Source organism: Sceloporus occidentalis, unplaced genomic scaffold, assembly GCF_023333645.1.
Source record: "Sceloporus occidentalis isolate IW3139 unplaced genomic scaffold, rSceOcc1.0.p SCAF_426, whole genome shotgun sequence".
Taxonomy (NCBI): domain Eukaryota; kingdom Metazoa; phylum Chordata; class Lepidosauria; order Squamata; family Phrynosomatidae; genus Sceloporus; species Sceloporus occidentalis.
Window position 1 is genome coordinate 95,910 of NW_028317406.1, and position 71,818 is coordinate 167,727.

Sequence of the window (71,818 nt, forward strand, 5' to 3'; positions counted from 1 at the left end):
GCCGGGAGGGAATGTACCGGTTTGCGGCGATTACACTGGGCGCGGATTCCGTTACCATTCAATCCCCAATAACTGTCTAAATTGCTGGCAAACGGCGGCTGTGAAGACCGTCGACCTCTTATCTCCGGGGAGAATTCCCGACAACTTATTAACCCAGTTGGCACCAGTTCCATTGAAAGACATTTTTGAGATCTGGGATCCGCGCCCCCCCGGCTGCACACAGACTGCCGGATAAAAGTGGCGTGATTGTCTGCGGTTGGCGTTGGGTTTCGACGCCCGGATCCGGTTGCTTTCGGTGGGGTTTTTCCTTTTAATAAAGCTGGTAACAGGGCTGTCTCAGCGAGCGTTTTCTGACAGCCCTCCACAGCTGCGAGCAATTTCTTCATTATTTTCCAGGTTCGCTGAACTGGAACTCGCCGATGATTACGATCATTTGTTTAAAACGCGCCGGTAGATCTGTGGGCGCAGCTAATGGCCCGTGGCTATCCGCGCAGCACCGTCCGCAGCGTGTTTCACTTCATCTGCCTCCGATCACTTCCATAAAAGGGCAAATCCCACCAATCATTCTTCAAGGAGAAATCTCTTTATATTTGTTATTTATAATTACGGAATAATCCAATTCCTGACCCTGCCACAGGCTGCCACCCATCTCCCCTTCCCGGGGTAGAAGTCCTTTACTTTTACAATTAGAATGCCGAAAACAGATTCGCCACAGTGGGTTCTAAGCCATCGACTTAGCGAATAAAGCTGCGCCCGCCGGGTGCTTATTCACATTCCAGCTCCCTAATTTCACCGGCTCAGTACCGGCTGCGGAGTTCTGCAAGGAGCGCCCTCACCTCGCCGGACGCTTTAGTAACAGGAAAAAGAGTTCTAATACGACGTCATTGGTGAAACGGGAGATGCTCCGTCTTATCACTGGGATAGGAGACACGGAAATCACCGGCACCCTCCACCCGGATTGGCGGGTCTGGGAACACCGCAGAGGCTGATGAGTGCCGATGCCCAGATCCTGCCGCTGAGGGTCTCCTCCTCACTTATCGCCTCTTCCTTTCCCGTCTATAAGATTTCACTCGCTGCCCCCAAATCTCAGGAACCGACTTCCACCGAACCTTCAGCTTTCACCCTCCTGGTTTATTTGTTCTGTTGCCTACTTTAAATTATGATTTATTGTTTTATATAGCACCACCGTATTCCACAGCGCTGTACAATGGGATGTATTGTTTTATCTCCTCGCTGCTCTGCTGAGTGTTTTAGAATTGTTCATAATAAATCAGAGCTGCAGGCTTTTTCTGCCCCTTTGTTACTTTGCCTGCTGAGCTTTATGTCCTGAGGAATAATTGCCCCCGAGCCCAGGGGGGCTTAAACCGCGACCCGCGGGGCGAAACTGGGATAAAGCCGCAAATGGCTCTGACCCAGTATAAGGTGACTAAAACAGCCTGGGTTTCTTATTATTATTATGGACTAACCCCTGGGTGACAGGAGTGATGAGAGTTGGTTATTATTATGGACTAACCCCTGGTTGATCGGAGTGATGAGAGTGGATTATTATTATGGACTAAGACCTGGGTGACAGGAGTGATGAGAGTCGATTATTATTATGGACTAAGACCTGGGTGACAGGAGTGATGAGAGTCACTTATTATTATGGACTAAACCTTGGCTGATCGGAGTGATGAATGTGGATCATGAGGACGTTTCCGGTGTCATCAGGATAGAACAGTCAGCTTTAGCCTAGGGTTGCACGACTCTAAGGGCCACAAACCCAGCAGGGGAATCCAAACCCTGGGGCCCAGAGCTATGGAAATCACAAGATGCAGCGTGGGCAGTATTAATGGGCTGTGGTAGCTGAGAGTAGGCATCCTACCTACTGCTGAATAAAGTGAATCACGGAGTGGTTCAGAACAGGAGAACAAGAGCCGGCACTGCCTGTAACTCCATAGTGGGGGTGGGGGGGGCAACTGTGGGGTGGGGTGGGGTGGGGTGGGGTGGGGTGGGGTGGGGTGGGGGCGGTGGTTTCGCCCCAGGGTTCAGAACACCTCTGCTGGGAACTTGAAGCTGCTCCAGGTAACCCTGCCTGCCTGCCTGATCTCGGCCCTTCTCCCTTCTCCCTTCTCCCTTCTCCCTTCTCCCTTCTCCCTTCTCCCTTCTCCCTTCTCCCTTCTCCCTTCTCCCTTCTCCGGCACCTGCGCTGCGAATCACCCTCTTTCCCGCCGTGACTTCCACAACTATTGGGTCAGTCATGTACCCGCCTATTACATACCACTAGCCAATGAGCAGACATGATACCGCCCACACATTCACGTAGGCCAATGGAAACCTACGTGTGCGACTTGCACCCTATCCCACGACTAGGCATGCGCCTTCTTCGACGATCAACCTGCAGCCAATGAGCTTCCGCATACCCAGCCTGTTCCTCTAGCCAATGAACGCGCGCTCTCCTCTTCTTCCCACGTTACTACCAATGAGCGTCCTCGCCCCGCTTCCGTACCTCCAGCCAATAGGTTTACGCCGTCTTCTTCTGTCACTTTTCAGCCAATGAACATCCGCTTTCTCGCCCCACTCCAGTCACCTCCAGCCAATGATCGCGCTCTCTGCTTTTTTGCCGCCTCACAGCCAATCGGCGCCCGCCTTGCCCCGGTAGTGTCAGTGTTGCGGCCTGTGTGGCGGGGATGCGGGGGATATGCTGCTGGTCGTGTTGTTCTCCGCGCTGGCGGGCTGCCTGCTCACCGTGCTAGCGCAATACTGGCTGCTGTCCCGTCGGTCCCCGCCGCCCCCGGTTCCCCGGGCCGTGCCACCCTCCCCTCCCAGCGCTGGCCCCGCCGAGTCCTGTCACTTCCTGAATGCTATCTTCCTGTTCGTGTTCCGGGAGCTGCGGGACACGACCCTGCTCCGCCGATGGCTCCGCCGCAAGATCCAGGTGGAGTTCGAGGAGCTTTTGTGCAGCCGCACGGCCGGCCGCCTGCTTGAGGGCCTGAGTCTCCGGGACATGAGCCTGGGCGAACGGCTGCCGGTGCTGCGGAGCGTGCGGCCTGAACCCGGGTCGGCGGCGGCCGGAGGGGCCCCGGACGAGCTGGCCTTTGAGCTGGAGGTCGAGTACCCGGGCGGCCTGCAGCTGGCAGTAGACGTGGAGCTGGTGTTTGGGAAGTCCGCCCGGCTGTCGGTGCGCCTGGGCCGTGTACAGGGCCGCGTCCGCATGCTCTTCAGTCGCCTTCCTTTCAATCACTGGGCCGTGTGCTTCGCCGAGGAGCCGCTGCTGGAGCTGGACGTGCAGAGCGAGTTTGAGGGACGGCCCATGCCCCAGCTCACCTCCATTATCGCCAACCAGCTAAAGAGGGTGATCCGGAGGAAGCACACCCTGCCCAACTACAAGATCAGGTGATCCACTCGATCCCCCAGGTACCCTGCCCAACGGTGACATTGGGTGATCTACAAGATCCCCCTCAGTACCCTGCAAACCCGAGGATAACGCGAAGAACGTCTGGTTTCTGATCTATGAAGGGAAGGTCGCCCCGGGGCCGCCGGTGTTCTGCCGGGTCACTCGCTGACGTCTTTCTGTTCTTTAGGTACAAGCCGTTTTTTCCGAGTGACGCCCAGCTGTCCGGCGCTGATCTCGACGAGCCGAGCCTGACTCTACAAGACATGGGTCTGGCTGACGGCCGGCTGAAGGTCTCGCTTATAGACTGCAGCAGGTAAGCGTTCCTGACGGCGAAAGAGATTCACTGCAACCAAAAGCGGCCTCGCGCCACACCTGCATTGATGCGTATCCATGTACAGACTACTTGGGCCTGCTTGCTTTGAGCGTTTCATGTGGTCCCTGCGATGCCTGCGCTGGAGCTCCATTCATTCATTCGCGCTTTCACTGCAGATCTTGGGTATGTGAATCATTCATGTTTTAAGGTTAAGCGGAGTCTGTGGCCCCTGGGATCCTACAGCTTTATAGATTGGATCCTGGCTCTCTGGGGGGCCTCGTGTGGCCCTGGAGCTGCGAGAGAAGATTTACACTCAACCTCTTTTGATTGGATGCGGAATTCCAGCCGCAGATTCAGTCGCTTTGGCCTCTGATGATATTTTAACGACTTATTGCCTCTTACGTCTAAACTGGTTGCAGAAGGGGCTGCGCATGCGCAGAGCCGAGCTCAACAGTCCCCGATGGGATTAATCTTTTTTAACTTTTTAAAGTCGCAGCCGGTGGAGCTCTAGTCACCTTTTTGGGGTAGCCGGGTGTCGGACTATCCTCATCCCCCGGGTTTGGTGAATAGAGCACGGTCTGGCTGCGCCGCTGGTGACCTCTGACTTAACCCGAGTCCTTTCGGTTTGTTGTCTGTGCTCCCCAACCGGGATCTATTACCTGCGTCGAGCAGCAGGTCACCGGCCCCCATTGTCCCCGAACCGGGTCCGGTTTCCAGAGCTGTTAAATTATGAATATGCTCACTCAAATATTAACATTCTCACCGCCAACGTTTTGATGAACAAGAAAAGGACTCGGCTCGCGTTATCGCTGAAATGATCTGTATGAGCTGCCTGGGTCTTGGGAATGAATGGGGCAGGCGAGTGGTAGTCTATACAGTGAACGGAAGCACAGTCAGGGTAATTATGCGGGGCGGATTGTTTATCTGCGGCCGGATCTCGTGTTCTGTGCCGCTCTTTGTAACTGGTCGTTCTTTTAAAGCTTCATTTGTAACTGGTGCAAGACTCAGGGTTTTCCCAGAGAGACTGGGGGAGGGGTGCAGACATGTCGCCGCTGTTACGCCGTATTTATTATTTACGTCCGGTTGCTGAAAAGCGGAAATGTTTAATGAGCTTCTTATTCTCGTGATTAATATGCCGTTTCTTCTGTTGCCCCGACTGCCCTCCTGGGGTGGCGTACATTTGGGGGGGGGGGGTAATCCCGTCCTGTCCTGTCCCTCATGTGCAGACCCTCTAAACCCAACAGTCAGTCAAGTAATAATTTCTCTGTGAGAGCACGTCTTCGCACACGTATGTATTCTGTATGTTCTATATGTGTTTAAAGCACGTAATACTCTGTGTGTTTGGGAGGATTTGGTTCTTTCATGCTTTATACTTTGCATTTTTTATTATTATTACTATTAGTTTTATTAGTAGTATTACTTGTATTATTGTTATTTATTAGTACTAGTTTTATTAGTTTTATATATAGCGCCGTCAGGCCACTTGGTGGAAGTTTGTCAGATCCTATGTACTCGGAACGTTAAGCGGTGTTTAATGCAGCCGTATCTGCTTGGCGAGGATTCCCGCGGCGCGCATGCAGCTGGCATTCATTGGCTGCGTTTCTTGTCTTGCAGGCTTCTGATCTTCGGCTCGTACGAGCAGGAGACGCACATTCACTGCACCTTGGAGATCAGCGGCAGCCCCTGGAAGGAGAAATCGAGAACATCCATCAAAACGGTAAAAACCAGACCCCCGTTTCCGCAGAGAATCCGCCGCTTTTCTTATTTAGGATAGCATTGCGGAACCCACGGGCTGTTCATGAGACGGTGCGGATTCTCGCCACGCGGGGCTCTGCTGACGGTCTCGCGCTTTAACGCGAAGCTCACCCGCCGGCCTCTGAACAATCTGCCGGGGGCTCAGCTCTGCAGGCAGCAGAATCCGATCATCTCCTGTCCTGATTGTTTGCACCGTTGGTGTTAGAGGTTTTACTGAAAACAGGGGTCACGGTGGCGGAGTGGCAGGGGGGTCACGGTGGCGGAGTGGCAGGGGGGTCACGGTGGCGGAGTGGCAGGGGGGTCACGGTGGCGGAGTGGCAGGGGGGTCACGGTGGCGGAGTGGCAGGGGGGTCACGGTGGCGGAGTGGCAGGGGGGTCACGGTGGCGGAGTGGCAGGGGGGTCACGGTGGCAGGGTCACACAGTCTTGGGGCAGTTTGCTGCCTCGTAACGTATGCTGATTGGCTTAACACCGAGGAATCCGCCTGTTGGGGAGGGTGAGTGGAGCGCGCGCCTCGCCTGCTGCATGGGAGATGTTATAACTCAGAACAAACAGCAGGTGGCAGCGCAAGCCAAGGAATCAGGCCGGGCTTTTGCTTCGCGGTCCCTGCGCTTTGTGGCCGGCAGATTTCCGGACGGCGCTGCTGCTTTGTCGGTGACACGGCAGTCATGTTGTTTTGCATGTTGTGACATTAAACAATTGCGATCACTGCCTCTAATACCCCGCACGGGCAGCGTGCGGCACCTTTATGGTTACGGATCCACCTGCTGAGCTTTTGGCTCCAAAGGGGAGGAATCTGATCGCTTTTCCATAAAATACCCGACATTTCAGGCCATTTAGTGGACAGACGTGATGATTGGTACCCAGATATCACATGACCCAACGCAGTGAGTTGCAGCTCCTCTGATGCGGTGTTAAGGAAAAAGCTCCGCTAGCTGCGGCACCCGGCGCTGCGACTTTACATCTGTTTTATTCCTTGTAATTAGAGAAATGGTGGGCTCGCTGATGATAAAGGGTTAATCTGCCCCGGTTTAAGTGTGGAGATATAAGAAGGGATTTCAGAGAGGTGGCAAATGATTTGGCTTTGCGATAGGCTAATAAGCGGCGGCACCACGTGTATAATCCCGAGTTCATGACAACACAACGTGCGGAAGTTTTACTTTCCAGAGAAGTTTTGTAGATAAATGGAACAGCCTCCCAGCAGAAGTGGTAGAGGGTAATACAGTGAGGGGATTAAACATGCATGGGATAGACATACGGCTCCTGAATCTAAGACGAGACCGACGGCTGAATAAGGTTTGACTCTTTACAGCAGGAGAAACGGCTGACTAGACGGGGGCCGCCGGGGGCCGATCTGCCGGCAGGTTTCATTAATGTCGTCGCGGAGACGGGAATTTAATTGTTTGCGTCGCTCAGATCCGTTGCTTGCTCTTTAATGAAATCTTCACACGGCGAGGAATATTAAACCTCGGTTCCCCTCCCCCGCACTTTGACTATAATTGATATAAAGCGATTATCGTTAATTTCTTTGACCCAATTAAATCGCTTATTTTGCTTCCTTTATCCCCAAATGAATTTGTATTTTCAGTTTCTGATGCTTTGTGGAAAATGTAACGTGACCGGTGTTTACACGTGGAGGTCATACGTGCCAAGCTGCTCACAGCTCAATCCGTGTAAAAGGCACAGATTTCTCAGCCGCTGATGTAGCGCCTGGTGTGGCCTTTTTCTGTAGAGAAGAGACTGCTCCGCTTTAATGTAAAGTGAGGTCTCCTTGATCTCCGGTTCGGCCGTTATATCATGGGACGGGAAATCACGATGGATGGTCGGAGTCCTTCAGCCGCCGGTCTCTGGTCCCGATGTGGATCCGCCGCGCTGTGCTGCTGGGATATTTTACCGGCACGGCTGAGGGTTTCGGGGGTATGCTGGTGAAAGTAAATTCCCCAATTGAAAAAGGCCTTTTCTTGTGCTGCAGTCCTGGCGTGGTCTGGGGCAGGAAGGCAGTATTACCCGGAATCGCATCGCCCCCACCCTGTAATGTCAGGCAGCAAGGTTAGAGGGGAACCACCGCGCCTCAGAACGGGAACTAACAGGGAAAGGTCACCCCTATGATGCATTATGTGGGGCCAGTGTCGGCCCTTCACCTGCCAGTGTCGGCCCTTCATAATGAATAGTGAAGTGCTGGCCGAAGCTCTCCTTTTAGTGAATAGACCCTGGCGTCGGTCTCTGTGAGGTGGGCTCTCTGTCCTGGTTTTGGCTTTTCAGGATGTAAAATCAAACAGAAATCACAAGTTTCGGTGAGGAGTGAGCTCAGCTCGCGGAGGGCCTGCAGCGCACTGCCTGGGGGTGCTGGGAGTCTGACCTGTCGCTCTTGATCTCCCTGACGCGGGGATTCCTGATTGATCGTCCATAGAAGTAATTCTGTCCCACGGCGGCGCCAGCAAACTGGTTTCATGCCTGCGCATGCAGAGCGTCGCATTATACGCCCCGTCTCCTGACATGTACGGGGGGCAGCCGCGTCTCTCCGGATCAGCGGCTCCTGCACGGTTACCATCCTGCGCTGCCGATCCATCGGCTCCACTCCGGGAGGAGGCTTCTGACCCGAGAGCGTCAAATAAACCCAATAATTCAAAATATTCAAGGTTCGTTCGTCCCAAACAGTCATTCCGCAGAGTATATATAATATATACAGAATGGGGGGATATTAGCGTGTCGTGGCGGGGGGTATATGGCTGTATTATATAGCGCTGGCGGGAGGGGGGTTATATGGCTGTATTATACAGCGCTGGTGGTGGGGGGGTTATATGGCTGTATTATACAGTGCTGGCGGGGGGGGTATATGGCTGTAGTAAACAGTGCTGGCGGGGGGGGTATATGGCTGTATTATACAGTGCTGGCGGGGGGGGTATATGGCTGTAGTAAACAGTGCTGGCGGGGGGGGTATATGGCTGTATTATACAGTGATGGCGGGGGGGTATATAGCTGTAGTAAACAGCGCTGGCGGGGGGGTATATGGCTGTATTATACAGTGATGGTGGGGGGGTATATGGCTGTAGTAAACAGCGCTGGCGGGGGGGTATATGGCTGTGTTATACAGTGCTGGCGGGGGGTATATGGCTGTATTATACAGCGCTGGCTGGGGGAGTATATGGCTGTATTATACAGTGCTGGCGGGGGGGGTATATGGCTGTATTATACAGTGATGGCGGGGGGTATATGGCTGTGTTATACGGCGCTGGCGGGGGGGTATATGGCTGTGTTATACAGTGCTGGCGGGGGGTATATGGCTGTATTATACAGCGCTGGCTGGGGGGTATATGGCTGTGTTATACGGCGCTGGCTGGGGGGAGTATATGGCTGTATTATACAGTGCTGGCTGGGGGAGTATATGGCTGTATTATACAGTGCTGGCGGGGGGGGTATATGGCTGTATTATACAGTGATGGCGGGGGGTATATGGCTGTGTTATACGGCGCTGGCTGGGGGGGTATATGGCTGTATTATACAGTGCTGGCGGGTGGGGGGGGTATATGGCTGTATTATACAGTGATGGCGGGGGGTCATATGGCTGTATTATACAGTGATGGCGGGGGGTATATGGCTGTGTTATACGGCGCTGGCGGGGGGGTATATGGCTGTGTTATACAGTGCTGGCGGGGGGTATATGGCTGTATTATACAGCGCTGGCTGGGGGGTATATGGCTGTGTTATACGGCGCTGGCTGGGGGGAGTATATGGCTGTATTATACAGTGCTGGCGGGGGGGGGGTATATGGCTGTATTATACAGTGATGGCGGGGGGTTATATGGCTGTATTATACAGTGATGGCGGGGGGTATATGGCTGTGTTATACGGCGCTGGCTGGGGGGGTATATGGCTGTATTATACAGTGCTGGCGGGTGGGGGGGGTATATGGCTGTATTATACAGTGATGGCGGGGGGTCATATGGCTGTATTATACAGTGATGGCGGGGGGTATATGGCTGTGTTATACGGCGCTGGCTGGGGGGCTATATGGCTGTGTTATACGGCGCTGGCTGGGGGGGTATATGGCTGTATTATACAGTGCTGGCGGGGGGGGTATATGGCTGTAGTAAACAGCGCTGGCGGGGGGGGTATATGGCTGTATTATACAGTGATGGTGGGGGGGTATATGGCTGTAGTAAACAGTGCTGGCGGGGGGGTATATGGCTGTATTATACAGTGATGGCGGGGGGTATATGGCTGTGTTATACGGTGCTGGCTGGGGGGTATATGGCTGTGGGTTTCTTTAAATAACGTTTTCCTCGCACATTCTGTTTTTGGCGTGGCAGCAGGGTAAGGGTTAATGCGCGAAGCAGAGCCTGTTTGGGAGCTAAATGCGAGTTTGGGTTTGAAATTACCCGCAAACCCTTCATTACTGCGCTAATCGTTCTGCTTCCAGCTGGCGGCCGGCATCGGCTGCGAGTCAGGTGGCTGTGAGCCATGACAACATTGGAAATCAATCCCTTAATACGGTTACCCCGCAGCCGGCCCGGCAGGTTATTAGTTTGCCAATAAAGCAACAATTTAGAAAAAAAAAGACTGAGGTGGAATAATTCTTCGTCTTCTAACAAAAACCAAACGTTTCCACCGGTTTCTATAACCTGATTGGGCGGCCCCTGCTGTGCAAATCTGTATTTACTATTATCGGTTACTCTTTTATATTATTTCAATCTGGCATATGACATCACATCTCCACTATTGGCATAGCCCCAGGGTATTTTATACACATTTGCCCCCTGCCCAGTGCAGCTGAGCCGACTGTTTTTGCCAGAGACAGGCAGCTTGTTTGGTTTTTAGCTAATAGGAAGTTCCTATTGGTTCCCAGACAGCAGACCCCGCCTAACAGGAACAAGACTGACCTGAGTCTGTTGGTTGGGCTGGTGAAACGTGATCTAGCGAATCAGAAACAGATATATCGGCAGCTCTCCTGTGTAAGCCATGAATTCTGGGTCACAGGTTAAATGGCCCCCGTATCCATGGCTACAAACAGTGCATTGTGGCCCTACCACTTTAACTATTCATAACGCAGGGGGTATTGTTCCTGGGTGTTTCCTCCCCTCGATTGGGCGGAAGGCTGTGGCTCCGAGAGGTTCGGATGTTGCCGTCTCCGACGGGTTTTATCCTGGAGTAAAAGCGAGACGTCGGCTGCCACCAAAGTGCTCATTTCCGCTCGTCTCCATAGCTACACGGAGCCTTCCTGCCCCAATCCCACGGGCGTTCCTGCGTAATTTTGCATTTGTTCGGAGGACTTCAGTGTCGTGTAACATGTAGGACGCAGTTGTGCCGGGCTTTGGGCTCTCGTGGGATGTAAGGCGTGTATGTGGCGCCTATTACGTTATTCCCATAATTGGTAATGTTAGTATAATTATTAGTAATATATTAGTATGATTAATTAGTAACATTGGTGTTATAATTAGTAATATTGGTAATATTGTATTATAATTAGTAATATTAGTATTTTTAGTAACATTGGTATAATTGTTAGTATTATTAGTAATATTAGTATTATAATTAGTAATATTAGTATTATTTTTAGTAATATTGGTATAATTATTAGTATTAGTATTATAAGAATTTTTGTGGGTAGTATTCTTTCTTGGGACAAGTAGAACCTAAAGGTAATTAAATGGTTAACACATCCGAAGCCCCTCTTCCTTACCCATAAAAACCGGCACCTCTCCACAGATGGCAGTTTTTTTTCTTGTCCCTTTCAGGGACGGCCAGTAGTTCCTCGGTTCCGGACGGGCTTCGCTGGGGAGGCGCACGGGTTGCTGCCTGGGGGTTCCTCTCCCTCCGATTGCTCCCCGGGTGGTGAGCAGAGAGAGGCTTTTCCTTCCGTAGCGGTTCACGTTACGGAAGAGGTCTGTTGTGCATCCTTTTGTGGATAGGATGCAGGAGCATGCGCGTTGTGGTGGAACGCACGCCCGGGTGTCGTTGCGTTCCACCGAAGAGCCGATCTCGCTACTGAGCATGCGCGAATCGGATCTTCCGGAGGGCGGCATTTTTGAATGCTTTAAAAGGCGCTTTTTCCTGTCTGACTGCAGGAGCATTTGCCAGTACAGGATAACCGTGTCACCAGCCCCCCCACACGGTTCAGAGGAGTTTAGGTTAAGATTTTGTTTTATCTTTGCTCTATACTTTCTCTGCCCTCAAAAAAAGAAAATTTTAAAAAAAAATATATATATTATTATATTAACCTCTGTTTTCTTTGTCAGATGTCTAGTCCGGTTCCTATAGAAATTCCGGAGAAAGATAAAAAGCCACCAGCTCCCAGAAAAGCTACTTCTAAATCCAAGCATGTGGCTTGTTCAGAGTGTGCTACCCCACTCCCAGATGGTTGTCGTAAGAAAATGTGTAATTCATGCTCGGCAGAACAACTTGCTACTGAAAAGCAAAGAGATTTGCATTCCTTCCTGGGTTGGTTCCAGGAGAATTTGGCCCAGACCTTTGAGGCTTTTCAAGTTTCTGCTGCTCATTCCCATGGGAAAGGAAAGGAAAGTTTGCATAAACGCAAGAGGTCCAGATCATCATCTAGGTCAGACCTTTCCTCCGGTGAAATCTCTCACTCATCTCTTTCTACTACAAGTGATAGTTCAGAAGATGAGGTTTTTTTCCCGCCTCAGGAGCTTCGTAAGTTTTCTAAGGAGGTAACATGTCTGTTGCTGGAGGAGGATTCGGAAAAGGTTAAAGGTTTTCCTGTTTTACCGAAATTAACAGAACTTATGGAGAGGGAATGGAAGCACCCAGGTAAAAGAGCCTTTATTTCGAAACAGTTCAGACAGCTGTTCAAACTTCAAGGGGAAGACACATGGGACGACCCCCCTTAAGTGGATTTCCAAATTGCACAGCTTTCCAAAAAGACAACCATTCCAACTGGAGGAGTGTAAGGCCTTAAAGACCCCATGGATAGAAGGGCAGAGACTTCTTGCAGGCGCATATTTCAGGCTGCAGGTTCGCAGTGTAAGGCAGCGGTGGCAAGAGCCCAGAATATTTGGATTCACACTTTGGGAGAATGTCTCTCCGATGACTCAGATTCTGAGATTTCCAGACTCCTTAACAGGTTAAAACTCTCCAATAGTTTTTTGTTGGATTCATCTCACAAATCTCTTAAATTGTCAGCCAAGACTATGGGATTATCCTCGGTGGCACGGAGAGCCCTGTGGTTAAGATCCTGGACAGCGGATTCGGCATCCAAGGCCTCTTTATGTTATTTACCTTTTGAAAGAGAAACTATTTGGAGCTCCGCTAGAAGACCTGACCAGACAGATGTCGGATACCAAAAGAGCGCTCCCTCAGGATAGAAGGATCAAGTGGAATCATAAATACCCTTATAGAAATGCCAGACCTTTCCAGTCTTCCCGCTCACAAAATTTTCGTAGCCTCTACGGAGACAGAAAATTCCAAGAGCGTCCTAAGAAGCAAGAAAAGAGGAAGTTCTGACAAAGTAGGAGGAAGAAGGAACCTGGGAGCAGACTACTCAAAATATTTGGATTCAGAAGATCATATCGGAGGGATACAGAATCAAGTTTTTTCAACCTCCTTTGAGCCAGTTCCTCATTTCCTCATATCCTTCGGAAAACAAAAATGTAGCCCTATATTCAGCATGCCTCACACTGCTACAGAAGGGAGTCATAGAGAAGGTCCCAGTTCATCACAGATTCCAGGGTGTCTACTCTCGTCTCTTTAGTCCGGTTTTGGATCTGAAGAGGGTCAACAGTTGTATCCGCTATCAACGTTTCCGCATGGAAAACCTCACGTCTGTCACACAGATTCTGCAGAGAGGAGATTTTATGGTTACACTGGATTTAAAAGACGCCTATCTTCATGTTCCTATAGCCGAAGCATCCAGAAAGTTCCTCAGGTTCTCTGTTCGGGTAAACAAGAGGATTCATCACTTTCAGTTCAAAGCCCTCCCAATTCGGTCTGTCATCGGCTCCAAGGGTTTTTACCAAGATCCTGTGCCCATTGACGTCAAGCCTAAGACTACGGGGTGTCGCTATCGTACCGTATTTGGACGACTGGCTCATCAAGGCCGAATCTACACAAAAACTGCTGGCAGACTTGGACACCACGATTCGTTTTCTAGAAAGACATGGCTGGATCATCAACAAGGAGAAATCCAATCTCCTTCCCTCCACCAGGATCCAATTCCTGGGGTTGATAGTGGACTCAGTTTCCCGGTGCATCTTTCTCCTGCAATCAAAGATCAGGAAGATAAGACGGGAAATTTATTTTCTTCAAACCTGCTCTTTCAGAAGAGCTATGAGCGTCCTGGGTATTCTCACAGCGTCCATCCCTGCGGTCCGTTGGGGAAAGTCTCAACTGCGTCCCTTACAATGGCAGATCCTTTCGAATTGGTCAAGAAGGGAAGAAGACCTAGACTCAAACTTCACAATATCACGCCAAGTCCTATCTCATCTGAATTGGTGGAAGAAGTCAACCCATCTTTCCAGGGGTCTCTCGTTCCAACCCCGACGTTGGATGACTCTAACCACGGATGCCTCAAGAATCGGCTGGGGGGGCGCATTTAGGTTGCCTATTCACACAGGGAATTTGGTCTCCAGACGATTCTCATCAGTCTTCAAATTACAGAGAATTAAAGGCGGTCCTTCTAGCCCTCATGGCTTTCAGGCCCCAGATAGAGGGTCATTCTGTAAGAATTCAGTCAGACAACGCGACGACAGTTGCTTACATAAACAAGCAAGGAGGAACACGAAATCTTCAGATTCTATGCTCTGTGTTAATGAGGTGGTCCCAACAACATCTGCAGGATATCTCAGCAACCCACATCAGAGGCTGCTACAATTTTAATGCGGACGACCTCAGCCGGGCAAGGTGGTCTCAGGCAGAGTGATCCCTGACCACGCAGACCTTCTCCATCTTGGTGGCAAGATTTGGCCTCCCAGAGATAGACTTGATGGCTACCAGAAGAAACAGGAAAGTGCCGGTTTTTGCGTCCCTCAACAGGCTGGACTCTCCTCATGTTCTGGACGGCCTTTCAATTCAATGGAATTTCCGTTTGGCCTACATATTTCCTCCTGTAGCCTTGATTCCTCGAATTCTCCAAAAGATTTGTTCGGACAGAGCCAGGGTCTTGGCCATCATACCTTACTGGCCAAGTGGAAGTTGGTTTGCCCTTCTCAAGCAGCTTACCTTGGCATCCTGGGAATTTCGGAGCCTTTGTTGGACAACAGGGAGCTTCATCCAGACCTCCTTCGGATGTTTCAGTTGACGGCCTGGCTGTTGCAAGGATGATTCTGTGGAACCAAGGTGTTGACGGAGACCTTTCTGACCTTCTGTTGAATTCTGTAAGACGCTCTACATCCAGGATATATTTTCGAATTTGGAAAAAATTACTTCTGTGGTGCTCTGCTAGAGGCTTGAATATCTTCCCTCAGAATATCAGCTCTATTCTTCAGTTTTTGCAAGACGGGTTGGATTCAGGTCTCAGTGTTTGTACCCTAAAGGGTCAGATCTCGGCGCTTAATCATTTTTTTTCTTTCAGACCTGGCCTCTCACCTTCTGGTGAGGCCGCTACCATTCGACGTCCCCCGTCAAGATCTCCTTTTCCTACCTGGGACCTTATTCTCGTCCTGCAAGCTCTTTGTTCGGCTCCTTTCGAACCATTGGAGGAAGTTTCCTTGAAGATCCTTTCCCTCAAGACGATTTTTTTGGTAGCAATTACTTCAGCCAAGAGAGTGGGGGAACTTCTTCGGGAGATTTCACTGTTTTCCATCAGGACAAGGTTGTGCTGCATTTAAAACCCTCGTTTCTTCCAAAGGTCATCTCCAGGTCAAGTATCAATCAGCCCTTGGTGCTTCCCTCATTTTTTCCATCTCCTTCCTCCCCGGAAGAATGTAAATGGCACTCCTTGGATGTTAAAAGGGCTTTGGACATATATCTCAAGCGTACTTCATCCTTCCGTACCACCGACCACCTGTTTGTCAATTTTTTGGGTCATTCTGCTGGTAAGGCGGCTTCAAAGGCTACCATTTCTCGATGGTTTGTTGATACCATTCGTATGGCCTACCAGGCCAAGGACAAGTTGCTTCAATGTCCTGTCAGGGCTCACTCCACTAGAGCCATGTCTGTTTCATGGGCTGAAAAGGCTTCAGCTTCTCCTGAAGAAATCTGCAAGGCGGCTTCCTGGTCCTCGTTCAATACCTTTTATACAACATTACCGACTAGACGTCTTCTCCTCTGCGGAAGGTGCTCCAAGTTGTTGTCTCCTAGGCACTTCCCCCCCTTCTGCGGGGTCTTGTTACATCCCACTTGTACTGCCCCTGTATGACAGGAAAAACGGAAATTTTTTACTTACCGTAAATTCCTTTTTCCTTAACACAGTGGCAGTATAGATTTCCCTCCCTTCGTTGAGAATAAACTATTTTTTGCATCCATTTCTGTGTGTTCTTGTTACTAACTGCCATCTGTGGAGAGGTGCCGGTTTTTATGGGTGAGGAGGAGGGGCTTCGGATGTGTTAACCATTTAATTACCTTTAGGTTCTATTTGTTCCGAGAGAGAGTACTACCCACTTGTACTGCCACTGTATTAAGGAAAAAGGAATTTACGGTAAGTTAAACAATTTCCGTTTTTTTTATCACTTTTCTTCACTGTTTCCAGCCGACAACTTAATTCTTGAGCGATTTGGTCTGTTTGAGGCTGTTTTACGGGGCCCGCCGCTGTCTGTCCCGTGTGCGGGAGACTTTCGAGGTCTCTGGGGTTTCTGCAATGAGTGCTGTGGATTCCGTAATGAAACTTTTTGCACCTAAAGCGTCCTGTAAATCTCGGGGGGCAGTTTAATTCCCACGCCCGGCCGGGCGAGACGCCCCTGAATGGTAGTTTTGAGAATATGTTCACAGATTGAACTAATTGAACGTCGGGAAGCTGCGGCTCGGGGAGGCAGCGACTCTCCGGCCCTGGGGCCGATCTGCTTCACGGTGCGGCTGATGGATACGACGTGGCTTCACTTCCCTGCTCGCTGCCGGCGACCCGCGCCCTATAACCAGAAGCACATCGATTTGACAGATGGTATTCAGCGAGAGCGAGATCCCCCCCCCCCCCCCGGCACGGGGTCTGCGGTCAGCGCTAGTCCGAGACCCTTCCAGTCCGCTGCCCGGGGGGTGTGAGAGGGGATGGGGAATCCAGAGAGAGTACGGCCCCCGTGGACAGCGGAGTTTAAACTTCCCTAAGAACATTCTGTATCCGTAGAGAGGTTACTTCTGCCGCCTCGTCCATCGGGATGCCTCCTGGTCTCTGGCGCAGTTTGTGCCTTTTTTGGGGGGTTCATTGTCTTGGTGGATGCGTGGAATGCCCTCCCAGCAGAGGTGGTAGAGGTTAATTCATTAAGGGACTTTCAATATACATATGGCAGATCTCCTCATCGTAAGACGAAACCCAGACTGGGGTGAGGTTTGGGGTCTGGGCGGCCGCCGCGCGATGAACGAATGTCTGTCCTCTGCATCTGAATCGTTATCGACCGACGCGTTTTCCTCCACCGGCCGTCGGATGAACCACCAAAAAAAAAATCAATGCTCGTTTTTCCTCAATAAAAGAGCGTTTAAGTAAAATGCCGGCGTTTTAGGCTAAATGGCCGTGTTTGGCAGAAGCGCACGTTCAATGCGTGGCCCCCTCCCCCGCGCCAGACGATATCGAGCCATTTAAGTGTCAGCCGCCTGACGCCCACCCCCCCGTGCGCGTTAATTACTTTTTATTTAAAATGTCTCTGTAATTTCTTATAATTGGCAAACGTTTTCTTTTCGCCGCGGTCGGCCGCCAGGGGACTTAATGCGATTTAATCGCCTCCTTTCGTAGATTGTGGCTCCGGGCCCCGCGCGACATTTCTTGGAACGTACAGATTAGGCTGGAGATGGGGGGGCGCTTGGCTTTTCTGAGCCGTTTCCGCTGATATCTGTGTATGAGAGCGGCCCCCGGCGTGTAACCCCAACGGATCCATGCAGACACCGGTCCCACGCGGGGTTAAATCCCTCCCGGGGCCGAGGTGTGTGTTTTGGGGATAGTGAAGACCTTCTCTTTGTAACCCTTTGAGAGCCAGCGTTATAACCTGCAGAGCGCCAAGCGCCCCCCCCCCCCCCAGCTTTCTGCGCGGACCGGATCGCGTTGCCATGGTTATCGTCGCGGTTCTGTATATCCTGCCTTGTAGTAGTTTCGATTTTTCTGTTTTTTTTTTGGGGTGGAAAGGCTGCTTTTTAAATTATTTTTCCCTAACATTTTTCCGGACCCTGTGAGTGGGTTTGAAGCGCCAGTCTCTGCCGGCACGCCCCCCCCCCACCCGGGTCTAAAGGGTTAATGTTAGCTGGTAAATAAATTAGCGATTGTGTGTGATGTGAGTGAAGAGGCTCCTGTGTACATCAGAGGGGTAATTGTGTCCTCGTCTCCCTCCGTACACCCAGCGTGTGTCCCGGCTGCCTCTGCCCTATTGATTTGTCTTTAACCTTTGTGTGGCGTGTGCTGCGTGTGGCGTGTGCTGCATGTGTCGCCTTTTAGTGTTTTTACAGAGGAATTCATGACTGCAATTGCCACATCAGAAACTCGCATCTTCTTATCCTGCCCCGGGCAGCCGTATAACCGTATAACAACCCGCGGCTGCCGGGAGAAGGGCTGTCAGGAAACGCCTTGCAGATGCTGATGGGGGGGGGGGGGTTGATTGATTGAGGGGGGGTGCTGATTGGGGGTGTTAATTGGGGGGCGCCGGATGATCAGATTCTGGGAAAACTCTTTCTAAACACTGAGAACCCGTGCCGTGTTCAGCTGTGCCAAAGGTTGTGTTACCGGCGGCTGCACCGGGGGGGGGGATTCTGCACCCTGGGGGGTGTCTGATTTTCATAAACTTATGAGATTTATTAAAGTGATTATAATGTATAATGTTTTTATTAACCCTTTGAGTGTACGGGGGGTCCTGGAGGGTCCGTTCTGAGCGTCTCTGTTCTCTGTTGAAGGTGGAGTTGGTGAAAGGAACGTCCCAGAGCATCGGCCTCATCATGGTGCAAGCGAGAGATGGAGACACCGGCCATGTCTGCGTCGAGACCGTGACCCCCAACTCTCCCGCGGCGGCAGCCGACCTGAAGAAGGGAGACCGTCTGATAGCCATCGGAGGTACGCGGAGCGCTCTGGGCCTGCGCGCGCTGCTGATATACGCTGCCGCGCACGGTGCCGATATATGCTGAGAGGGTGACAGCAGAGGTCCAACAGTTTATATCCCAAACGATACGTCGTGACGTCTCCCGGCAGATCATATAACCCCAGAGGAAAAGGGAGCTCCTGAGACGAGACATCGGACTGATTAATGTAATAGAGGGGCCCAATGGGGCGGGTTTTGGGCCGCAAGGGGGCGGGTCTTCCGGCAGGTTCTAGGTTCCTATGATTTGCGTTCTCCTAACACTGTTCCTGTTTCGTTTTTAGGTGTGAAAGTTACTTCGTCTGTTCAAGCCTCCAAGCTCATCAAGCAAGCAGGGGACCGAGTTCTTGTGTTCTATGAGAGGCCCGCTGGTCAGAACCAGTGCGCTGGAGGCTTACAGGAGGGTTTTGGACCCGCAGAAGACTCCGGGTTTTCATCTGCATCTTGTCAGCAGAACTTCGAAGACGACGCGGCCAGTCTGATTGTGGATCCGGAAATCCGAGAGCTGGATTCTGAGTTTGAGGACCTTGCTTGTGAGATGAAGCCCCCCGGAGAACTGAAAGAGGAGACGTTCCTTCCTGCGAATCCGAGTCCCAAACGTGCCGCGGCTATTCTTCTTGCAAAGCCCGTGGGGTCCGTATCGCCGAGTCTGAGCCGTAAACTGAACGTGTCCGGTTACCAAACCGCTCCAAAACCGCTGCCAAAGGCCGGTAAAACGGGCCCTCCTGAGAGTCGAGACGCTGACCAGCAAAGCAGACCCTCGGCAACGTCCGGCAACAGGCCGCCCGTGCCCCCGAGACCCCAAGTGAAGCTTACCTTAACTACCTGTGAGACTTCGAGTGCCGTGGAAGCCGCCGAGCCGGCCGTGGATAAACCAGAAAGGCCCCCTCCGCCTGCCCTGAATGGCGAGAAACAGTCGGGAAAACATTTTGAACCCACGCAGGACGTCGGCCCCCAGAAACCCAGTTCCCTAAAGCAGGATACTGGGAAGGACAAGCTGCCGGAAAGCTCCACCGGGACCAAGGACGGTGTGGATGATCAGAACGCCTGGGAGTCTCCGGAGGTGCTCTATAGGAACCGGCAGGGTCGCTGGACCCGGTCGTCCCGCGTCTTTGATGTAGAAAGTCACCACAAGTATCTGAATGTAGCGCTCTGGTGCAGAGACTCGTTCAAAACCGGGAGCCTTTGCTGCGTCGGGCACGTCAGTATCCGGCTGGAGGACATTGCGCTGGAATGCCTCGCCACCTCGTCTCTGGAGCACGTCACCCGCTTCCGCCTGAACGCCCCAGAACCGAAAGCCGCCGTGACGAGGACCGCGCTGAGAACTCTTAGCATGCATAAGGGATTTAATGAGAAGTTCTGCTACGGCGACGTCACTTTGAACTTCAGATACTTAATGGACGGAGAGTCTGAGAACGCGAGCGTCCTGCTGGAGAAAGAGCGGGACCTCAGTTTCACGGAGGATACGGCGGCTCTCCAGAAAGACGAGGCGCTCGCGGCTCCTGTGGTCTTTGCGGAAGCCAAACACAACTTCCAAGATACGCAGTTCCAGAACTCGACCCTGTGCGATCACTGCAAGAGGAAAGTGTGGACCAAGGCGGCCTCGCAGTGCATGATCTGCGGCTACGTCTGCCACAAGAAGTGTCAGGACAAGTGTCTGGCCGAAAACCCCTACTGCGTGGCTCTAGAAAAGCGAGCCGATCTAGAATCGAAATCCTTGGGTAACAGAACGACCGGCATCACCCGGCATATCATCAACACCAGTTCCCGTCTCCTGAATTTACGCCAGACCCCCAAAGCGCGTCCGCAGGAGCAGGGCAGCGATCTGGTGGAGCCTTCCCCCAAGCACACCCCGAATACCTCGGACAACGAGAGCAGCGACACCGAGACCGGGGGGGCCAGCAGTCCCTCCAAGAGAGTGTCGGGGGGCTCGGCAAAGCTCGTTCGGAAAGAGGGGGGGCTGGATGACAGCGTCTTTATAGCGGTTAAGGAAATCGGGCGAGATCTTTACAGGGGCCTGCCGACCGACGAGAGGATCCAGAAGCTGGAGTTCATGTTGGATAAGCTCCAGAATGAGATCGATCAAGAGCTGGAGCATAACAACTCCCTGGTAAGAGAGGAAAAGGATGTGTCGGACCCCCGGAGGAAAGCGCTGCTCACCGCCGCTCTTCTGAAATCCGGCGAGCGGCTGCAAGCGCTCACTCTGCTAATGATTCACTACCGAGCCGGCATCGAGGACATAGAGTCTTTAGAAAATTCCTCGCTGGCCCAGCCGCGGAAAACCCCGAAATACGACGAGGAGTCCGTAACCGCGTCCGAAGCCGATACCGGCACCGACGGCGACCCGGTCCACGAAGGACCGGAACCCTTCGGCCTCACGATGGAGGAAAAGCTTCCAGACTCGCCGGAGGCAGATTAGTCTCCGCAGGCAAAGTACTGTGAATGCGAGCGGGACCAGGTAACACCAAGGGTTAATGAGCCCCAACTGGAGCCAGTAAGCCGCTTGCCAAGCATACTGTGAAACGAGGGATGACGCAACTCTCACAATTCCCAGCCGCCACTGAGGGTCACGTGGAACTCCGGCCTGGCCGACCCGGCTGCGATTTGGTGGAGCCGGCAGGCGGTTTTCTGCCGGAGTCTGCTCCGTATCCGGCTGCGTGTATCCCGCGTGCGTCCGGCGGCCGGTCATCGCTTTCTCATATACGCTCTTACAGTCTATTTAACCCCCCGTCTGTCAGAGCTCTCTGTGCTGCCGATCCGTCAGCGTAAGGGGGTACACAATGTTAAAGAGATGTGTTAAATATGCGGACTTCTGGTTAATGATATTGTTTAGAAAGAGATCGGCTTCCCTGCTTCTGCGGCTAAACAGCTGTTTAAAAGCCACGGTCACCTAAGTAGTGTTTGCGCTGTTGTGTGATAAACCCAGTCCATCCATTTAGGCAGCAGCATTGCTAGGAAATGTATAGATCAAGTTTAAGAACCGGTTCGGTGCCGGTCTCACCCGCCGCTGACGTTAATGTGAAAGCGTGCGCTGCGGTGACATCATGAATATGACTTAATAAGCTTCATTTTCCAGTCATGCCGCCAGCCAACACGTCGGAATAAAGGAGGAGGCAGCAGGCGCTGGACACAGGGCTCTCTACTCAGCCCCTTTACCCGTTTGCTCCAGAACAGACAGCTTAGAACATGCGCTGGGCAGGGGCCGCTATTCTAGAAGTGGTTCTGCTATAGATGAATCGCTCAAAGGATCGGCTAGAACCTTATTTTTTTTATTATTATTATTATTTCTGGTAATGCCACCTTTTTATGTTTGAGACATCGCAGCCGGAGCCTGTACTCTGAATGCATGGAGTGATTGTGACAGCGCACCACACTGAGAGTGATAGGAGTTGTAGTACGCAGAAGCTGAGTTGCGTTTTTTGTTCCCAGAACCTCAGCGGCCTGATCCCTGAAGTCCAGGCTGTTCCAGAACCGATTCACGGCCAGTGAATGCAGAATATCAGGAAGCGGACTCCTGCGTTAGCGAATGATTTGTTTTTCCTCTTTCTGACTCGTTCCGGTGGTTGCTGTGGTGATAGCACCGCTTGTCACACTTTACACCACCCTACTTCGCTATACAGTCCGCCACTGGCCCCCGATCTCCTAACGCCAAACTGCATGAGTCTGCACGGTTCTAGACTTTATCTGAAAGGGCCAGAACTCTCTAATGTGTAGATGAGGCTGAGCGTGATGTGAGTGATAGGAGCTAAACCTAGAAAAACATATAAATTGTGGATGTTGTTTGTTCTCCAGTTAAGTACGAGCTCAGAAGGACGTCTACGCGCTGCTCGCCCGCACTCGGTACAGTGCCATCCGGCCCTCGCAGCAGGTTCCGGAGTAAAGTATCCCATGAATTCCAGCTCTAGACTGGGTCTTCCAGCACCTAGAACTCAGAGCGGTGCGTGGCTGCGTGCCTCGCTGGTCCTGGAGTGCAGCGTCTGGCCGCAGGCGGCCCCCGCGTTGGCGACCCCCTCTGTGAATATTGTAAATGTCTGAGCTTCGGTTGGCCGGGAACATTAATCTGCTGCTAATTTTTTGTAAAGGACGAATTAATGGAGTGCAATATTTTTCTACTAAAGGAAAAGGCTGAGCATGATGGGATTTCGTGTGACGGAGGGAAGTCCGCGGGGGTCTCCGGCCGCCTCCGATCCGCTCGTACCGAGAGTTTTAATGTCTGCAGCGTGATTGTAAATGGCTTCTGTAATAAAAAGATAATTGCAGGACCGCGTGTTACGTTTATGGAGCGCCCGCAGAGGCCGTGGCGATGCTGCGAAGGGGAAGTGAAAACTGACAATATACCGTGTGGCAATACAGACTGGTTCCGGGAGCTTACAATCTAGTTAGGAGGCTGAGGTTGAGCAAGACTGAAGGCGAGAGGCTGCTTGGCCACGGCTGTTATTTGCACACAAAAGTTTTGCGTAAGTTTCCATTTGTAGCCGAAATACGTTCCCGAGGGCCACATGCGGACCCCCAGCTGCACCCGCGCTGCTCGTGGATTTTGGTGTCCCCATTCTCTATTACTTCAGTGTATTCCCCCGTCTCATGCCGCGGCACGAAGTGGGGGTAAAAAATAAGAGCCTTTCGTGGTCCTCTGTGTCGGCTGAGGGTGCTGAGATGTGTGTTAGGAGGAGGTGGTGTCATCCAAGGTGACAACTCTGCTGCCCCAGTTATAGGGTTAACCGCGCTGGTGGTTGAGCTGGGGAAAAAAAATAAAGGTTTTTCTTCTCCCAAAAAAAGTTGTTTAAAACCAAATCATTTTCCTGGGAGCCGGCTCGGTATTTTTGTGTTAAATACAATGAAGTGAGTAATTTATGTAGCAGCTCCCCCTGTTGACAGTGCGGTTCCCGCGTTCTCTGGGTCTCGGCCCTCCCGGGGCCGACGAGTAAATTCAGACCTATTAAGTGCGGCTTAAAGAACAGTTTTGGGAATCGGCGGAGATGGAGGAGCCGAAGGGTTATTAATGGCTACGGAGTCCATATTACTTAATTTATAGAAATCATGTAAGCGATGAGCTTTCCAGCAGCGCACATTATTAACCCATTCATAGAGCGCGTTCTGGGTCGGCCGCGTTTTAAACAATTTGACCCCGAGGGACAGTATTCGGGAAGATTTTCCATAAAGCGCGTCGTCTTTTGTTTGAGTGGCTTCTGTGGCGTGAGAAGTGAGTGTGAGAGAGCGTGATGAAAGCGTGTAAAGGGAAGTTTAGATTTTAGGATAAGGGTGTGTGTGGAGGGGCAGGCATGAATGTGTGACTGTGTGTGTGTGTGTGTGTGTGTGTGTAGGGGCAGGCGCGAATACGTGTGTGTGTAAGGACAGTGTATATGTGCGTTTCTATTGCTTTTTCTGTTAAAGGGATGAGAGTGATTGACGCCAACACGTCTTCAACCCAAAGGAACCGTAATTAGTAAATTGATGGCATCCGCCGGGGGCCGTGCCCCGAGTCTATCCCTGGTGGGACTGCAGCTTTAAAGCAGGTCTGTCTGTTTCCCGGATACTTTGTGTTTCAGACTCCATAGTAAACGAATGATATTTATGTATTATATGCTGATATCATGGGAACAGCCACTTTAACGTCACGCTCTCAGGATCCGCGTGATTATTCCTCCCCGTTAAGGTATCGTTCACCAGTTAAGCTGCTGATTGCTTCAGGCAAGGACTTTGTGGTAAATGAAACATGTTTAGGTCTGTGTCTCACACTTTAACTAAAATAGTAAAATGTGCTTCTCAGAAACCTCCTGACCAATCGGCAGAGACGCGGGCCGGGCTGCGTTCGCTTTGCTTTGTTCGCTGTGGTTGCCGTGGTGATGAGATGCGCCGCGTTTCATTTTCCGAGGGCCGCTGGATAATAAAGGTGCTTTCAGGAAATGAAATGTAAATGAATTTGATTTAATCTGCCCCGTAATAAAAGGCTGAGGGTCCTAAGAATGGCATCTAACTACCCCGACAATGACGGTAGCCCCGGTAACAGCCAGGCCCTTATTAACCCTTATTTAACATGAAAGAGAAAGGGATGCGGGTTTTATGCGTTTATACACATTTACGTTACACACAGTAGTTAAAAATATATTGTATAAGAAATCAAATACATAAAATAAAGTTTTTGAACAATATTTATAGAAACGGCTATATAAAGACTCCTTTTGTCTTAAGGCTGTCGGCAGTCTGCGGTGCTGTCTGGATACTCGGTGCACGTCTCGCGCCGCTAGCAGCGTTTAATGTTTGTCGCGCATGGAGATGAATTCCCCGCCTGCTCCTTTAACGCAAGGGAGATTAAATATATTGTGGGTGGGACAAGGATAGGTGTGGGTGGGGCTAATGTTTAACCACACCCACTTGTCCAGAAGGCTCTAGAAGTTTCCCAAGACCCGCTTTTGTTACTGGTCCGGGTCACATGGTCGTTTTTCCCCAATTTACAGCAATTCACACTGAGTTGTGTCACAAATTTAGACCTGATCTCAAGTTACATCACATGATGTCATAGATTCTGACCCTTTAAAGGAACGTCGCCCCCCCCCCTTACGCCCCGCTTTAGGTCATCTGACCCCATGTAAAAGCCGGACCCATCTTACATCGCCCGTTCCTGGAGCTTAGCCTGATGTAAGTGTGAGGACAGCCTGCGTGTGTTAACCCCTTGATTATCACAGATATATTATTCCAAGTATATGAAACCCGCTTGTTTTAAATGTATTTTCGCAGCGTATCAGCCGCTTTCTCTGCAACTCCCATAAGCCAGGCTCTGCTCGGTTTCCTGTCGGCTGAGGCTTCTGGGAGTTGAAGTCGGCCGACAGCCGAAGGTCCGTTCTCAAAGTTTCTGCGGCCAAACATGAAAAGCTGCTGGAGATCAAAGTACCTTTGGCTTAAAACTAAAAATCGATAGAACTAAAAAGATTCGTTTGAACGGGAAGCGGAGCCGCCGGCGCGGATCATTCATCGCTCTCCTCCTCGTCCTCGGCCGCGTAATAAGCCTGCGACGTGTTCTGCGTGTACATCTTCGTTCTTACTGGGCAGCTGTGATCCATAAGAATCGCCTGCCGGGGAGAAAAGAAACCCGATTATTCCCCCCCGGCTTCATTCCACATTCAATAAACCTTAATATGACCCCCATATGATAAAGACTCAAACCTTAATCAGTCATTGGCCTCGTCTTAGATTCAGGAGCCGTATGTCTATCCCATGCATGTTTAATACCCTCACTGTATTACCCTCTACCACTTCTGCTGGGAGGCTGTTCCACTTATCTACCACCCTCTCAGTAAAGTAAAATGTCCTTCCGTTCCATCTCAGTCTCCGATCCTCTAGTGTTAGATTCGGGTCTCTTGTAACTTTTCTCCTCCTTTGGAATAAATTTCCCTCACGTCCTTTATTATTTAAATGTCTCTATCCCATCCCGTCTCTCTCTCTCTCTCTCTCTCACTCTCACTCTCACTCTCACTCTCACTCTCTCTCACTCTCTCTCCCCAAGCTGGACGTATTAAGATCTCTCTGTCTTTCCTCGTCGTTTGTATCCCGCAAACCGTTTACTTCTCGGTGAAGCCGCCTCCGCCCCGCATCCGCTTACCATTTTCTCCTCCTTGGCAGGTGGGCTTCGGAGAAACAAGCAGAGGGGGGCAAAGAGAATGTCCACGATGCCAATAATAGTCATCAGCCAGGGGAACCCAATGGACTTGGCGATGGCGCCCCCCGCAGATGGACCTGTCCAATTCCAAAAACACATGCATTAACCCTCCCTACTAAACAAATGTACTAAACATGCTAAACATACTTAACGTACTAAACATACTAAACATACTTAATGTACTAAACATACTAAACAAACATACTTAACGTACTAAACATACGGACAGCACACGCCGCCGGCTCGGCTGGCCCTCGGGAAAAGTCCGGGTTAGGAATGAAAGCCGAGCTCTGGGACACGTGTTTAGTTCACACGTTGCTGGAGGAAGCCGGGTAATTACAGCGGCGGTTCCCTTTGTGAGGATTTACGATGAGAACATGCGCAGCTGCCGCCGGTTTACCCGGATCTCGGCAAATAGAGATAATTATGAGAGAATCGTGTTGGAGACGCAGCTGGGGAGGAGAAAGTGACCTCTGATGCCTCCTTTAATGGGGTTTATCCAGGGGCTGCGAGTCTTGGCCGGCCCGGCTTGGTGGGAGTAGTAGCCCTCGGCAGCTTAGCGTCCGGTCGCTTCTTACCCAACGCAAATCCCATGCAGAAAGCGACGTCTGCGATGGCGTAAACGCTGCCGTAGACCGAAACGTGGCGCAGATCCACCAGATATCCCATAATCGGCATCATGGAGGAGTCTACCATCCCTGCCAGGGAACAAAGCTCTGTAAATACTGTGAATTGTGATCTGGCCCCCTGCAGGGGTAACCAGTATTTCATCCGCCCCCCAATTACACGCACATGCAAATGCTCTCCATGCACTAACACACACTCATGCTAACACCTCTTCCACTCTCCCAGGGACCGCTAGTCTCACCCCGACACGCTAACACCAAATACTAACATACACACCATACAGTAACACGCACACTACATCATACACTAACACATATATGTACACATATATGTATATAGGCCCCCGGACACAGCGAGACCACAGGCCCAGCTCAGGCCCTCATGCGGGAGAAGCCCACGGGGTCGGGGAGGTGGGTTACACTCTCCCGCTATTGGTTAGCTAAGTGAATAAAGCCCTTTCATATAATGACGCCCGCAGCGCAAGCGTTTCATGGAGGAGCTCTGACGGCTTCCGACGTGGTTTGGGGCTTTTCTCCTCGTTCTCTGATATAAATACGTTTATTTCGGACAGGTATTAGATATTTTATAATTATTATGTTATCATTAATATTCATTAACGTGATAAGCGTTTCTTCACGAGGCGACGAGCCGATCTCCGCCAGGCGGCAAAACTCACCGATTGCGAATCCGACGCCAAAATTCGGTGCAATGAGGCCATAGATGTTTTTGGCAAAAGGGACCTGCGGGGTATAAAAAAAAGAAGTGACAGCGCCGGCCTCAGAACAAAGAGACAGTTTACTATCGCTAGAGACCGCCAAAGGGCAGCCGGTTCCCCCGCATGGGTGGTCCGCAAACCCCAAACCTCTCAGGACTTAATACCCCCACAGATCTCTGTTATACCCCTTAAACTGAGGAAAAACTGTGCAATCGCCAAGGAAACCAATGGTCCCAGCAGATATTCGGCGTCTTGCTGTTTAGGCATTTGCCCCGTTACGTCTATTACTTTATGTATTAAATATATATTTATTATTATATATACATTATATATTTATTATATATACACGTTATATATTTATTATTATATATACATTATATATTTATTATATATACACGTTATATATTTATTATTACATATACATTATATGTTAATTATATATTTATTATTATATATACATTATATATTTATTATTATATATACGTTATATATTTATTATTATATATACATTATATATTTATTATATATTTATTATTATTATTACATTATACATTATATATTATTATATATACCCGCCGGCGGTACTTACACATAGAATGCTTATTCCCACCAGTAACATCCCAATGAACGCACAGAGCCACCTGGGGGGCAAACAAACAAAGTAAAGCATCAAATCTGCCCCACATCCAAGCCGTTTACCCCAATTCTACCCCCTGCAAGACCCTAAAAACAGCCCCAGTGTTCAGCGATGCCGTGTAAAGCGCTGGGCACACAACCGTGGTGCGACACCCTACACCTTCAGTGACTGCACCACTTAACCCCTTTCCTGCCAAATGTTATTTGATAAAAAAGATTAAAAACTAAAAGATCCAGAGACTTTTATTCATTTTTTTTGGGTTTTAAACCGCTGCAGGTAAGTAAAGAGCTGATTTTTCTCTAGATTTTGACCCATTTTTTACCAAATTAAACTAAAAATGTCAGAAAATGCCGCTTTCCTGCACCTCATTGTTTTTGTTCCACATAGACTTTTCTTAATTTACATTTTTTGCTTTTACTTAAACTGAATTCTGCTTTTTTCACCATAAAAGGCATGAAACGTGTCCCTCAATGTTACTTTTTACTCTCTGAATCTGCTGGCCGTTAATAAATCGGCCGATTCCGCTATCGACGGATCTCTGGGGAGTAATAAAAAACGATCCCTACCTTCCCATCTTGTGAGCGAGGACCCCGAAGATGTTGGTCCCGATGAAGTAAGAGATACTGGCCGGGATGAAGGCGACACCTGGGGGGGAGAAGGAGCATTCGCCTTATCAGCCGCACGCAGAGCGAGAGCGCAATTAATGACATCGCGCAGGTTTAATATCCGCCGACTCCGTTATCTCGGCTCCAATCCACAATAACCGGAGTGAGACGTAAGCAGAAAGGTGTCGGGGGATTGAAACGAGAAACAATTCCTTACCCAGAGCTCCACGAAAAGGGAAATAGCCTCCGGCTGGGGCAAAAAGCAAATCGAGCCCCAGTGCTGAGGTTATAAACATTTACCCAGATACCCCAAGTTCTGTCCCTTTAATTACAGCCATCCTCGCACCCCTAAACACTCTTACCCCACAACCCCTATTATACCCAGCCCTACACCCCTAATATACCCCCACACCCCTAACTACACTCACCCCGCAACCCCTACATACATCCAGTCCTGCACCCCTAATATACTCAGCCCTGTACCCCTAACTACACTCACCCCGCAACCCCTACATACACCCTGCACCCCTAATATACCCCCACACCCCTAACTACACTCACCCCGCAACCCCTACATACACCCAGTCCTGCACCCCTAATATACCCAGCCCTGCACCCCTAACTACACTCACCCTGCACCCCTAATATTCCCACCCCACACCCCTATATACGTTTACCCCACAACCCTACATACACCCCGCCACCCTACAAAGCTGTAGAATTAACACATACGTCACCCGCTGTGTGTTATCTATGTGTATAGAAGGGGTTAATTAACGTATAGGTCACCGGCTGTGTGTTATCTGTGTGTGTAGAAGGGGTTAATTATCATACGTCACCCGCTGCATGTTATCGGTATATATAGAAGGGGTTAATTAATGTATACGTCACCCGCTGCATGTTATCTGTATATATAGAAGGGGTTAATTAACGTATACATCACCCGCTGCGTGTTATCTGTATATATAGAAGGGGTTAATTATCATACGTCACCCGCTGTGTGTTATCTGTATATATAGAAGGGGTTAATTATCATACGTCACCCGCTGCGTGTTATCTATATATATATAGAAGGGGTAAACTGACGTATACGTCACCCGCTGCGTGTTATCTGTATATATAGAAGGGGTTAATTATCATACGTCACCCGCTGCGTGTTATCTATATATATATATAGAAGGGGTTAAATGACATATACGTCACCCGCTGCGTGTTATCTGTATATATATATATATATATATATATATATATATATAAGGGGTTAATTAACGTATATATATATATAAGGGGTTAATTAACGTATATATATATATATATATATATATATATATAGAAAGGGTTAATTGACGTTACCCAGCTGCCATTTCCGCGAGCACATGGTTTCCATCATCCAGATGGGCAGCGCAGGTTCCAGCATCGCGATAGCCATATTGGCGAAGCAGATGGAGCCTGAAACGGACAGTGACAGAAAAGTTAGCCCAGAGGTGGCTGCGAGGCCTCAACTCTACAGGCCACGGCGGACAGGAGGACATCCCCGAAGGCTGAAGCAGAAGCCCTCGGAGGACTGGCCCCCGGGGCCAAGCAATAAGGCAGCATCTCCCCTTTAAAACGCAACAAAATTGGAAGAGTCTGACGATGGAAGGAAGTCGGCCCCCGAAGGGCCGGCGCATTTCAGTGTCATTTGAAAAGGGAATGAGGAGGCATCGGGGCTTTTAATGCATTTGTTGGGCGCTTGTTTTACCTGCAGCGATGATGATATACGGGTCCTTGAGGAGGGTGAAGAGCGGGGTCCCCATCTGACTCTGCGGAGGAAAGACAGAGGCCGTTAACCTGCGTCCCGCGCTGACATTTTGGTCTCGTGTTTATGGGTTGGCTTCAGGCGAGTACTGACCTCGGGCTGGACTCTGGAAGGCTGCAGGACAAACAGCTGCAGGGCTAGGAAGGGTTAAAAGATTCATCATCAGACAATTGCAACAGAGAAACCGTCGGCGCAAAATCCTGCAACTGACACTTATAGATTGCAAGCTCTTTGGGAGAGAGTCGTGTCCAGCACAGTCCCCGAGGGTTGGGATTCTGTCACTGGAAAGTAAATGACCAACCGCCTCGTTTCTATCGTTTCTGCGGCTCCGATGTAAAACGAGTCCGTTAGACGCGTTACTGACCTCCATCAAACAGGACGAGCACCGCGAGCACCAGGAACGGCGCCGTCTTCCCCACAAACTCGTAGAGGATGCTTCCGAACGGCGGCCCCACTGAGGACGACAAAGAGCGGAGGTTACAGAATCCCCGGCCCGCAGACTTCATTCCCTACAGATACCGGGGGCCGGCGGCTGTTTTACCGGGGTGTTCGGGGCGTGAATGAGCTCCGAGTACTGACCTAAAACGCCCATGGCCAGTCCGCCCAGCGCAATCCCCATGGCGTTCCCGCGCTCCTCGTCGTCGGTGTAAACGCTGGCCAGCATGCCCATACCTGCGAGACACAACACACGCCGGCTTTAAACTGGGATTTACTGGGCAAACAGTCGGCTCTCAGACCCCACGAGGCTTAAAATAAATCCACCGTGACCTTTATATCGGAGCAAACAGAAGCCGCGCGAGCAGTAATGAAAAATATCAACCCTGGAGACCAGCACAGCAGCACACACAAAGGGTTAAAGTGTAGCGTCCGCACCGGCCCCTGGCGCCTAATGAATGCATTGACATGCAGCATGCGGCGGGCGATTATATGGGAAGAGACAAGACGTCCGGCAGCTGCTTCCGAGCAAAAGGGTTTCATTAAAGCGGGAGTTTGTCAGTGAGATTAAACGTTTCCGACGGCATCCGTCCGCCTGTTAAAAATACCCCGGAGAAGATGCGGTAACGATGACTAAAATAACGCTCTGATCATAAAAATAAAAGATATTAGTAATAATGAATTTACTGCAACTTAAATGTGATACTAATAAAAAAAACCACACTTTATGGACAAAAATATAATAACACATTTTTGGTGTGAAAAATAGCTGTAAAGTAAGAAATCTACCAAAAATAGGCGTCCATATATTATCGGTATCATTTAACAAATTGCAAAGTGCATGAAAAATCTGTGACTGCCCTTTGCGTTTAAAACAGTAACAGTTCTTCTGGGTCACTCGCACGCCGTCAGGGCAGAGAGTTTATAATCATATCAAACAGGTTCAAACGATCATCAATTTGTAGCCAGAAACACCAGCCATTCACCAGGACAATACCGAGCACAGCAACAACCCCCAGGGTAGCTTCACCGCGTCAGTGCGGCCTCGTCCAGGCAGACAGGGGACTCCACGTGTTCTGATGAAAGACGCATCATGGTTATTTCCCTTCGCAATCAGAAGATGTCCAGCGGTGCCATCAGCCCAGCACTGGCAGAAAACAGTGGGGCCCTGATGCATCTACTGTCCGGAGGAGTCTGCTCAGAAGTGGTCTTCATGGAAGGCTTGCGTCCAAAAAGCCAAACGTCCGACGTGGAAACAAGACCAAGCGACTCGACTATTCACGAGAACACAGGAACCTGGGAGCATAAAAATGGCAGCAGGAGCTCTGGACTGAGTCAAAATGTGAAATATATGGCTGCAGCAGAAGAAGTATGTTCGTCGAAGGGCTGGAGAGCCGGGCAAGAATGGAATCTTCAGTGTAAAGAAGACCAAGGAGTCCTGGAAGTGATGGTTTGCCCCCCCCCCCCCCCCCCACAGAGTCCTGATTTCAACATCATCAAGTCCACCAGGGGTTACATCGAGAGAGAGAGAGAGAAGCGATTGAAGAGCTGAAGTCCACAGAACTTTGGCTATTTCTCCCTGATGTCTGGAACGACCTGCCTGCCGAAAAACCTGCGCGAGACACCGAGAAGAACCGAAGGCAAACGGCGGTCGCCAAATACTGATTTCATTTGTTTTTTTCCCGTTCTCTGGCTTTGCATTTTTGTTAAATAATAAAATAAACTAGTAAGGTCTATTTTTGAAAGAATTTTTCATTTACAGCATTTTTCACACCTGCCTAGAACTTTTGCACAGTGTTTTTTTTTAGTCCCCTGGAGACCCGGAGCCCCTCCATGTATGACCCTGCGCGGATTCATTATAATAATGACGTGCGTGTGATCTCCTTTCAAAAGGCACTTAACGGGTTAAAAAGTAGAAAAAAATGTTGTTTTTTACCAATAACCTAAATTACCCAAATTTGCTACATTTATTTGATTAATCCCAGGCACTGGCGGCATTAATCCCACTCGGCGCCATCTTTATTAATACCGAGCGTGTGCTCTGTGTCCCTCCATTCTCCATACCGGGAGAGTGGGGAGAGCCGCACTTTGCTCCATCTCCTCGGGAAAAGCCCTGGGTGTTACCTGCTACAGAAGAACATGACGACCCAACTCCCTGCATGGCGCGAGCGATGAAGAGTAGCGAGTATGTCCCCGAGAACGCAAACACTGCGGAGAGAAGGAAAATCCGGCGTTACTGGACAGCGACTAAAACTTTGTTTATTTGTGAGAATTACGATTGTTCCTCGTTTAACAAGCGTCCCCGACATTGCCCATACACCCCCCTGAGTCCTTCTTCATTAAAATAAATAGAATTCTGTCACGTTTTGTATGGGCTGGGAAGAGACCACGATTATCGGCTACCATTATCACTAAATCAAAACTCGCCGGAGGGATTGGGATGCCTAATATTAAAGGTTATTACATATCTACTTTGATAACTCTCCTAAAAGAGTGGTGGTGCGATACTCCTAATTCACATTGGGTCCACATTGAAAATTCCTCGGTATATCCCTACAAAATGAGTGATCTTTTGCTGCTTCCAGCCTGGAACCTTCACAGGCCTCCTCTCACAAGCCCATTAGTAAAAGCCTCATATAATGTTTGGCTGCAATGTCATTGCCTTAGCTTCCTCTACGGTGCCCAAGCCTAGGGAACGACCGTTGTCAATAATTCGGGCCTCCAGTCCAGGGCTTGAATTAACTAACTGGTCTTTAGGGGGTATATCTCATGTCAAGCATTCATATGATGCTAATGGATTAATGACATTTGAAACGCACATATAATTTATCCAATAAGGATTTTTACAAATATCTACGTATTGAACATTTTTTACAATCTTTGACCCCCTCCTCTTTGCATGTAGATAACTTCACTCTCAAATACGTCTCATCTGATATGAAGGGATGAAAACCTATATATACTCTTAACACTAAATCTGATAAATGTAATAAAATGCGTCCCATAAAACAATGGGAAAATGATATAGGAATAAATGTAGCCCTTCAAGATTGGCGGTTAGCTTTTAAATGTTCACATAAAAAAATTCTAGCTAGAGGTTCAGGCAGAAAAAATTCTCTATCAGATGGAAACCATGGTATTCTTCATCCTATTGTATCGATATTTGAGGTTCTTTAGTATATTTAAGGATTCCAGACCAACTCTCTTCAATTTAACAAATGCTATCTGTAACTACAGTCATCCTCACTGGTGCGGCATGACGACCATTAAAACGATTCACTAGAAAACACTTGAGCAGATATACACTCATGATTTTTTAAAGTACTGTTCTGTTCCTCTTCCTTTACAGGGAAGTTTTCTAGTTTACGTTTTTTATTACCTTGTAACGTTAAAATGTAACTGAGATAAATGCTTTTTCAAGATGGTTTGAATTTTCACTGTAATGACGGCTGCGACTGTCTCCCATGTATTACTATTTGTGTTATTTGTACTTCTTATTTCTTTGAAAATGAATAAAAAACTATTGAAAGTAAAAAGCGTCCCCGAAACAGATGGAAACGTCCCAAATACTCTGATATGATCTGTAAGGAAGGGATACAGTCGTGTTCCGAGCCTCCGATCCCCGCACTCTCTGATAAGACGGACGTTTCATTCGGTGGTGGGACCTGCGCTGATCACCGGGATCTGGAAATACTTACTGACTGTGGACAGAAACATGATGCAGAACCCGGCGAACATCGGGATCTGATAGCCGATCCTGCAAGAGAAAAGACAGGATCACGGAGCGTGAAACGCCTCGGCTTTATCCAGGGTTTGATCTCTGGGTTTTTTTTCCTCCATGTCTCACAAACCTCCCCAGTCTCCAAACCGAATGGAGTGAAATCTCATTCCCGATAGGCTGTCTCCATGTCAGCGGTTGGGGCCGGGGGGGCAAACCCAACCATGTACCCCAGTGGCGCAGTCACCTAACTGCCCAGCTCACCGCAAACATTCTTGTCATCTATACACCTGCCCCACCAAATGGGGCTTTTAGGAAACCCTGAGAAGGAGCACAGGAAGGATCTAGTCAGGGAGCAGAAATCTTAGTAAAATAGTTATTAGGGGTTCAGGGTTATTAATGACCCTCTGGCTCTTTCACTCACTGTAGGCCCTGGTTACTGATATATATATATATATATATATATACATATATACACACATATATATACATATATAGATATAGACAGACTTTCTGTGACCGCATGGCATTCTCTTTCACCCGTAGACGTACCTGTTGGTCATGATGCCAATGAACGGGTTTGTCAGCAGCTGAACCGTAGCCTTGGAAGCAAATAATAAGCCAACTTTGACATTTTCATTGAGTAGAGTCGAGTCGGCCTTGGGGCAGTCGGACGAGGCAGCCGCGGTGGAGACGCTGGGTGGTTGGGTCGGGATCCCATGTGGTCCGGGCAGCTCCGAGCCCCGAGTGCCGTTACTAATGATTAGGGACGTGTTGTCATAATAGGAGAAAATCATCTGATAGCCGTTGGCAGCGGTCGGCCCACTCGGACCCCCGTGGGGGTCGCTTCCGTTGGCTTCATGTGTCAGCGTGTAGAGGTAGCTGGGGATTATGGGGACTGGAGACAGAGAGAGGACACGGGGCATTAGGGCAGAATTTGTTCTCCCACAGAGCGAGTTAAAGCATGAACTCGGGACATAACAATAAAATATTAGAACAATAGAATAGGTCTTATGATGCCAGAAACGGACTTGCTTTTTTCTACCACATGCCCCGAGCGATGAACCAAAATCAGAATATTTCCCGGATTATTGAGAACTGCCACCTTTTGTATTTATATATTTTTATTTTACAATTGAAAAGCCGTCATCAAAGAAAAACGGGTAAAGCCAAGCAGCTCTGCGGAGAGTTTTACAGAGAACTGACCTTCAGAGCCGGGGGGCTGGCGGCTTAAACTAACGGGACCGGTCAATTAACACAAAAACGCTACAAGGAGACCGTCCTGATATTCATTATGTGATCCGCTTATGAGAAGCTCGACGTATCAGCCGGTTCTGTGTTTCCAGGGAAATCCGAAATAATTTACAAACCATAACGTCCACGATGTGAAAATGTGCTTTATTATTATTTATTATTTCTTTATTATTATTAATTTATTATTTCTTTATTATTATTATTATTTTTATTATTATTTATTATTTCTTTATTATTATTTATGTATTATTTCTTTGCTATTATTTATTATTTTTTTATGTATTATTTCTTTGCGGAATTCTCGTTTTATGGCTGTTCTAGAATTCAGTCTCCGAGCCGCATGTGGAGATATTCGTATTGATCGGGTTTCAGTCTCCGAGTAAAACACGATCTGATTGATTATTTAATTACGTGGAGTTAAACCTGCGCAAATACCACCAAATAAATGACTACGGGGGTCCCGCTGCCCAGGGGCTTCACCTTCCAGCTGTGGCACATTATCACAATCATGTTTTTATCCACCAAGCTGACGGCTCCGACGTTCCCTTCTCCCCCCCAAAATATACCGTTTCCCTTCATACATGATGAGACTGCCTCGTGTACACGTCAAAGCTTTACATGTGTCCAGAACACGCAAATGTCCCCAAATCCTTATTATGAATGACAGTGAAACAAGAAGCAAACAAATAACATAATAATATTAATAATAATAATAATAGAAATTATACTGCTACTAATAATAATATAATACTACTAACTATTTATATATCGCCATCATACTTTGCAGCGCTGTACAATGTGTGTTATTATTATTATTATTTATATATCGCCGTCATACTCCGCAGCGCTGTACAATGTGTTATTATTATTTATATATCGCCATCATACTCCGCAGCGCTGTACAATGTGTTATTATTATTTATATATCGCTGTCATACTCCGCAGCGCTGTACAATGTGTGTTATTATTTATATATCGCCGTCATACTCCGCAGCGCTGTACAATGTGTGTTATTATTATTTATATATCGCTGTCATACTCCGCAGCGCTGTACAATGTGTTATTATTATTATTTATATATCGCCATCATACTCCACAGCGCTGTACAATGTGTGTTATTATTATTTATATATCGCTGTCATACTCCGCAGCGCTGTACAATGTGTTATTATTATTTATATATCGCTGTCATACTCCGCAGCACTGTACAATGTGTTATTATTATTATTTATATATCGCCATCATACTCCACAGCGCTGTACAATGTGTGTTATTATTATTTATATATCGCTGTCATACTCCGCAGCGCTGTACAATGTGTGTTATTATTATTTATATATCGCTGTCATACTCCGCAGCGCTGTACAATGTGTTATTATTATTTATATATCGCCGTCATACTCCGCAGCGCTGTACAATGTGTTATTATTATTTATATATCGCCGTCATACTCCGCAGCGCTGTACAATGTGTGTTATTATTATTTTTATATCGCCATCATACTCCGCAGCGCTGTACAATGTGTGTTATTATTATTTATATATCGCCGTCATACTCTGCAGCGCTGTACAATGTGTGTTATTATTATTTTTATATCGCCATCATACTCCGCAGCGCTGTACAATGTGTGTTATTATTATTTATATATCGCCGTCATACTCTGCAGCGCTGTACAATGTGTGTTATTATTATTTTTATATCGCCATCATATTGAACAGATGATTTTAACAAACTGATTATTTCATGGAATGCGATGCGGGACGTGGAGACGGATCATTTATATAGAATATATATATATTATATATGGGGAGGACGCGTCTGTTTCTTGCGTGTTCCCCTCTGTCCTGTTTGTTGAGAGCAGCCGCCCCCTCCCTGACACGTCCTGTTTGCAGACGAGGAGCACAAAAGTCTCCTTTCATCGCGTTGAGGTAATAGCGGCGAACGCACTAATGGGAAGGCGCTGATTGGGACGCTCCGGGTGATAATAATCTGGCAAAGGCAGCTGCGCCAGGAACGAGTGAACCGACTAAACCGGACCCCCTCCCTCCCGGCACCGAGATCCGGACCCCCGCAATATGGAAAGAGATTCTTCTGCCCCAGAAACATTGTTTCCCTAAAACAACCCGACGCCAAATACATTATATCCGTTATATCCGTTATGTACATTATATATGTTATATCCATTATATCCGTTATATCCGTTATATCCATTATATACATTATATATGTTATATCCGTTATATCCGTTATATCCGTTATATCCGATATATACATTATATCCGTTATATACATTATATGCGTTATATATATTATATCCGTTATATACATTATATCCGTTATATACATTATATCCGTTATATACATTATATATGTTATATCCATTATATCCGTTATATCCGTTATATCCATTATATACATTATATATGTTATATCCATTATATCCGTTATATCCGTTATATCCATTATATACATTATATATGTTATATCCATTATATCCGTTATATCCGATATATACATTATATCCGTTATATACATTATATGCGTTATATATATTATATCCGTTATATACATTATATCCGTTACATACATTATATCCGTTATATCCGATATATACATTATATCCGTTATATACATTATATCCGTTATATACATTATATCCATTATATCCGTTATATCCGTTATAGCTGTTATATATATTATATCCGTTATATATATTATATCCGTTATATACATTATATCCGTTATATCCGTTATATACATTATATCCGTTATATACATTATATCCGTTATATGCATTATATATATTATATCCGTTATATACATTATATCCGTTATATACATTATATCGGTTATATCGGTTATATCCGTTATATACATTATATCCGTTATAAACGTTATAGCCGTTATAGTTGTTATATACATTATATCCGTTATATCTGATATATCCGTTATATATATATATTATACCCGTTATATCCGTTATATACATTATAGCCGTTATATATATTTTATCCGTTATATCCGTTATATACATTATATCCGTTATATACATTATATCCGTTATATACGTTAAAGCCGTTATAGTCGTTATATACATTATATCCGTTATATCTGATATATCCGTTATATATATATATATATTATACCCGTTATATACATTATATCCGTTATATATATTATATCCGTTATATCTGTTATATCCATTATATCCGTTATATCCGTTATAGCTGTTATATATATTATATCCGTTATATATATTATATCCGTTATGTACATTATATCCGTTATATACGTTATACCCGTTATATACATTATATCCGTTATATATATTATATCCGTTATATCCGTTATATCCGTTATATCCGTTATAGCCGTTATATCCGTTATGTACATTATATCCGTTATGTACATTATATCCGTTATATACGTTATAGCCGTTATATACATTATATCCGTTATATACGTTATAGCTGTTATATATATTATATCCGTTATATACGTTATAGCTGTTATATATATTATATCCGTTATATACGTTATAGCCGTTCTATATATTATATCCGTTATATTCATTATATCCATTATATCCATTATATCCGTTATATACGTTATAGCTGTTATATATATTATATCCGTTATAGCCGTTAGATACATTTGGAAGCCGTTCTGGAGCCGGATCCTCAGAGCGGCCCGACGTGAGCCGAGCATCAGACGGGGCTGACAGTGAAAGTCCCCAGGGCCGGGGTCCCAGACGCGGCTCTCACCCCAAATCTCTGCGCAGGAGACCCAACCTTATTTACTTCACACAAATATTTTCATTTCCCGGCAGAACGACCGCCGGAGACAAACCGGCTAAAAGAATAATTCCTGGCATTTATTTTACCGATTATTGGATATTTTAACGTGAAACCAACATGATCTCTGCCGGGTTTACGACCTCGTTCCTCGCCTGACGCAGGACTTTCTCGCGCATTCACAGAATTTATAGCATTTGCACTTAGAAACCCAGACCCTGCCGGCAGATCGGCCCCCGGCGGCCCCCGTCTAGTCGCCCGTTTCTCCTGCTGTAAAGACTCAAACCTTAATCAGTCGTTGGTCTTGTCTTAGATCCAGGAGCCGTATGTCTATCCCAGGCGTGTTTAACCCCCTCACTGTATTACCCTCTACCACTTCTGCTGGGAGGCTGTTCCACTTATCTATCACCCTCACAGTAAAGTAAAACTTCCTTCCGTTCCATCTCAGTCTCTGACTCTCTAGTGTCAGATTCTGGCTTCTTGTAACTTTTCTCCTCCTTTGAAATAAATTCCCTCCTGTACTTTATGTATTAAAATATCTCTCCCCGTCTCCCTCCCCCCGTCTGCCCCCCCCAAGCCGGCGATATTGAGACCCCTCAGTCTTTTCTGATCATTTTGATCCTGCAGAGATGGGGTCTCCAGCACTGTAGCCACTACGCTATGAGATCTGACCAGAGATTTGTAAAGGGGTAGAACCCTCTCTCTCTCTTTTTGCCACTAATGCCCCTCGCCGTACACCCAGCCATAGCTAGGGGTACATTAACCCTTCGCATTGCTATTGGGACTCTCAGTATAAACGGATGTCTCTCTAATTTCTTTCCAGAAGAAATAAAAACCTCATTAATCACAAAAAGATCATCCAGAACCCCAAAAACGCCACCTGAGGGGCCGGAGCCGGACGGAGACGCTTTGTACGTACCGACCACGGTGAGCAGCATGTTATCCAGCAGCAGCGCGATGTAAACGATGAGCAGGATTAACCGGCGCGACTCTCTGCCCTCCCGGAGCCACCGGAAGACGCTCAGCTCGGAGACCGACATGGCGACCACACGGACCCTGCGAACACAAGGAGAGGGGCCGTCAGCCAGACCCCCAAAACTATCAGAGACCCTAAATCATCCGCCCCTGACTGAGACCGGGGTTAAACCCTGAGACTCTGGCCATTTACCCCGAGACTGGGGCAAAAACCCTGAGAATCTGCCCATTCACCCCGAGACTGAGGCAATAACCCTGAGAATCTGCCCCTTCACCCAAGACTGGGGTAAAAACCCTGAGAATCTGCCCATTCACCCCGAGACTGGGGCAAAAACCCTGATAATCTGCTCATTCACACCGAGACTGGGGTAAAAACTCTGAGATTCGGAGCAAACCCTGATAGTTTCCATATCTGCCCCGGGGGTATCAGGATCTGCTCTAATGTTTCCTGATAACGGGAAGAAACAATCAGAAATGATAAATATCTGTTTTTAATAAAATTGTCAGATTCTAACGGGATTTTAATAAACGGAGTCGTGCGCGGGGGGCAGAGGGCTCTTTGCGCATTAAGGTGACGGACGCCGCGGCCGAGTGTCACCCGCCACAAATCAGCGGATTATGATTTTTTCTGCTTCATTTGTTTTAACCCTTTGACTGCCTCAGGAATCAGTAGTACGTTCCCTGCTTGATACGCAAAGGGTTAAGAGAAGCATCAAATTAAGGCAAAGTTCTGAGACTTGAGGGTCTTTTATTTCTCAAAAAACAAGCATTTTTGTATATGGTGGGGTTAACCCTTCACGTCTAATTCCGGGGTCTAATTCTGAATTCTCATCGCTCCGTCATCTGTTATTAAGGCTGATGAGGAAATCGCTGATTTCATGAAATTCTCTCTAGTGAAGCATTTTTTGAAGAAAACACAGAAAATAGAGAAATAAATGGAAATGCAATGTTTTGTGCGCGTATCTGCCCCGCACATCGCATCGTCGGGGACAGAAAGCTTAAATTAGGTTAAATGCGGATCCTGGGAATATAGGACAAGTGGAGTTTGAATATTTTCGGCTGGAGGCTCCGAGGGGACCTGCAACGCGTGAAGCTCCCAGTAACACGAGGCATCCAGCGGGGATCCTTATGACGGGGCAGATACAGGGGTCCTGCTTTCACATGGGGCAGATAGTGGCACAGGGGTCTCGGGTCCAGCTTTGGGATGGGGAAATAGTGGCACAGGGGTCTCGGCTGCAGGTTTGGGATGGGGCAAATAGGGGCACAGGGGTCTCGGCTGCAGGTTTGGGATGGGGCAAATAGTGGCACAGGGGTCTCGGCTGCAGGTTTGGGATGGGGCAAATAGTGGCACAGGGGTCTCGGCTGCAGGTTTGGGATGGGGCAAATAGTGGCACAGGGGTCTCGGCTGCAGGTTTGGGATGGGGCAGATGCAGACTCACCTGGGTACCCACAGGCTGATCCTCTGCTCCAGCTGTTGGCTGCAGATGGAGAGACTGAAGAAGACTCAGAGAGACCTAGTGAGAAGGGGAGAGGACCAGAGAGAGGGGAGGGGGCAGAGAGAGGGGAGGGGGCAGAGAGGGGGGGCAGAGAGAGGGGAAGGGGCAGAGAGAGAGAGAGGGGAGGGGGGCAGAGAGAGGGGGGGCACAGGCAGCCCCTCTTACCCAGCTCCTCCTCGCGTCACCAGAGATCTCTGTCTGTTGCTCCAGCCTGTGATCCGAACGCTGGTTACCACCACCCAACCAGCAGCCGCCCAGCAAACTCACTCCACTTACTGGGGCTGAACTGGAAACCAGTCCACGCTGCAAAGAGAAAGGCTGTGAGATAAATGGGGCTAAAGCCAGACCCTCAGCAGGGGCCGAGCCAAAGGGCGAGCGCTCCCCAAAGTCCCGGCTGCCTCCTGGCGCCCTCTTACTGCTGTATTTGGAGCTACAGCCTCTGGGGCATCCTTTCTGCCCCGACACCAGGCAACTGACGATAGAGGTTATCAGCCGAAACGTGCTGGCGTAAGGGGGGATCAAGCACCGGCGTTCCTCCAACCGACTCACCTCTTTATAGGGTAATAATAACCGCAAGGGGCAACAAGCAGGCACCGTGGGGGCAAGCTGGTAATATTTACGTGTGCTGTACGGATATATATGACACACGGGTCCTTTGTTACGCGTTATCATGTAATCTGCGCTGTCACATACAGAGGCGGAAAAAAGTATTTGTCTGAATCTAATAAAGAAATTTGATCAGATATAAACCAGCTGCCCGAAAACTAATATTAATTCATGAGATTTCGGTCCGGCCGGCAGCGCGAACGCCGCTTCTGCGGGATGGAAATTACTCGGCGATAGAAAAGGTTTGTCGTTCTTTAAATAAGAAATAAGCTACAGATCCGGCAGATCTGGTTTGGGATGGTGGTCAGGGTAGATAGATCTGGTTTAGGATGTGGTCAGGGCAGGCAGATCTGGTTTGGGATGGTGGTCAGGGCAGGCAGATCTGGTTTAGGATGTGGTCAGGGCAGGCAGATCTGGTTTGGGATGGTGGTCAGGGCAGGCAGATCTGGTTTGGGATGGGGGTCAGGGCAGGCAGATCTGGTTTGGGATGGGGGTCAGGGTAGGTAGATCTGGTTTAGGATGTGGTCAGGACAGGCAGATCTGGTTTGGGATGGTGGTCAGGGCAGGCAGATCTGGTTTGGGATGGTGGTCAGGGCAGGCAGATCTGGTTTAGGATGATGGGACGGGATGAGGGTCACTATCATTTCATAAAGTAAAACTTCATCTGGATTTAACGGATTCTAAATATATTGTACAGCACGACGGTATTTGATGGCGCTACATAAAACTGAAGAGTGTCCAGGAGAAGCTCGTTCCGTGATGTAGTAATACCGGCAGAAACATTTTCCAGGATAAGTGCCCCCCCGGCTGCCGTGTGTCCCGAAGCTCGCTGTGACATCATCCGTCTCCCGGAGGCAGATTCCCGGGGCCCAGCTGAGTACACAGATACCGGCCCCGTCTCACAAGGCTTACAATCAGCAATTATTTGCCACAATAAGGTGACGCGAGATGAGGATTTATTAGGGCTGAGTCAAAGATTCCGAATGGATATAGAATCTCTCGTGGGCCGGATGTGGCCCCCATGCTTTTTTTATGCCTCTCCAGGCCCTGTATATTTAATATATTTTATATATTTCATAAACCGGGGGCGTCATGACTGACACAGGATCAAGGTCACAGCATGAAGCCCACGTTGGGCCGGAGGGGCATGTAAAGTGCTGCCCCCTGCTGGATGTGGGGGGCATAACAGTAATAATTGCCATCGGTGAGTTTATACACCCCACACCCTGCAGGGGGCCAGGGCCGGCCCTACAATGGGGCCGACTGGGGCAATTGCCCCAGGCGGCACTTCAGAAGGGGCGGCACTTTGCCGCCCCAAGCGTTTTTTTTTGGGGTTTTTTTTGAAGCGGAGGAGAGAGAGAGGGGCACCGAGTGGTTTTCGCTTACCCGCTCGGCGCCCCTCTCTCTCGCCTCTGCGGCGAGTTTCCCTGTTCGGTCTCGGTGCCGGCTTGTAATGCAGAGCGCCGGAAGTGACGTGAATTTCCGGCGCTCAGCATTACAAGCCGGCACCGTGGCAGCACAGGGAGACTCGCCGCAGGACTGTTTAAGGGTAAGTACCGGTGGGAGGGGGCATTTTAAAGTTCGCCCCAGGCAGCGTTAAGTCTTCGGCCGGCCCTACATTCACCATCCTGGATGTGGAACCCTTAATCCAGAAGTTGGTCTCCTGTGGGGCAGTTCTTCCCAGTCCTGGAGCCTCAATAGTGGGGCAAGATTCAGTAATTACCACATTCTGTTCATCGTTATATATAGGCCACTGATCTGCCAAGAGGACTGGGCTGGCAACCTTTTCAGAGGCGCCTCGAAAGAGATGAGAAGAGTTATCCCGGTCCCAGTCATGGTGGCCACGTTGGGAAGGTCTTGGGCTGCCCACGGGATCTACCGGCTTGTGGGACGCAGAACGATTCTTTTCCACCTTGGGTAACCGGCTCTGTATGAGGGACGAGCCAAACAAACTCCAACAGGGTCCCTTTAACAGACTAACGATCCAGGAGGGGCGCCAATGGGTCTTCCCCCCGTACTGGAACCCATTAATAAGTTATCTGTTCTCATACAACCTCCAGCCCCCCGGCGATGATCCCCCCGATCTCTTTCATTTTGTGGGGTTTATATAACTCGGGATCCTCTGATTAATTACCCCGGGAATATGCGGCTCGTTATTAACCAGTCCAGAAATAATCAGGCCGCCCCGGGCTAACGAAATCCTTAAATAATTTATGGCTTTCCATTTGCTTCTAATATCAGCATTTTTCACCAACTCGCTAGAATAATAACGTTCACGGAAATGGATTCCTTTATACTTCTCATTAACCCTTTCAGGGCCCACGGGGCCAGTGATGTGTCTCTCACGCCTCCGGTGCTGGCAGGGTTAAATACGTTGGGTATAGTTAACGCGTTCAGCGCCGTGTGGCTTGGCAGCAATGAATCTGTCTGTTCCCGTACAGAATTTCTGATAATAACCGTCTCTTGGTCTGAGGGCAGATCAAAGATCAAATGGCTTATAGAGACGTAGACCCTGCCGGCAGATCGGCCCCCGGCGGCCCCCGTCTAGTCGGCCGTTTCTCCTGCTGCAAAGACTCAAACCTTAATCAGTCGTTGGTCTCGTCTTAGATTCAGGAGCCGTATGTCTATCCCATGCATGTTTAATCCCCTCACTGTATTACCCTCTACCACCTCTGCTGGGAGGCTGTTCCACTTATCCACCACCCTCTCAGTAAAGTAAAACTTCCTTCCATTCCACCTGTGTGTTATCATGATGTCAGCTCAGTGATGAGGTAATAATTATTGGTGGCTCCGGGGGGGGCTCACATGTCATATATTTATTTATTTATGCTGCTGCTCGGGGCCTCAGAGTGCGATGCTGATAAATCAGGGTTTGCCCCAGTTCTGACTTTTGCCTCTTCTGTCATCGAGGGGTATACGGCCCCCGAAACCTGTGAGAGGGGCAGATGGGACTGGGTTAGCTTTATGGAGAGTTATTTCACACCCCGGGAGGAGGCTTCCGGTCATCGAAGAACCAAACCCAACGTTTAAAGCGTTTGTGTGCCGGGATCCAGGGGCAAACACAGAATACCTACCCAGCCTTCAAGGCCGGGGGTAACTGTGCCCCAATACCCGTCACTGAGATTGTGTCCTCTAGAAGTGGCCGCCTGTCGCTTCCCACAAACGCCGTCAATAAACCTTCCAGATGCCTTTTTGTGGCACTTGAGATTCTGTGCAATATAATTAGGTTTGTCTCACAGCAACCATCGGCGACCTGCGTGCGATCTGCATGCGCGCTCAGCGCCCCGGGTTATTTTCTGTCAATAGCGAGTCGCACAAGGACAGGTAAATGAAGGGTTATTTGTCTGGGTCAACGCACAATTTTTACTTTACCGGGAATTTTCATCAAAATAAAGCAAACAGCAGCCGATTCCGGTCAAACCGCGCGTTCTGCAAAAGTCCAGACGCTTAGGGCCCCAGCCCCTGGGTCGCCTATTTACCCCTCGTGGCAGAAGGATCGGCCCTGACCTTCCTGCCTTCTTCATATCAATAGGAAATTAGGATTATCTATGCGATCCAGTAAAATAGATCGTAGAGTGAAAGGGAACGTATCGGGTTAGGAAATATTGTTAGTTTGTTAAAGTTTCATGGTGGTGAAGCCACCGTACGGAGCAAAAAAGTTACCGTACGGAGCAAAAAACACTGTATGGAGCAAAAAACCTACCGTATGGAGCAAAAAACGTACTGTACGGAGCAAAAAAACCCCGGCCAGGTTTTTATTTAGTGGCTTCACAGAGCGGCCAACTCATTTATCCGACGGGCTTCGAATAGCGAAAAGGAGAGCGAAGCCTCATCACAGACACGAAGAGCTCTGATGGACGCCGGGGCCACCCCTGTAGTCACCGGCGGAAGCCGCAGCGGCACGTAGAGCCCTCTCTGCTGCCAGACAAATTGCTCCTCGCGCCTTCCAGATACCGCCATTAACCTGATTTAAACCAATTAGCCCTAATATCAGCTGCTTCCTGTCATCTATCTCACAAGAGGGACGGTTTGTAAATTACCCCTGCCGGGGCATCACAGGCTGACAAACCCTACTTCAGGGTACTTACGGTTCCATCATTAGATAAGTCAGGAAATAATGATATGCCTTCCCAGAGTAGGGGCCACAAGAACCCATTCAGCGAGGGGGCCTCAGACCAGTAGCACTGGGTTTGATGATTCCCAGACCTCTAGGACTATGCCTGTGAGTGGTGGGAGTTGTTGCACATTGTTCTGGGATTAGAAGTTAGATAGATTTGGAGTCCAGGGGGGGGCAATTTCCAGTTATCTTTAATTTACAGAGGGTTCCCCTCTGGACTGGATCCTTGCTGAGCTTCGTGACGAGGCGTGTATGCGCGTTGTGCTGCGTGTTCTGGAGAGGGCACATTCTTCTGTGGCGTGTAACACGTTTATAGAGCCCGCCAGCTGAATGTGGCCCCCAGTCCTCCCCTGTTTATTAAGTTATTATTTCTTTGCTTCTTTCTGGATCCTTCTAGAATCCAACCTGCGTTTCGATCACGGTGAGCGGAACCAAACACAGACCTGCAGGTTACCCCGATCACCCTGAGAAGGTGCCCCGAGCCAGGCATTTCTGGATATTCTGCGTTTTCATTCCTTCAACAAAGAAACCTTTGAAGTCTCCATAAAAGCGCCGCTTCCCTTTAATCTCCCCCCGCGCTCCTTTTTATTGAGCGATTGATGATTTGCGCTCGGGTGGAACAGACTCGGTCACTCTGGTTATTTGTGGCGATTATTATCATCCTTTGAGGATGGAAATAAATCGGGTTTCATTCGTGGAGCGGCGGGAAATCCTCGTCGTCTTCCCTCTGAATACAAACCGGATTGGCAGGAACTTGAACTAAAAAGGAAAAAACGCTTAAAATCCCCCCGTTAAGGATCGGGGTCTTCACGAGGAGGCTGGATGTAACCCCCAGGCTGGTGGTCGGGCAGTCATTAGATGGACCTTCCGTTCCGGGGCCACGTCGGCTAAACGGCGGAAGATTATAAAATACATTCTAGAATATTGAACCGTTTAGTGGTGCCAAGCGCCCGACTGCATCATCTTCATCAAGCTGAGGGCCAATGGCTTGAAGGCCGTGCGATGTAACGACATGGAGACGTCGGCGCCTTCGTCTCGCTAAACACTTAATAAGAAATGAAATCAAGAATTAAAGCTTTTTAGGCAAAGGAGCCGGTGAGATAATTACTTCCCATCCGCCCTTATTTGCGGACGCCGCTGGCTGCACGCGCCACAATCCAGAACCGCGGCAATCCGTCACCGGACTTCACCTCGGGCGGAAACGCTCTCTCCGCGACTTCACTGGCCAATGGGAGCTCGGCATTCAAATCAGCGGAAACAGGGAGGGCAAAACCAGTCCCGGGGCTTGAACTGCTGAAAGCTGCCTCACAGCGGGGTACGTAGGATGATGGCGAACGCGAGTTCCATACAATGCATCAGGATATGGAGTCCTATTCATTATAACCCTCGCATTGCCAAAGAGATAACAAGAGTCACCAGCCTGGCACTGAACCCCCAAAATGTATCGCAAATAGTTAGGTGACAAACTGCCCCATTCACTGTAAGAAACTGCCCCTTCAACCATTCACTGCCCAGCGCCTTGGGAATCTGCAGATCCGTCAATCAGTAGAGGGTAAAATAATTGCCCCTTATATTCTAACCTTTACCCAACAGCTTTCTAAAAAAAGATTTACATATTGACAGTTTTGCTGAGAAGACGTATCCCACCATGCACCTGGATGCCCCTTCCTGATTGGCTGCTAAGTTAACAGGTTTTAAGTTTTGTAAAATGTCTTATAATTGGTGCAGAAAACCCAGAAGAGGTTTGAGTGCCCAGAGTGCCCAGAACATGGTAGGCCTCGCTGCGTGTCTGGGTTATTATAAATATCTAAGAATCTTCCATGTGATGAATTGATGATGCTAACGTGTGCAGTAATAACAGTAGTAATATTAATATAATAATATAAAAATAATAAATCACACGTCCTATGTTTAGCCACCGGTGCTGCTGCCAGCCTTCTATGCTTTTTTATCATTTACATCAAGTACGTTTTTGACAATTAACTATTATTATTATTATTATTATTATTATTATTATTATGTTATAGTATTATTAGGATTATTATTATGATGATGATGATGATTATTATGTTATAGTATTATTAGGATTATTATTATTGTTATGATGATGATGATTATTATTATGTTATAGTATTATTAGGATTATTATTATTGTTATGATGATGATTATTATTATTATTATGTTATAGTATTATTAGGATTATTATTGTTATGATTATGATGATGATTATGATTATTATTATCATTCAGCGCAGTTGATAACCTGAAGTCAGTGCTTTAGCTCCATCTAGTGGCCATGCGCAGGTAGTGTTTATGGAAATGTAGGCAAAGCTCTCAGTGTTCTTAGCTTGTCACAGATCCCATCAGGGTCCGGAGGGGGCAAATCAGATTTTACTAAGGACAGGAGGATCCTATTATTGCTAAATCTTCCTTTAGAACAACACTGAACTAAACCGAGTAACCTTCCGAGTAATCACTCACATTTAATGACATCTATCAAGAATCTTGAGGGGAATGAAAAGTCAACAACTTGAATAACTTAATCATCCAAGAAATATTAACCTAAAGGAAAAAGGTAAGCAATAGTGAGAAGGGGAGATGCAGAAAAGGGGAGGAATAATACTCGCCTCCTGTCTTTAATAAAATCCCAGCTTTACGCTGTTGCACTAGCAAAATGTACAAATTTTATTATCGATGGGAGGCTGCTATTATGGCTAATTTAAAGCTGAAAATATATAATAAGTTAAAATAAAAAATATAATAAAATAAAAAGAACTACTGAAGAAGAACGATGAGAAACTACTTTCAAATAAAATAGCTTGAATGCGGGTTCCCTGAAATCTTAGGATCTGCACCCGTTGGCGAAAGCTTTTGAATATGTTTTCTGTACGTTCCACAAGCTTTGGAAGTTTTTTCTTTGCCGCTGGGAGTCCGTAAAGGAAAATTTAGCAATAATACTAACTTTTCGTCAAAAACCACAAATTATCTCTCATGGGCCCGAAATATCAACCGGAAAGCAGTTGGGTTAACCCTTAACTAGACTGATCATTCGACTTCTGGGTAACAGACCCTTCTGGTTTTCTAGTACTTCATGAGAAACAAAAGATGCCTGTCTGGTTGGCGGTACGGTAGATACAGGTGCCAACGTGCATTTTACTGAAAAGACCCAAATGTCTGTAACCCCAAACACAGGAGAAAGGTAATGGAATTAAAACAATAAAAGTGTTAGCTCTTCAGGAACAATTGATTACCACAAAGCTTTCAGGTGATAGGAAGCTCGCCACCTGCTGGCTGTGAGTTGTAATTACAATTATTATGGATAAAGCCGGCTGGAATGTAGGTAGACGATTGGGTCTTTTCACTAAGAAGTTGAGCGGTCAGTCATGCTAAGGGTTAATTCTGCTGACCAGTCGCATTCTCTCACATGCTAACGTATGCGAAACAACTTGCAGATTGACTGAAATGGGATTGGCTTTGCGAGGGCTTCTGCGTGCCTGTCCCTTTTTGTGGGTTCCAGGTAAGGCCATGTGGATTCCATGTGAGGGGTTGGCTGCTAGTATACACGCTCCTGCGCAGCCGGCAGTCATTTTAGAAGATTGGAAGAGGTTCATTTTTCTCTTTTGCTTCATTTTTGATCTCATGTTAGCTCCTGGGCACCAAGCAGGGTTGCCCTTGCTCCTCACCTGTACGTGTGACCAAGGGGCGGTCGCGCAGGTATTTGGGCTCCAGAATGAAACTGGGGTTAAGAAACATGAGCAGAATTGTTAAAGCCCATTTATCTTTAATGTACATGAACACGTTGGCTGGAATAATGTAACAGACGTAGCAGATATAATATATAAGAAAGGAAATGAATAAACGGACCGTGTGATTTTACACAAAAGATACACATTTCAAGCACTTCCGGTTTCTTTATTTTCACCGACTGAACCTGCAGCACTTTAGGGCTCAGCGGGGGATTTACGGGCGTCCATGCAGCCGATTTCTCAGCCGCTACGTTTGCTTGTGTATTTAGCAAATAATGCCCCATATCCTCATCTTCCACCCAAAACACAAAATCTATATGTAGAACAAATCTGCGTAGGACAAATACATACATTTAGGTTTTTCATTCAAAGCTATTTATTCCGTGAATTGTTATTTAATTGGCTATTGGTGTAAATCTCCCACATGACAATATAAGGGATTGTAAAATGTTCTATAGAATGCAAACCTTTCCCTGCGCAACGATCCGCTTCCCTGCCGCGCAATGCGTAGAACGGACAACGAAGAGCGCATTTCTCACTTGGCGCCTCGATAAAGACGATATATCTGCAACATGCAACGCGTGACTCCTCGGTCAGATGTAAAGCATCTCAACGGCAGCTAATAATAATACTAATAGTAATAATGAGAATACTACTACTAATAATAATGAGAATAATAATAATAATAATGAAAATAATACTACTAATAATAATAATAATGAGACTAATAATAATAATACTCTTACTACTACTACTACTAATAATGAGAATAATAATAATACTAATAATAATAATAATGAGAATAATACTACTATTACTAATAATAATAATGAGAATAATAATAATACTCTTACTACTAATAATAATTAATGAGAATAATAATAATGCAAATAATACTACTACTACTTCTAATAATAATAGTGAGAATAATGAGAATAATAATACTCTTACTACTACTAATACTAATAATAATTAATTATAATAATAATAATGCGAATAATAATACTACTACTTCTAACAATAATAATAATAGTGAGAATAATAATAATACTCTTACTACTAATAATACTAATAATAATAATTAATGAGAATATTAATAATAATAATGAGAATAGATTCTCTGACCCCTGGGTCATCCAGGCATAACTCGCACGGACAGACAGATTTAGTTTTTCACAAGCTTGCCGGGATATTGGAGCTACTGGGGAGGAATAGTTCCATTTGATGCCATTCTTGTGGCATACGAGGCGATGACCCATCTCACAAACACCCCAATGTAGGCCGGCAGTCTGTTTAAGGCGTTCCCCAGCGAAGAAATGACTACTTTTGCCATTTCTCTGTGGAATCATTTCTGATCGTGGCTGATGCAAGCCATGCAATGCTTATACAAGCAGACCATGCGGTTCTGTAAGAGTTTAAAGGCCATGGTCATGATGGCCATTCCGACCACGATATAAACGGAGAGCAGCAGGAAGTAGTTGGGATGCTGGGGGATGACGTCACCAAAACCAATGGTAGTCAAGGTGATGAAGCAGAAGTAAAAGGCATCCAACTTCGTCCAGCCATCTTCCCACAAAGGAAGGACCAAGGCCCCGAACATGATGTACGTCATCAACACGAGGGCGATGAGCGCGATGGGCACATCCAGCTGCTCCAGTTCCGCCCCGAGCTTATCCAAGTCCTTAATGGCGGAGTCGCCCGCCGACGCCTGCTCTAGTTGGGGGCAGGAGAGCGATTTCTGGAAACTGCTGCATTTTAACTGTTCTCTCTCGAAATGCTCTTTGATAATAATTTGTTCAAAAATATTAATGTTTCGCATCTGCTGGTATTTTGTTTTCACCGCAGCTTCTTTCTTTAAAACATCGGTGAGGTTCAAAGGCTCCTTCATGGACACTCGGCTGTCCAGCGTGGACTCTAAGCTTGACTTTCCGGAACAGCTTTTCCTGGAGAGTAACGCAGACACCTTGGACTCCGGTTTGGAGCAGAACCCGCTCCAGAACGTGATTCCGTTTTTATAAGCCGAAGACAGGAGCCCGGCCAGAATATCCCCCAGGTCGGTTAAAAGCAGCAGCATTAGAGGAATTCCAAACGTGGCGTAGATGATGCAAGCGATTTTCCCGTTCCTTGTGTCCGGATATAGGTGGCCGTACCCTGTACACAAAATGGCGGACAAATTAGCGGAAAAACTACAAACAGAAGAAATCATTGATTAACGATAAGCGGCGGCTCTGAGGAAGGAAGGCTCTTTGTCTATTTGGTGAGGAGAGTAGTTTTACCTATTTATATAACGATTTGTGTTGGGCCTGGTCGGTTTGGGGAGTCCTGTTTGCTGCTGATCCAGACAAAACTGGTAAGTGTGGAGTTAAAGGCCAGGAACGAGGAAAAAAGTATAAATTGTACACTTTTTATCTTAATTGATTTGTTTTTTTGGAACACCTCTTGCCGCATGTTCGTAAATACCTGGGTTTGACCCGAATCCTCCAGCTCTTGACAGGCCCCCCGCTCCCTGCGCGTTTCCCCTTTAAATGGGGTGTTCATGTCTGAATCATGTCCAGGAGATCACTTACCGACCGTCGTGAACACCGTGCAGCAGAAGAAAAGAGATGTGAGGAAATTCCACTCGAGTCCCGGCTGCTTCAGCCATTCCACTTTAACCTTATGAGCGATCAGATCGCGCGTGGAGTTCAGAAACTCATCCTTCTGTAACGCTTGTCCTGGAACAAGAAAACCGCGTCGGGGTCTGAATTCTCACCGGACACGACGGAGGCGATTATACAGCGCTGGGGGGTTATATTACTGTATACAGCGCTGGGGGGTATATTACTGTATACAGCGCTGGGGGGTATATTACTGTATACAGCGCTGGGGGTTATATTACTGTATACAGTGCTGGGGGTTATATTACTGTATACAGCACTGGGGGGTTATTACTGTATACAGCGCTGGGGGGGTTATATTACTGTATACAGCGCTGGGGGTTATATTACTGTATACAGCGCTGGGGTGTTATATTACTGTATACAGTGCTGGGGGTTATTACTGTATACAGCGCTGGGGGTTATATTACTGTATATAGTGCTGGGGGGTTATATTACTGTATACAGCACTGGGGGTTATATTACTGTATACAGCACTGGGGGGTTATTACCGTATACAGCGCTGGGGGTTATATTACTGTATACAGCGCTGGGGGTTATATTACTGTATACAGCGCTGGGGTGTTATATTACTGTATACAGCGCTGGGGGTTATTACTGTATACAGCGCTGGGGTGTTATATTACTGTATATAGCGCTGGGGGTTATATTACTGTATACAGCGCTGGGGGTTATATTACTGTATACAGCGCTGGGGTTTATATTACTGTATTTAGCGCTGGGGGGTTATATTACTATATACAGCGCCGGGGGTTATATTACTGTATACAGTGCTGGGGTTATATTATTGTATACAGTGCTGGGGGGTTATTATTGTATACAGCTCTGGGGGTTATATTACTGTATACAGCACTGGGGGTTATATTACTGTATACAGCGCTGGGGGTTATATTACTGTATACAACGCTGGGGGGTTATATTACTGTATACAGCGCTGGGGGGTATATTACTGTATACAGCTCTGGGGGTTATATTACTGTATACAGCGCTGGGGGTTATATTACTGTATACAGTGCTGGGGGTTATATTACTGTATACAGCACTGGGGGTTATTACTGTATACAGCGCTGGGGGTTTTACTGTATGCAGTGCTGGGGGTTATATTACTGTATACAGTGCTGGGGGTTATATTACTGTATACAGCGCTGGGGGTTATATTACTGTATACAGCGCTGGGGGGTTATATTACTGTATACAGCGCTGGGGGTTATATTACTGTATACAGCGCTGGGGGTTATATTACTATATATATAGCGCTGGGGTTATATTACTGTATACAGCGCTGGGGGTTTATTACTGTATACAGCGTTGGGGGTTATATTACTGTATACAGTGCTGGGGGTTATATTATTGTATACAGCGCTGGGGGGTTATATTACTGTATTCAGCGCTGGGGTTATATTACTGTATACAGCGCTGGGGGGTTATATTACTGTATACAGCACTGGGGGTACATTACTGTATACAGCGCTGGGGGGTTATATTACTGTATACAGCGCCGGGGGGGGCTATATTACTGTATACAGCGCCGGGGGGTTATATTACTGTATACAGCGCTGGAGGGTTATATTACTGTATACAGCACTGGGGGTATATTACTGTATACAGCGCTGGGCGGTTATATTAGTGTATACAGCGCCGGGGGAGGGTATATTACTGTATACAGCGCCGGGGGGTTATATTACTGTATACAGCGCTGTGGGGTTATATTACTGTATACAGCACTGGGGGTATATTACTGTATACAGCGCTGGGGGGTTATATTACTGTATACAGCGCTGGGGGTTATATTACTGTATACAGCGCTGGGGGTTTATATTACTGTATACAGCGCTGGGGGTAATTACAGTATACAGCGGAAAGTTTTGCTCTTTGCTGGACGTTATGGGATAATAATTCTCCTCCTGTCTTTAATAAAATCATTATTCAATGAATGCTTATTAGTACAAAACATAACCCCTTGTGCCCCAGGCTTAGAGGCGACAGACGAAGGTGAATAACTTATTTGGTTTATTACAACGCGGCGTCTGGGATTTTTACACAAATGTTTATATCATCGTATATATATATATAAGGCCATATCACATGACTGGGTCATACCAGGACCAGGACTGGATTATACCATGCATTATATCACGTATTATTATTTGTTGAGTTCTATAGCGCCATCATATTCCGTAGCTTTCTATGTGTGAGGCCCCACCGTTGCCGTAGTTACAGGTTATGTCCCCCCCAGGGGTCTCCTTCTACCTGGGGAGAGATGAGCAGTGATACATGGGGGTGGAGCTAGCCTGCAAAGGTGCTTGGAGTGGGATGGACCTGGGTGGGGAGTGGTGGAGTCAGAGTGATGACACGCGGCTGCGGAGGCGCAGTAATTGGCTCTGATTCCTGCGTGATTTGGCTCATTCAGTGAAAATTGTGCTCCATCAGCCATTAACCGCTCCTAATAGCCATTAGTTGAAGCCTGGTAGCCATTAGCCGAGTCAGCAGAGTTAGGCGCTTCCTCACTCAGAGCCACCAAGCACTCAAAGAGCTGCTCATTAACCTAAAGTGACGGCCGACCTGATCAGCCCTCTTTACTAATTTATTCCCCAGCTGAGCTTTACTGGGGAATTCCTTTACTGTGTCTGTCTGTCCTACTCCACCAGAGGTCTAGTGCAGGTATCTACTACCCTTTCTGTAAAGTAGAATTTACCCCTCAGTCTCCATCTCTGTAACTTTAAATTATGGCCTCTACTTCTTGTACTTTCTGTGTCTTTTTATTAAAATGCCCCCTCTTGGACTTTATTTAATCCCTTGAAATAGTTGACGGTTTCCATTTACCCCCCCCAGCAATTAAGGTGCAATTAGTGTTTGTAAGTCCTCCCCAGCATGCATTGTTGGCCACGCCATTTAATGGCCTTAAATTATTCATTTCTTTCTGGACCCGTTTCCCGATAATCTACAAAGTGATAGATGCCAAAAAGTGAAAGCGAGTTGCGGGACTCCTCCCCCCCCCCCCCCCTCCTATAACGTTACATATATTGTGCAGCATATACTAAATCCATAATACGGGGCGTGTGTCAGTGTGTCTCCCCGCGTATTGTGCATTTAGTTCCTAGCGTGTGTCGCATTGTGTGCAGAAAGCAGTCTGTTCTATGAACACTGTGTATAGTGACAGAGACCCGTCCCGTGTATAGTGACAGACCCATCCCGTGTATAGTGACAGAGACCCGTCCCGTGTATAGTGACAGAGACCCGTCCCGTGTATAGTGACAGACCCGTCCCGTGTATAGTGACAGACCCATCCCGTGTATAGTGACAGAGACCCGTCCCGTGTATAGTGACAGAGACCCGTCCCGTGTATAGTGACAGACCCGTCCCGTGTATAGTGACAGAGACCCATCCCGTGTATAGTGACAGAGACCCGTCCCGTGTATAGTGACAGAGACCCGTCCCGTGTATAGTGACAGGAGACCCGTCCCGTGTATAGTGACAGAGACCCGTCCCGTGTATAGTGACAGAGACCCGTCCCGTGTATAGTGACAGAGACCCGTCCCGTGTATAGTGACAGAGACCCGTGTATAGTGACAGGAGACCCGTCCCGTGTATAATGACAGACCCGTCCCGTGTATAGTGACAGAGACCCGTCCCGTGTATAGTGACAGAGACCCGTCCCGTGTATAGTGACAGAGACCCGTCCCGTGTATAGAGACAGAGAGCAGTCCCGTGTATAGTGATAGACCCGTCCCGTGTATAGTGACAGGAGACCCGTCGCGTGTATAGTGACAGAAGCCAGTCCTGTGTATAGTGACAGAGACCCGTCCCGTGTATAGTGACAGAGACCCGTCCCATGTATAGTGACAGAGACCCGTCCCGTGTATAGTGACAGACCCGTCCCATGTATAGTGACAGAAGTCCTGTGTATAGTGACAGAGCCCCGTCCCGTGTATAGTTACAGGAGGCCCGTGTATAGTGACAGAGACCCGTCCCGTGTATAGTGACAGACCAGTCCCGTGTATAGTGACAGAAGACCCGTCCCGTGTAAAGTGACAGACCCGTCCCGTGTATAGTGACAGAGACCTGTCCCGTGTATAGTGACAGAGACTTGTCCCGTGTATAGAGATAGAGACCCGTCCCTTGTATAGTGACAGACCCGTCCCGTGTATAGTGACAGGAGACCCGTCCCGTGTAAAGTGACAGACCCGTCCCGTGTATAGTGACAGAGACCCGTCCCGTGTATAGTGACAGAGACCCATCCCGTGTATAGTGACAGAGACCTGTCCTGTGTATAGAGACAGAGACCCCTCCCTTGTATAGTGACAGACCAGTCCCGTGTATAGTGACAGGAGACCCGTCCCGTGTAAAGTGACAGACCCGTCCCGTGTATAGTGACAGAGACCCGTCCCGTGTATAGTGACAGACCCGTCCCGTGTATAGTGACAGACCCGTCCCGTGTATAGTGACAGACCCGTCCCGTGTATAGTGACAGACCCGTCCCGTGTATAGTGACAGACCCGTCCCGTGTATAGTGACAGGAGACACTTACCTCGCCCGGAGCAGGAGGTCTGCGAGATGTTCCAGAGCTTCATTAAAATTTCTTTAAATTCAGAGTCATTCTTTCCGCTGTCTTTTTCAAAGTGTTGAAAGATAAAAGCCCCGACCACGCTGTACAGCGCCAAGGAGAGGATCAGGCAGGCGTGGGGCAAAACCACCCAGAAAAAGCGAGGGCATTTCCCACAGCCTTCCCGCTCCAGAGACTGCTGCCCTGCGTTAGACATGATAAAGCACTGAGCAGTAAGGACGGTCTCTCTTTAAAGGAGGGTGGAAATCCCGGACAGCCCCTCTCTCCAGCTCGCTCGGGGATAATGCATCTCAGCGAATAATGCACTTTAAATCCACTTTATCACCGGCAGCTCAGACGTCTCCCGTCAACTGCACTCCACATACACTCTTCTTCTATGATCCCAGCAGGTTCTGGGCCGAGGGGGGATGTTTGGTTTTGGGATGGGGTATGGGGGTAAAGCCCAATAGTAACTGCCACATGCGCTGAGCTTTTCCCTGCCCCCCCCCCCGTGTTTCTGCATGTAAAGGACATTTTATTCATATGTTGGGTTAATATTTTGCAGGTAAAATGAAGCTGTGATCAGCCCCAGAGACGATGGGGATGATGGAGCCAGGGTGATCATCCAGCGTGGGGTTAATGGGGATAATGGAGCCAGGGTGATCATCCAGCGTGGGGTTACTGGGGATGATGGAACTAGGGTGATAATACAGCGTGGGGTTAATGGGGATGATGGAACCCGGGTAATCATCCAGCGTGGGGTTAATGGGGATAATGGAGCCAGGGTGATCATCCAGCGTGGGGTTAATGGGGATGATGGAGCCAGGGTGATCATCCAGCGTGGGGTTAATGGGGATAATGGAGCCAGGGTGATCATCCAGCGTGGGGTTAATGGGGATGATGGAGCCAAGGTGATCATCCAGCGTGGGGGTTACTGGGGATGATGGAACCAGGGTGATCATCCAGCGTGGGGATGATGGAGCCAGGGTGATCATCCAGCGTGGGGTTAATGGGGATAATGGAGCAAGGGTGATCACTTAGTGAGGGGGGTACCGGGGATGATGGAGGCACTGTGATAATCCAATGAGGGGTTAATGGGGAATTATCCAGTGAAATTGTTTGGCTCCTGCCGGATTCCATACGTTGCAGGTTCTTACCCCCCTCGCTCTGGGACCGGTCGGAACGGGCCGTACATTTCAGTAAAGAATCATCTGGAGAGGATCCAGATCTACTTAGTCAATAATACATTATCTCTGAATAACAAAAAAAGCTGAGTAATAAACAGAGGAGTGACTCACAAAATACATTCACTGGTAGGCCAGAATCTATCGTCTACCCGTCATCTATCTATCTATCTATCCGTCTATCTATCTATCTATCCGTCTATCTATCCGTCTATCTATCCATCTATCTATCCGTCTATCTATCCATCTATCTATCTATCCATCTATCTATCTATCTATCTATCTATCCATCTATCTATCCATCTATTTATCTATCCGTCTATCTATCCATCTATCTATCTATCTATCTATCATCTATCTATCCATCTATCTATCTATCTATCTATCTATCTATCTATCTATCTGTGACGGAAGCCTCCATCACTGGGGCCACTGGAGAGGCCTGACTGCCAGCCTCCTCCCTATTGACTATGGGCCCTGGGTTTGTAAAGACTTCTGTGGCTACCCCCAGCAGTATCATCTCATCACTGGCTGAGGGGATTATCTCCGGCAGACAGCCTGGATCTGCAACCAGGGAGTGACCGCCATTCTTTGATGTTTAATGTTGTATAAATCAGTCTCCCCCCTATTGTATTGTTAATCCCGTTACTGCCCCTGTTGTCTCTGGGAGGCAGATTAAGGGGGCGGTTTGTGTTCCAATATCTTGTTTTATGTTAATGTGTGTTTTGCTGGATATTGTCACTAACGGAGGTTCAGGCTGTAGATCCTCGCTGCAGTACAAGGAAAGGCGCCCCAATCGGTGATGGCGAGTAATGCAGGAACAGATGGTATAGGAGCAGACAATCGGATAGTCGGGGTCACGAGCAGAGATCAGGACTGGCAGCAAACAACGGATAGTCAGGTACAAACTGAGTTCAGGTAAAGGCAGGCGGCAAACAACGGGTGGTCAGGTTCAAGCAGAGTTCAGGCAACAATAAGTCAAATCAGGTACAGGAACGCTAGTGTAGGCAATAAAGGCTCTATCACAGGCAAGGTATAGCTGTAAACTGAGGGTTTAAATATCCCTCCATCCCTAGATCCTCCTACCCACCTAATTAAGGGGGAGGAGGAAAAAAGATAAAAGGTCCCTTTAATTCCCCTAATGAATATTCATGAGATAGCCGTTCGCGCATGCTGTCATGATGTCTCGGCGCGCGTCCCGTCTAGATCACTCGATCCACATGGGGGCGCGCGTCCCGCAGCAGGACGGACCTCGCCGCGTTTCCCGCGAGACGAGCCGGGAGCTGCCGGCACAAGCTGCGTCTCGGCTCCCCCGCACGAGGACACCGCGGATCCACCGGCGAGGTAACAGATATATCGAGCTCTGTGTGTCTAAAATAAATGAGTCTTCGTTTGGTTTTACTCTACACTGAGTCTCGGCGAGTGACTGGGGAACCGGGGAAAGTGTGGTGTCCCAGGCTAAGGGAGCGCAAGACAGCGGAGGTAGTCGTCGGACTAGCCAGCTCCGTGACACTATCTATCTATCCAGCTATCTATCTATCCGTCTATCTATCATCTATCTATCTATCTATCTATCATCTATCTATCTATCTATCCATCTATCTATCCATCTATCTATCATCCATCTATCTATCCATCTATCTATCTATCCATCTATCTATCTGTCCGTCTATCTATCTATCCGTCTATCTATCATCTATCTATCCGTCTATCTATCCATCTATCTATCCAGCTATCTATCTGTCTATCTATCCATCTATCTATCCATCTATATATCATCTATCTATCTATCCATCTATCTATCTATCATCTATCTATCTATCATCTATCTATCCATCTATCTATCTATCTATCTATCTATCTATCTATCTATCTATCTACCTATCCATCTATCTATCCATCTATCTAGCTATCCATCTATCATCTATCTATCTATCTATCTATCCGTCTATCTATCATCTATCTATCTATCTAATTGCTTTGTATAGGGCAAAATGAGGCAGTTGTAACACATGTTACATGACATTACAGTATGTTATTGTGTGGTGTAGGAGTGAGTGTGTAGGTGTAGGTGTATGTGTGTGTGTGTGTGTTATTGTGTGATGTATGTGTAGGTGTATATGTGTATGTTATTGTGTGATGTAGGAGTGAGTGTGTATGTGTAAGTGTATATGTGTGTGTTGTTGTGTGATATAGGAGTGAGTGTGTGTGTATATGTGTAGGTGTGTATGTTATTGTGTGGTGTAGGAGTGAGTGTGTATGTATGTTATTGTGTGATGTAGGAGTGAGTGTGTATGTGTAGGTGTATATGTGTGTGTGTTATTCTGTGATGTAGGAGTGAGTGTGTGTGTATGTTGTTGCGTGATATAGGAGTGAGTGTGTGTGTGTAGGTGTATATGTGTGTGTGTTATTCTGTGATGTAGGAATGAGTGTGTGTGTGTGTATGTGTAGGCCTGTATGTTATTGTGTGGTGTAGGAGTGACTGTGTATGTATGTGTGTGTATATATGTTGTGTGATGTAGGAGAGAGTGTGTGTATATGTGTAGGTGTGTATGTTATTGTGTGGTGTAGGAGTGAGTGTGTATGTATATGTGTGTGTATGTTATTGTGTGATGTAGGAGAGAGTGTGTGTGTATATGTGTAGGTGTGTGTCATTGTGTGATGTAGGAGTGAGTGTGTGTAGGTGTATATGTGTGTGTGTGTTATTCTGTGATGTAGGAATGAGTGTGTGTGTGTATGTGTAGGCCTGTATGTTATTGTGTGGTGTAGGAGTGACTGTGTATGTATGTGTGTGTATATATGTTGTGTGATGTAGGAGAGAGTGTGTGTATATGTGTAGGTGTGTGTTATTGTGTGATTTAGGAGTGAGTGTGTATGTGTAGGTGTATATGTGTGTGTATGTTGTTGTGTTATATAGGAGTGAGTGTGTGTGTGTATATGTGTGTATGTGTCTATTTTGTATCTGTCTGTTACGTTCCTACCAATAATAATATAGTGATAGTTAACATTTTTTGGTATCTTTCAGAAAAAAAGGAATCACTTGACGAAAGTCGGGATGCATCTGGCTGTGGCCCGTCTTCTGCTGCCTCCTGCTGTGTCAAGTGTTTGCATCCAGTTCTCTGGATCTTGTTCAGACCGTGGCTTAGCTTTGACTCCTAGATCTTACCCCTCCTGCTCTGACTCAGTTTATGAGTTTGTCCTTGGTTTCTTGTGTGAGAGCATGATGTTAGAGTAAGTGTGTGAGCGCATGGTGTTAGAGTAAGTCTGTGAGAGCATGATGTTAGAGTAAGTGTGTGAGCGCATGATGTTAGAGTAAGTGTGTGGGGGCATGGTGTTAGAGTAAGTGTGTGGGGGCATGGTGTTAGAGTAAGTGTGTTGGGGCATGGTGTTAGAGTAAGTGAGTGGGGGCATTGTGTTAAAGTGTGTGAGCGCATGGTGTTAGAGTAAGTGTGTGAGCGCATGGTGTTAGAGTAAGTGTGTGGGGGCATGGTGTTAAAGTGTGTGAGCGCATAGTGTTAGAGTAAGTATGTGAGAGTATAGTATTAGAGTGAGTGTGTGAGCGCATGGTGTCAGAGTAAGTGTGTGAACACATGCTGTTAGTATACTGGTGGGTGTTAGAGTGAGTGTGTGTTAGTGTACAGTGTGAGTGTGAAAGCCAGGTTTGAGTGGGGACTAGGGATATCTTGATATGGGTCGTTAGCTTTAGAACCCATAGGCTGCTGAGCAGACGCTGTTTAGTAAACAATGTTATGTAGGAAAACCTGTGTAATTTCCCAGAAAAAGTCATCAAAAATTATAAAATTCCACATCTGGCCCATGGGCCATAGGTTTGATGTCAGTGGTCATAATGAGCTTATTATACTGTAAAGCGCTGAGCACATCTGTTAGCTCTAAATATATAAAAATATAGGTAAGATATGCGAGCGACGTGTCCTCATGTCCCCGCAGATAACCCGCAGACCGTGTCCTCTCTCCCTTAACCAATATTAATGGAAACTCTCCATTCTTGGCAATTATCATACATGATGTGAATCGTTCAAAGTGCCCAATAAAAATTTATTACAAAAAAAACCCGATTTCATGAGGAGTTACATAGTTACATAGTGAAAGTGTCCATCGTTCACCCCGCTTTGCATTCACAAATGGTTTTTAACGTGACCCACATCTCCCAGAACATTTCTTTCCTCATATATGATGCATTTGCGGGTCACTTTTATCCAAACCCCATCAGTGTGAAAGTCATTATGCAAACGCTGCATTTTAATGAGATTTCCCATTAATTTTTCCAGAAATGTGTCAGAAGCTCAGTTTCTCGAGCCCTTTCCATTATCGATGGAGAAAAGCCTAAAATCCTTCCCCTTTAATTATTTATACACCATGATTTCGAACACTCTCATTTAATAACATTTAACAAAAAAGCATTAGAGCGTCTGCATCATCCATCAGCAAATAAATATCCCCGCCACGTGTTTAACTATTAATGTTAATATTCTTAGCATTTCGTATCAACATTTACTGTAAATCTGACGTGAAACACAAAACGGATCATTCTAAAGAACATAGAACAATGAATGCTAAATATGACTTTATTGGTGCAAAAATGTATCCATGTTAATAAGGTGCAAAAAAGACACACGATTTACGTTGGATGTCCTTAGGTTGACAGGGGGTTGGATAATATTTCGGAGGTTCCCCGGTTTGGAGATGTGTCCCCTCGACCCCGTAAAGGCTGTCAGCTGCGTTGAGTTCAGAGTCAAAGTGAATTCCAGCTTTTGATGGCAGAGAGGAACCATTTGGCCCAAGGCCAGTCTTAGCGCTGGGTGAGTCAGGCAGCGCCAGGAGGGGGCGCCAGTGGCAGGAGGGGGCGCCAGAAGTCACTAGAGAAAATACCTACAAAGTGTAGTCTGTATAGTAGGACGTGCACAAGAGATCTCTGCCTAGATTGATTTCATACTGGGGCAACAAAGGGGCTTCTTCCTAACCCTAACCTCGCTCCCCCATCATTTTTAACAACTTAACAGGGACGGAGTACAAAAAAGAGGCATTGGATTGGGGTTTGAAGGATAAATGGCATCTGTGTTTCCCCAGGGGTGTTTTTATTACTTTTAACCCTTATCCCATGGGGCACAGGATGAGAGGCAGGGGGCACACGCAGTATGAGCATTGTTTGTCCAATGGGCTATTATAATGCATTTTTTTAAATTTTTTTTGTTTTTTATTGAATTAGTCTATCTATTTTACTATTAAAAGGTACATTTTGGAGTTTCAGGTGAGAAAGCGAGTTGTCGTAGATCTGATATACATTCATGTGCAACACATAAAATTTACGTTTATTTCAGTGAATCCGTGAGTTGTTCTGTGAGTGTGCGAGGGCATGCGACCGCTCGACTCTCACTCTTTCTAAATGTTTTAATAAACTTATCTTCAAAACACCTTTTGAAAATATAATGAAAGTTTTTGGGGGCAGAATAAGTACAATAGTTTTGGTTAGAATAAAGTTACACAGTTTGAGTACATTCCTTTCTATGTTTTTACCCAATACTCTTAGCCAGGTTCTATACACATAAATAACAAAATCTTGTCTTTCGAGCATCGGAAAATCTGGAATTTATAATGATTTATTATGAAATTTACTATAATTAAAAGAAATTTATAATAATTTGTAATGAAATGTATTTTCATTTATCATGGAATTTATAAAAATTTATAATAGAATTTATTATAATTTATCATACAATGTATAATAATTTGTAATGTAATTTATAAAGAAATTTATAATAATTTGTAATGAAATGTATTTTCATTTATCATGGAATTTATAAAAATTTATAATAGAATTTATTATAATTTATTATAATTTATCATACAATGTATAATAATTTGTAATGTAATTTATAATGAAATTTATAATAATTTGTAATGGGATTTATTCTAATTTATCATGGAATTTATAATTTATAAGGGAACCACATTGGTTAAAGAGATGATTAAATCCTTACTAATTCTAATAATAAGGTTTGTTTCTCAGAAAAAAAAGTCCTTTTATTTACCTGGGTCCAAAATGCACATTCAAGTAAAGAGTTTAACCATAAACTCACCCATGTTTAAATGCCCCCTTTGCCAGGCCCTCCTGGTTCCCCCATAAAGTTAGTGTGTCTGAAAAAAGGGAACATATTGACATTTTATGTGTCGGCCACTAGAGGGCAGACCAGGCTCACGCAGGATTTCATTATATTTTACTGGGGCCTCTCAGCTTCACACATTAGTGCGACATGTCTGGCATTTTGTGAGCAAACAGCATCCCCTTCAGAGCTTCACCCTTTGAGTGCCAGAGGGAGAGTTATAAACTGTCTAAATGTCTCAGGAGCTGCACATCCAAAAAGTGCTGGATCTGATTTTAATCCCCTAATCTATTCCTGAGAGGTAATCCCAAATCCCGCTGAGATCTACCTCTGCCCTAAAATCAGCGGGGCAAAGCGGGACAGTAGGGAGGAATGACTACAGCCTGCAAATGGGTTAAATGAGCTACAAATCTCTAATTGTATTTCACCCTGATTACAATTCCATAGATCTAAAAATATACATAATTAAAGTCAATATGTTTAGAGGAAGTTGTTTGATTCATCAGCATTTCTGCCAGAGAAGAAGAAGAAACCTCCTGCAGGTTCTTGATTAACCCCATAAACATTTCCTCGAGGCGACTCATCAAGGATTAGTTTGTGTTGATGGCAATTTCCATAAAACTTCATTTTAGCATTTTATTAATAAATATAAACACCATTCTTAACTCTGGCAGGGGATGGGATGATAAATCAGTCCCAATCGAGAGACACAAATCAGTAATCAAGGCTGATCAGGACTTGTCTTTGGAGACTTTCCTGTTCCCAGCAGGCATGCACCTCAAGCATTCGGAAAAAGCTTGGCCCTCACAGGCATCCCTAAAATCTATGATAATCCGACATCTGATTAGTTTTTATTTTCAGGAAATCTTGAAGTTTGATGAGTTTTAACACAAGATTATTGTTAGCTATATGTAACAGCACCAAATGTAACAAATCCTTCACCGAAAGAACAGGATTAGTTATACGAGAGTATATAATATATAATATGAGGAATATACAGGATATAACGGGTTATAAGGACGGGATTAGTTATACGGCCGGAGAGTATATAATATATAATATGAGGAATATACAGGATATAACGGGTTATAAGGACGGGATTAGTTATACGGCCGGAGAGAGTAAATAATATATAATATGAGGAATATACAGGGTATAACGGGTTATAAGGACGGGATTAGTTATACGGCCGGAGAGTATATAATATATAATATGAGGAATATACAGGATATAACGGGTTATAAGGACGGGATTAGTTATACGGCCGGAGAGTATATAATATATAATATGAGGAATATACAGGATATAACGGGTTATAAGGACGGGATTAGTTATACGGCCGGAGAGTATATAATATATAATATGAGGAATATACAGGATATAACGGGTTATAAGGACGGGATTAGTTATACGGCCGGAGAGTATATAATATATAATATGAGGAATATACAGGATATAACGGGTTATAAGGACGGGATTAGTTTTACGGCCGGAGAGTATATAATATATAATATGAGGAATATACAGGGATATAACGGGTTATAAAGACGGGATTAGTTATACGGCCGGAGAGTATATAATATGAGGAATATACAGGGATATAACGGGTTATAAGGACGGGATTATTTATACGGCCGGAGAGTATATAATATATAATATGAGGAATATACAGGATATAATGGGTTATAAGGACCGGATTAGTTAGAGGCTGTAGATCCAGTGATCTATATATAGATTATATATATATATATAAAGATTATATATATAAAGTCCAAAAATAGTTACCGGCACTCCAGGGACTTTCCAAATAACCACACAAACAACTTCGGTTTTCAAGTCAACGTTTCAGTCTTGTTTATTTCAGACTTTCATCAGGACATGTATTTTGGACTTTATATATATATATAGATACAGCCTGCCCAGGCGAGTAGAGTTTTCTCTCCCTCATTTTACTTTTCATTTTCATGCGATATCTCGGCTTCCTCGTGTTTCTGTTTTCTCCTCCTCTCCATTCATGGGATTAATGACCAAAAAGCTAAAAAAAATGCTCTCAAGTTTTTTTCTTTGATAAAATGGCATTTAGGTCATCCGACCAGCTTTCCTTTTTCCCTCAATATCCGGGTCTCTCCGGTTTTTACGGAAAATGAAAGTATTTTGCAGTCTGGCTTCCGGCGGCTTTCGTTTTAGTTATACAGAAATGAAAGTCATTATTAGAATTTTCTTTCCATCTTTACTAAATCCATAAAGAAAGAACCCCAACGCATGATTTATATTATATAACATTTCTATACGTCCTTGGCTGGGATCCGCTAACAATAAGCTTCGCTTTATAGAGAAAGAAGAAACTAAATGTGTTTTACCAAATCTTCTTCACAATTATTGTATTGTAATTAGTATCGTAACTTAATGTTCATTTTTACAAAAAAAGAAATAAATCCTGAAAACTGCCACAGACGCTCGGAGCTGAATTTCCGCTGCATTATATACCGGACCGGGGGTCGCTTTGCTCGAGTATCACGTTTTGGAGAGATTTGAAAAATATCCCCAAAAATGAATATAAACATTCTGAGCCGTCAAAAAGAGGAAGAAAAAACATAAAGTGTAAATCTGCAAAATAAATTGTAATTTATGCTTATTTTTGTGATGATCCATATTTTTTCTATAGTTTTGAGCATCAGGGGGTATTTGGGTAGGAATACAGGATTGTGGTCATTTAGCACAGTGGCTATTATTAAATAACAGAGCCGTCATTAACCAAGAGAACATCGTCACTTATTAGAGAATGGAGAGATAGTATTATGATTCTTCTTCTTATTATTATTATTATTATTGGAAGTTCAAGTACAGAAACCCAGACCCTGCCGGCAGATCGGCCCCCGGCGGCCCCCGTCTAGTCTGCTGTTTCTCCTGCTGTAAAGACTCAAACCTTAACCAGTCGTTGGTCTCGTCTTAGATTCAGGAGCCGTATGTCTATCCCATGCATGTTTAATCCCCTCACTGTATTACCCTCTACCACTTCTGCTGGGAGGCTGTTCCACTTATCCACTACCCTCTCAGTAAAGTAAAATTTCCTTCCATCCCATCTCAGTCTCTGACTCCCTAATATTAGATTCCGGCCTCTTTTTCCCTCCTGTCCTTTGTTAAACCCCTTAATGTATTTAAATATCTCTCCCACCCCCTCCTTCTCTCTTCTCCCCGTCTATTGAGACCCCTCAGTCTACTGCCCTCCCTGGGGTATTACTTCTAACTGAATCCATATAGTTAATATCTGCTGCCCCTCCCTGGGGTATTACTTCTTACTGAATCCAGATAGTTAATATCTACTGCCTCTCCCCGGGGTATTACTTCTTACTGAATCCAGATACTTAATATCTACTGCCCCTCCCCGGGGTATTACTTCTTACTGAATACAGATAGTTAATATCTACTGCCCCTCCCCGGGGTATTACTTCTTACTGAATCCAGATACTTAATATCTACTGCCCCTCCCTGGGGTATTACTGAACTCCCCCAAAAAAATTTAGCTGTTTTTCTCAAAATGAGGCATATTTGGGGTATCTGTGCTGTCTGTAAACCCGGGACAGGTAGTTATAATATGCTTGGAATTTACTGGTTTCTATAGCGCCGTCATACTCCACGGCGCTGTACAAACTGCTGTTGGATTTAAGAATGAGAGCCGCGCTTTCGCTGCAGTCATTGAAGTTGCTTTTTTTGTTCAGGTGACAGATTCTCTTTAAGGTGGAACACGTGGTCGGGGCCGTCGGGGGCCGAACTCAATGCAGAAGAAATAATGGGCATCGCAGGAGAAGGCGAATAATTCCTTCTATTCAGAGCTTTCTTTTGGCCCCGAGCAGAAACCAGTCAGTTAAACCGCACAAGCGGCCGTGCAATTTCTACACAATTCTACACAATCTCTACACAACTCCTAATTGTGTGAGGAGCGCGGGGAGCCGAGCCGGAAAATATCAGAGGCGGCCGCCGAGGCTTTTTATTCCCGAGAAAAAGGGCCGATGGCGGAAGAGAAAGAGCGCGGCGCTCGCGTTATGTATGGGTAAACATTATTAATATGGAGCCATTGTTTTAAGGGAAAAAACGTCCCTTTTAGGCCTTTCTCTGTGCTGTACGGCCACAATGATGGGCGTTCTTCTCCTCGGTGAATAACATCTCCGCGGGGAGTCCGCTGGCTTTTCCTGACGGGGTAGTTCTTGGTGTAAAGGTTTTCTAAGCCGCTCTCTAATTAGCTCTAATTTAGTGCAAATGCTTCTCGCTTGGGCAGGAAATCCCCGGCCTTCTTCAGGGAGGTCCCGGGGGCCGCTCGGCCCGGGGGCTTCCTGCTGCTGATCACAGACAAGTGAAAGCGGCGCGGTCACCCCGACCCCTCGCTGCAGCCGGGACCTGCGCCGGGACAATGGGGGCCGCCGACTGCATTCAGATCCGACCCCCCGACTGCCGCATACTGGAGGAGCGATACATTCACTTATTACAGGCAGTCCAGCCGGGGCCGGGGGCCACATCATCGCTGGGCAACAGGTGGTCTCGCGCATTATGGCGCCTTAAATTATTCACAATCTTTAACCCTTTGGGCACCCAGGGATAAGCTTTCAGCCCTATAGCCCCAGGAGGTGCAGGAATTGAATTCCATTTATTGATATAGCGCCAGCAGATTCCATTGCGCTGTTCCAACGCGCAGTCAGTAAAATCATTTCATATCTTACTCGATGACAGCCCTGTGAGCTTACAATCTAGTCGGGCAGATATACTTCCGACCGTAACGTAAAAGCTCTTCCTTTTTTATGAGGCTTTGGGTTTCATGCAGGGACCGGGAACCTCTGGCAGGCTGCAAATCTCGTGATTCTCTGTCAGTGTTGGGATGGCTGAGCATTGTGGGATTTGTCACGGGGCATATCCGTCCTTTCACCCGACGTTCACCCGTTTCTTCTATTATCACAAAAAACGCCAGCAGCTAAAACCTTTGAATATTTATATATTATCGGCTACACATTCTCGTAAAAAAGGCACATAACATCTACAGCAAAAAAGAATAAATGACCCAATATCGCAGGATCTGAGGCCAAAAACACTGATCAGTTTTTTTAGCTAATCAGTTTGAAATGTTATTATTGTTATTATTGTTATTATTATTATTATTGTTGTTTCCTTATTATGATTTATAAAAATGTTTCTCCCTGCTTGGATTATATTCTAGAATTACGTAATAGATTGTCAGGGCCGGCCCAAGGCAAAATGCCGCCTGGGGCGAATTTTAAAATGCCACCCTTCCTCTCCCTCCGTCCCTGCCGCCCCCCCCCCCATTATCTACCCTTCCTCTCCCTCCGCCCCCCCCCTCTTGTACTTACCTTTCAGCAGTCCTGCGGCGAGTCTCCCTGTTCGGTCTCGGTGCCGGCTATGAGGAAATCTTCCGGCATTACAAGCCGGCACCGAGACCGAACAGGGAGACTCGCCGCAGAGGAGAGAGAGAGGGGCGCCGAGCGGGTACCGACAGCTTGGTAAGCGAAAACCACTCGGCGCCCCTCTCTCTCTTTCGCTTTTTTAAAAAAAAAAAAAGGGCTTGGGGCGGCAAAGTGCCGCCCCTTCAAAAGTGCCGCCTGGAGCGGTTGCCCCACTTGGCTCCATTGTCGGGCCGGCCCTGTAGATTGTAAGCTCCTAGGAGCAGGCCCCTCATCCTGTAGCAGTCTGTATTAATCTCATTGTCAATATTTGACCTTGTTGTCAATTTCCCCCGTTTCTAACGCGCTACAGACTCTGCAGGCGCTATTTAATGAATGTAATGGAATCATACCACATATATGTTAGCGTGTGCGTGCGCGTGCTTCGCTATTTACATGTATTTGTATCTCTCCGTGTAACGCGCGGATACAGGGATGAATTTCCATATTTCTCGAGAAGCCCGAGCTGCGCTGGAAATGACTACAATTTGGTGGCAAATAAAATGTTTAATTAGAAAACGAGGAGCCCGGATCGAATTCCTGCCCGGATCCGGCAGCGGCCGGCAGCTTTCATGCTTCTCTCTGGAATATTAATGGCTTTGCGTCTTCAATCACCAGGAGCCTCTGATAATCAAGCCGTCTCATTCTGTCCTCTAGAGAAGCGCGGTGTTTACGGCTGCCGTGTTTTCTCTGATCTATTTTACCGCTTCTTCACACTTTGAAAATTGCTCCTTAGAAAAGCAAACAATATGAATGCAATAAACAACAGTTATGTCACTTAAGAGCGTCAATAACATCTCTCTCGCCGTGATTCCTTCATTGTGGAAAGTCAAGGTAATCACGGTGCGGCGGCGAAGCGCTCTCTAATTTCCTCTCGATGCACAGAATGTCCCTTTTTCCAGCGATTGGCGTGGAAGTGGAGGCTGCAATCTCTCACCAGAAGATTAACGGTTTAAACGGCTTTCAAAAGCTTTCCGAACCGGCCGCCGCGAGCCCATTACACACCGACCAGGGGAAACGCGCCGTTCAATCGCTTCACGGGCCCTAAATATTTGTAAATAGCGGAATAAATATTACCAAGAACGGGG

The 71,818-nt window shown here is 46.9% G+C and overlaps 3 protein-coding genes across 3 annotated transcripts; 1 reads left to right on the forward strand and 2 right to left on the reverse strand.

Annotated features, from left to right (window-relative positions):
- Nucleotides 1-2,680: 2,680 nt before the first annotated feature.
- Nucleotides 2,681-21,019, forward strand: LOC149272676 (PDZ domain-containing protein 8-like). Its single transcript, XM_089506825.1, has 5 exons — nt 2,681-3,375; nt 3,564-3,689; nt 5,304-5,406; nt 18,422-18,578; nt 18,885-21,019. Exons 1-5 carry the CDS (start codon nt 2,681-2,683, stop codon nt 21,017-21,019), a joined length of 3,216 nt encoding a protein of 1,071 aa, XP_089362951.1.
- A 4,543-nt stretch (nt 21,020-25,562) lies between these two features.
- On the reverse strand, nt 25,563-40,877 carry LOC149272677 (synaptic vesicular amine transporter-like). The gene is made up of 15 exons (XM_089506829.1): nt 40,757-40,877; nt 35,342-35,687; nt 34,770-34,828; nt 33,196-33,279; nt 31,216-31,308; nt 31,001-31,090; nt 30,730-30,773; nt 30,580-30,640; nt 30,192-30,287; nt 28,800-28,878; nt 28,186-28,237; nt 27,558-27,621; nt 26,833-26,952; nt 26,198-26,331; nt 25,563-25,667 (listed from the first exon to the last, which is right to left on the reverse strand). The coding sequence occupies exons 1-15, from the start codon at nt 40,875-40,877 to the stop codon at nt 25,563-25,565; spliced, it is 1,548 nt and encodes a 515-aa protein (XP_089362955.1).
- An 11,245-nt stretch (nt 40,878-52,122) lies between these two features.
- On the reverse strand, nt 52,123-58,194 carry LOC149272678 (potassium channel subfamily K member 18-like). Its single transcript, XM_089506826.1, has 3 exons — nt 57,963-58,194; nt 53,345-53,491; nt 52,123-52,928 (listed from the first exon to the last, which is right to left on the reverse strand). The coding sequence occupies exons 1-3, from the start codon at nt 58,192-58,194 to the stop codon at nt 52,123-52,125; spliced, it is 1,185 nt and encodes a 394-aa protein (XP_089362952.1).
- Between the last annotated feature and the right edge of the window lie 13,624 nt (nt 58,195-71,818).

Bases quoted from the DNA above. Each gene is read 5' to 3' on its own strand.
- LOC149272676 (XM_089506825.1), top strand. From the start codon at position 2,681: ATGCTGCTGGTCGTGTTGTTCTCCGCGCTGGCGGGCTGCCTGCTCACC. The intron at 3,376-3,563 runs GTGATCCACTCG...TCTGTTCTTTAG, and splicing joins CTGCCCAACTACAAGATCAG to GTACAAGCCGTTTTTTCCGA. The intron at 3,690-5,303 runs GTAAGCGTTCCT...CTTGTCTTGCAG, and splicing joins TCGCTTATAGACTGCAGCAG to GCTTCTGATCTTCGGCTCGT.
- LOC149272678 (XM_089506826.1), bottom strand. From the start codon at position 58,194: ATGTCTAACGCAGGGCAGCAGTCTCTGGAGCGGGAAGGCTGTGGGAAA. The intron at 53,492-57,962 runs GTAAGTGTCTCC...TTCTTGTTCCAG, and splicing joins GACCTCCTGCTCCGGGCGAG to GACAAGCGTTACAGAAGGAT. The intron at 52,929-53,344 runs GTAAGTGATCTC...TTTTGTGTACAG, and splicing joins CACGGTGTTCACGACGGTCG to GGTACGGCCACCTATATCCG.
- LOC149272677 (XM_089506829.1), bottom strand. From the start codon at position 40,877: ATGTCGGTCTCCGAGCTGAGCGTCTTCCGGTGGCTCCGGGAGGGCAGA. The intron at 31,091-31,215 runs GTCAGTACTCGG...TGTCGTCCTCAG, and splicing joins ACTGGCCATGGGCGTTTTAG to TGGGGCCGCCGTTCGGAAGC. The intron at 30,774-31,000 runs GTCAGTAACGCG...AACCCTTCCTAG, and splicing joins GCTCGTCCTGTTTGATGGAG to CCCTGCAGCTGTTTGTCCTG.